This window comes from Glycine max, chromosome 19 (assembly GCF_000004515.6).
Source record: "Glycine max cultivar Williams 82 chromosome 19, Glycine_max_v4.0, whole genome shotgun sequence".
Taxonomy (NCBI): domain Eukaryota; kingdom Viridiplantae; phylum Streptophyta; class Magnoliopsida; order Fabales; family Fabaceae; genus Glycine; species Glycine max.
Window position 1 is genome coordinate 34,535,293 of NC_038255.2, and position 72,089 is coordinate 34,607,381.

The following is a 72,089-nucleotide window of genomic DNA, read 5'->3' on the forward strand; positions in this document are numbered from 1 at the left end:
AATTAATTAATAAAGCACCATTAATTATTCTAGGTTTTCTTGCTTGAAATGGGTGTTAATAATTTTTTTTTCTTTTTCTTTCAAGAAAAATAATTCTAGGTATTCCTTTTTAAAAGTCTCTGTTAACAATTATATTGCTAATTTGAAATAAATCTATACCAGACCGGCACGCATCTAACTTATTACAAACTCAAAACGTACCAAAACAAATTTGAATTACAAACAAAAGACTGGAAAAATAAGAGAGTCAAACATGCATGTTAATAAAATATAATTAAGGAAAAATGTATTCATACTCTAATTTTAATTTAGGTTTTAATTACATCTTCTAATTTTTTATTCAATTTCGTTCTTTTATTTTCAATTTTTATGAATTCGAGAGACTACATAAAAGAAAATTTAGATAAAAAAAAAAACTTCACAAAATTAAATAAATAAATTAATGAGCCAGTGGTGAGGAGCCTGAGCCGGCTCACTGGGAACTGAAGTGGCTAACTGGCTTTTGGCTGCACGAGGTCAAAGAAATCGCACCACACACACACCAGACACAACTAGTTCAATTTTAATGATGAAAAACGCTATCCGTTTACCGGTTGCTGGACGACAAGTCGTTTCAACAAAAACTATTGTAATCATTTCACTTATCATTACCCCTCGTCAAAAATGCAAGTTTCCGGCACATCACCATAACGATAAAATTTCCAGCACTTTTGCAAGTTATTATTCTTATTTTCATTTCTGTTTTTAAATTAAAAAATTATAAATTAACCAACAAGTAGTAGTGAATAGTATTAAACTTAATCCTCTTAGTTAAAGTTCCAGATTAAAAATTTATGAATGAAAAATATGATTAATTTTTTTTTTACTAATATAACTAATTAAATTTTTCAACGAAGATTGATTAAAGTTTATAAATATATCAATAACATGATAAAAGAATTATAAATAAACTGAATATTTTTATGAGAAAAAAAATATGCATCTTTCCAAAATATTAAAAAATTCCTCCATAATAACGACAGTCCTTGATTCCCATTTTCCACGAAAAACGGTCAAAACGAAAGGTGAATTGACATCACTTCACTCCAAGCCCAAAGAAAATGAAACACAACACAGCAAAACAAAGACAACGAAAGCGACAACAACTTCGTCCAGACACGACGCCGTTTCTCGCCGCTACTGTTCTCTCCTCAACAAAAAGATTACCCTTTTCATGCGTCCATATCCAACAACACAGTAAAAAAATCCAAACCTTGTGCCGTTTTCTCCAAAACCAAACAATCCGAAAGAACAAATAAATAAAGAGAAAACAGTAAAATAAAATTAACTTTTTTTTTTTTTTTTGCATTTCGCCTTCTATCTTTACAAAAACAAGCAAACCATAACAAACCCAAATAAGTATCACCCAGAAAAACCAAAAAGAATAATAATAATAAAAAGAGCATGAAACTCGAAAGAAAGAAATTAAAGAAAGAAGATTGATTAACAAGTCAGTAAGAAGCTGCTGCTGCTGCTGCTGCAAGTAGTAGTAGTAGTAGTGTATCCAAAATGGAATGAAAGAAGAAGAGACTCACAAAAGGACCACTTCATCCCTTTCCTCTGATAATAATAATAATAATAAACACTGTTTAATAAAACCTTTTTTTTTCCTCTCTCATATATATTTTTTTTGTTTATTTATACTTAGATAGCGTTAGTTGGGTGGGTCTACTTTTCAGAGCCAGAGAGCACCGGCTTCTTTGAGGAGAGGAACAAGGGTGCCGTTGATGTGGCATGCCATGACCCGGTCCATGGTTCCGACAAGCTTGCCACCGATGAAGACGACAGGGACCACCGAGGGGGTTCCAAGGAGCCGCATGAGGGCGCGTTCGAGGTCCTTGCCTCTTGGATCCTCGTCCAGCTCGTGCACGGTTGGGTTCACACCCATGCCGCAGAAGAGCCTCTTGATGGCGTGGCACATGCAGCACGTGCTCACGCTGAATATCACCACCGCGCTCTCCGACGCCAGCCTCTCTATGCGCTCCAGCGGGTCCCCCACTACCGCCGCCGCCGCGTTCCGAGGGGCCGCCACGTAGCTCCCCCACCACGCCGCCGCCGCTGCTTGGTAATGCATTCTCAGAAGAATTTTATGTGATGAAAGAATGACACGCAAAATGTATGAAAATGAGAGTGAGAATGTAGTGGGTTTGGCTTGGTTTGTTTGTGTGGGGAATGAGGGGGTGGAGGGGTGGTATTTATAGAGGTAATAAATAACTGAACAAAATACTGGACACTGCCTCCGTGGATCATGTTGATATTGCTGGTTTAGGATTTGTTAAAGGTTGCTAACTGGTGTTATTTTGATATGTTATAAGAAATTAAAAATATATATTTATTATATAAATCATGAGAAAGTATAAAAAATAATTATAAATAACATTATTTTACACATTTAAATTTTAAAAAAAATCCTCTTAATTTTTTAACAATAATTTTGCACATTTGCCGTTGTTAAATAATAATGAAAGTGTTTTACTAGAATATAATAATATGGAAAAGTTGGTCACACTCTCATCACTGGTCGTCACCTATGCGATGTAAGAGAGAGAGAGTGTGTTCGTGAAAGGGAGTGGATTTTGTGTGATTAAAATTAAGTAACTACTTATGATTAATGGAAAATTCCACTTTTCGTCTTTAGAGTGTCATAATCAATAATGAGGTTTATTTGCTTGAGGTTGAGACGGGCAGTTCTTCCTGGGGCCATGATTATGTTAGGGGAAAAGGGATTTGTCCATAATGCTGTTTGCGTGAGAGTTTGGGAGACAATATCAATTCTTTTCTAGGCTAGCCTACATGTATTAAGGGTAAGGAGAAAATAAGAAAGGAGTATAATATATATATATATTAATTATCTCATTTTTATAAATTGAAACTAAAATTTATTGGATGCAAGTTCAATTTTTTTCTAGGACCATTAAAATCTTATTTGGTATGCAAGTCTTTTTTTTTTCTTATCAATTGGTGGTGTTCATATGTAAGCTAATTAAGTAGTTACAATTCAGCAACACATTATTTAACATTCTTTTGAACATAATTTTTTATTAAAATTTATTGTAAATAATAAAATTTGATACTTCTCACTACAAATTTAATAATTTTTTTTGTCATTTTATAATTTTAAAAACAATTAATTAATAACAAAATATCTGTTGATAAGTGTTTTATGATAAATGTGTTAATAAGTTTTAGAAAGCATACTGATAATAATTCTTGTAATCCTAACATGTCATTATCTATGAATACTATAATATAAATAATAATGTTATTAAAAATAATTTTATTCGAATCAGATATAATTATTATAAATGATAAAATTATTTTATATATCTTAACATGTCATTATCTATGAATACTATAATTATAAGACTATTTATTTATTTTGAATTTAAGGTAGAAGATGGAAGGTGGTATTATATATCTTATTTAAGGGTGTTATAAGGATGGAAATTAGTTAAAGAGATATTAATTGATGGGAGGGAGAAAGGGAAAGGGGGACAGAGAGGACAGGCTTTTACAGGAGGGAGTTGTTGGGTAATAGACGGCTGAATCCGTCCTTGTTGTCGGCCCTAGGCGATCAAAAGGCCATCACGAACCTCTGTATTTCTGTTTCTTCCAATTCACACCTCTGCTTTTCCTCACTTCCATTGCCTTCATTTGCTATTAGACTCAGCGTCATTATTAGCTTTACATTTTTTAAATTACCCATAAACTTTGTATGGTACCTAAATGTACAAAGCCTAATGCACGCACTATTAGTTTTCATGATGGGTATCAATACCAAATATTTCTTACCATTAAGACCTTAAATTTAACAAATAATAATAATAATAATGCACCCATATGGTAAGCAAGTTTCTTACTTCTTTATCTGGAATTAAACAGTAAACAAAAATATACCTATGCATATATTTATATATATACATCACTTTTTGCTTAACTATGATTTTATTATATCATTACAATTACTTTTATTTTATTTAAATATACTTATATTTTGATTCCATTGCGTTTTTCTGAGTACTACGTAATGTGATTTTTTATAGATGCGTAAGAAACATTTTTCAAAAAAAAAGAAGAAAGAAACAGTGATAATAATTAATACATGCGAGTAATATAAATTACTTTTTGTATGATCTAACATAATTAAGTTAAAGTACGTAGCATGGTGTATTTTAAAGGACAACGTATAAATTTCTCGCGATTTATATAACATCATAATATGCTTTCCTGATAACATAATGTTTTCTTAATTTCTTATGCTTATATAGATGAAAGGAAGTTAAAGCAATGTAAAAAATGAGAGAGATGCTGGGTGTAACTTCATTAAGCTTTAGTGTCCTATAGTTTATTACATGACTTAATATTTTTCTTCTGTCAGAAAAAACTTTAATCTGTATATATTATTGATATTTATAAAAATAAAGGTCAAAATGCATTAAAAAATTAACAACGCATTTAATGATTTTTTAAAATATTTTAAAATTCACTATATGTGTTTTCTCTGGAAAATGTCTTCTGAATTTCTTATCAGCACAATCTACTTTAATTTGATTTCATAATTACGATATAATTAAAGTTTTGACAAATGGATAACCCAAAAGTTGAGAAGAAGATCAGATGCAATGGAAGAGAGGATCCCACTTATTACATGCTGCCTAATCTAAGTGTCATATCAACCAGGGTCCTAAAATAATTAATCTGCATTTTTAATTTATTTGGGCGGCTTCTACGTTAAATTCAATCAATTTTAGCCGAGAATAACTCATGGGATAAATGAACTTTTGTCAACTTTAGATATTCTTTCCTCGATCACAATCTTACTTAGGTAGTATTTGGTTTAAAGGAATAAATTAGGATTGAAATTTGAAAGTGAATCTAGTTGAAATGAGGTGAAAGTGGAGGATGAAGACGTTTAATAGGAATGAAAGGTTAGATGAAAGATTTAAAAAATATAGAATTTATGAATTTTAATTTTCATTTATACTTTTGTTTTTGGATAGTTGCTTAGTATAATTAATTATGTTTGTACCATAATTAATTATATAATCACTCATTTAGACTTTTGTTTTCGGATGATTTCAGATAAAGTTGTATTATTGATTATGTAATTTAGATAATTGACTATAGATGTTTGAATTAGTTATAAAAAAATGTGTTTAACAGGAAGAAACATGGGTTCTTAATACTTGGATAAAATGGATATTTTCTCGATTTTTTTATTTTACTTTTTCCTTTTATTATTTATCAATTATTTTAATTTAAATCTTTTATATTACATTTTTCTTTATCTCAATCAAACACCCTTACTTTTATCTCTCTTCTCACTCTCTTTCATCTATTCTCATTCTTCATACTTTTATTCATTTTTATCCTTTTTACCAAACATAGCCTTAGGTATCAGATTCTCAAAAGACATATACATAGCTAAATTTGCAAGCTTGTTATGCCCATTCCTAAGGCCAGATACGTTTTTATATATTTTTTTCATATATAAATATATTATATAAATTTAATAATCATCTAACAATCATTTATATCACTCATCATAAATCATATTTGATATAATTTTAAAAATAATTATCATAAAAATTAATAAATTTATCATAAATGATATAATTAAATAATAATATAAAATTATTTTACACTATCAATACATAATCTATTTTTTTCATATTATATTATGCCCCCATAATATCTTTATACTCTTTTCCAGCGGGCACACTTATTCTGGTTTTCACTAGACATGAGGATCAGTGGACGTGCGGAATAAGTGTCATTCTCTTATTCTTAGGAAACAGTAATATATAGTACGATGATCCAAACTATAATATCTATAAACCACATGGGATTTATTGGATTGGATTGTGTTATGTGAGTTTCGTGAGAATATTTGGTTCCATTTTTAAAATGCAGAAGAGGAAAATTTATATGCCCTATTATATTCTGTGTGGACTAAGGTAAGATTTTCTTTTTCCAAATCAATCAAGTTTTGTTTAAAAATTAATCTACAATTAAGATTGTCTCTGCTTTTTGTACAAAAATAATTGTCCCTTTCTTTCTGGTTGAGGTCCTACTACTCCTGCCACTTAATTTGAATTTAGAAAACGGAAAGAAAGATAAAAGAGCATGAGTTAAGCATGAGCATTTTAATTCACCCTCACAGATGATGAATTCAGTATCATCTATTTGTTTTTCTTAAAAGTAAAGAGACACTAAGATTACAAAAACCACTATTTATAATCATACAGTATTACAGTGTTGGATCTAGCTAATTTGTTGTAAATTCTTAGCAGCAGGGAAGAGTATTTAACTAAATGGGGCACATGCTTTGTTTGTTCCTTTGGCTTACATCATGCATGCATCATATGTGCCCAGAAATGTACACAGCAGGGTCCAATTTAAGATAGTGCCCTTTTCATCAATTTGGTTCAACACCTTCAATGAGAGTATAGTTTAAAATTTTCCAACAAGGATGCAAGCTTCTCTTTACTTTATTGTCTTTTCCACTTTTTAAAAAAAATTGGAAAAAAATATTACAAACTACAAAGTAGTTGTTAATTAATTGCAGACATTTTTTAACAGCCAATCAATTACATTAATGTAACTAGTCCTGCAGCAATAAGGGGATGTCACATGATGTTCCCTTTCACTGAAAAGAGAATGTTGTTCTTTTTAGTATTAATTTAGGGTCTTTCAATTACAATGGCTTTTTTTTTTGCATATGGGAAGGGAAGAGGAGGAACAAAGACACAATGGGCATGTTTTTTTGGGGTGAGACTGAGAGGGATTATGAAAAGGATGCGAGTGAGTGAGTGAGAGAATTATGGGTGAAGAAAAAGATAATGATATTATTCGATTGTTGTTGTTGGTCATTTTTTCTTTTCTCCACATAGATTAGTATTATGAGTGTGTGACGTGTGTGCTTCTATATGCAAAGGTGAAAGTAGATTAATATGAATTGCAATGAATCTTTCATTTGGGTCAGCCTTTAAACAAGGGGAGTGTAGGTTGTAGAGTGGTCATGCTCAACAAAGCCTGGTGTCTGAAAAAAAAATATATAGAGAGGATATGGCTAGTACAAGTCTCTCTCCTTTCTAGTGTCTGAAAAGTTTGAAAGGATTGAAATGCCATAACATATATGCATGTACTTCTATATAGGTTATAAGATTAATATAGGATTACTTTTTTACTTTATTTTATTTTACCTTTTTGTTTGTTTCTTTAGCCCTAAGTTATTGGCAAAACTTGACAATACTTAATAGAATTCACCTTTATGGTCAAAAGTAAATTAATGGTTTTAAAAGAAATAATTAATCAAGGGCCTAAGGATTCATTCCAAGTTGATATGACCCATACTCAAAAGGGGAAGTGAGGTTTAAGTACTTAGGAGAGTTGATTCTTGGAATTTTTTACCCAGAGAGAAAGGGGATGAAAAGCAGGGTTCATCAATATAATAGTGTCTTACTTTTACTCTCAAGATTTTACCATTTCAGGTCAAACAAAGCAAAAGAGTGAGAAAAAAAAAACCCTTAAAGGTAAGGAGTGCATAAGCTGGAAAACTTTACACGAACCGTCTCATCAACATGAAAACAGAGTAGGGCAATTATTTTTATGTTTCTCTTGATCTCTCTCTTTCTCTCTGCATTTCTTCCTTTCTTCTTTGCACCAAGGCGCAGGTCTTTTGTTCTTTTATGACCATAAAAAGGTTAAACAAATAGAAAAGAATGAGTTCCAATTCATGCTACAGCATTTCAAAACTTTAGGTCCATCATTGGCCTAACAAATATAATGAAACTTCTCTTACGGTGATATGACATCATACAAATATAAATACTGAAAATTATTCTGTCTAGGTTTCGTATCGTTGCGTTAAATTCACTTCAAATGCTTTAATTATAATCACGTACGACTAATTCATATGTGGTGGTAGTATTTAGTCTTTACACTTTTACAATTAAAGGATAGAAAATACATTTCATAAGAAATTCCTCATCTTGGTATTGGTATTTTTCATGTACAGAAAATGGGTTAGGCCACAAATGTGACAACGACATAGTGCTAAGATTTTGACTTATGATTAGATATTTGGGTTTAAATAAATGAGAAACTATAAATTTTTTTCTTACTCATGACATGTATCATTTAGTGAAAATAATTGAGCTTAATAAGATCCTTGTAGGTCATAAAATTTTTCTTTCAAATATTTAATCCAACTATATGTCTATAACTTGAACTTGAAATTTTGTTTAAACTATAATAATTTCATGTCAATTAACCTATACACTTGGTGATATGAGAAAGTAAAATATGCTTTGGTAGCATAAAATATTAGTGTAAAATTTGATTAACTATTTTTAATATAATTTATTTTTTAATTATATTTTTTATTTATAGAACTCAAATTGAAGATCTTGATTAAAGATTTCGAATCAAATTTCATCCGGACTATTAAATGTTAGTAATTTCTAACATAATTAATCTGTGATGGATTTGATTATGTAAAAATTCAGTATACTATATGTATAAATTTTAAACTCTTTAAAAAAAGTGATTGAAACATGTGATGAAGTAAAAAAAAAAAAACGAGGTTTTATGTTGGGAAGTGGAAGATTTAGTTATGTGATGAAGAGGAGAGAATTAATGTGAATGATAATGGTTGTTGGGGAAGGTAATGGCACACAGGAACATGTGGCCGCAGAAAGCCGGTGTTACTGTTCTGGTCTGCTCACGACAACCCAATTGCGTGTCGGCTATTTCTTCCCAAAAACTCATTTTTGTGTGCTTTCTCATTTCTCAATTGCCTAACCACAAAAATATATAAAATATAAAATAAAAATTATAGCGGCTATTAATATGAAGATTAGCATCCGCGTTCGGCTAATCATGATGATATATACTATTCCTCATGATAGCATATGTAGCATCAGCCATCAGTTGCTGAATATGTTCCTAGTTTTAATAGCTTATCATTCAATCACTACAAAGGATTCATTTAATAGCATGATGATATACTATTCCTCACTGCAAAGGATTCTTTGTAGTGAATATTAACAAAGTCCTCAATATAGGCTTGATCATAGATATTTTAGGGAGATGCAAGGCATATATTTGATTTAGATAGAATCACATTACACAAAATTAAAAGTGGTTAAACGAGGAGAAATAAGATTGATATGGTGGTTGGAAAAGAGGCTTAAGAGTGAAAAAAATGGAAGGAAAAAATCACGTGTTTAATTCTCTCTTAATATTTGTTGATAAACAAATTAGTTAAATGATAATATATGTGTAAAAGTGCGCTTGATTTCTATTTTTGAAAATTGTTTTTTAGTTTTAGAAAAAACAAATATCTCATACCACTGGCCTGTCTCTTTACATGCAACACGTTTCATATGAACTGCATCTTTTAAGTTAGGACCACAAAGTAGGAAAAAAGGTGGAAAAAAGTATCTCTCAACTATTTTTTGTTAATACTTGTTTTAAAAATAATTTTTAGAATTTAATAGATTTTAGATGAAAAATAATTGCAGTAAAAAAAGATGAAAAATAATTGTTGAATAGCATAAAATTACTTAAGAAAAAAAAAACAGTTTTAAAAGACCAAAAAATATAAAAGTAGTAACAAATATTCTTGCTTTGTGCCTTCCAATTCAATTTGTTCTGTAAAGACGTGTGAGCATTCTAGGCGGGGGAATATATTGTAAATGTTCTTTTACTGTGAAAATGTTTTTTGTTGTGATTATTCATTATCGATATAATAGTCAATTCTCCTTTTCTCTTTATTTTAAAATAAAATACTTCTATAATCTTATCATACCTGTCATCAATTTCGCTATCCCATATCGTTTAAGCAAATAATAAGTGAAAAAACGTTTTTTTTTTTTTAAATAAACGAGTGTAAGAAAGGAAATTTAAAACTAATATACAATTTGAGAATATTAAGTTAGGTTTATTTTTTTAAAAAATAAAATAGAAAATACTTACTTTTAAGAATAACAAAGCAAAGGTGAATATGCCGATGTCTGTAAAAACTTGTAAAACTTTGACTCGCATCCACACAACAAAAGTCTGCTTGTTTGCAAGCCAGCAAGTTTTTTTTCTTTTCTTTTTTATACTTTTTAAACGTAAGAAAAATTCACTGCTTAAAAGCATCTCTTAGTTAATTTTTTTCGTTACGTCTTTGTTAATAAAAAAATAATGTACAAGTAAAATTGAATTGATAAACATTAATTCAGATGCAAACTATTAATTATTATTTAAAAATTCAATGTCACTGTATATATTGCTGATTAATAACAAAGTATAACTTATTACACATCTATAATTCAAATATTAAATGCTACAATCCTTTGAAAATAGTACAAATTAAAATTGTTTCGTCTACCAAATGCAAAATGAAATTAAACATTTGCATGCATTCTGGCACATACAAGACAAAGAAGCACAAGTGAAATAATTTGAACACCATATCAAAGTCTATTATAATCGTTTATTTTAAACAAAGGATTCAGTTTTCTTTCTTTTTTGTTATTTTTTCTTGTTTTTATTTTTATTTGACCTTGACTCTCTCTTCTTTGTCATCCCCTCATCCTCATCCTCATCCTTTCCTGCTCCGGCAAGCTCTCCTCCCTCTTTCCTATTAACCACTGACTCTCTACTGCATACGTATGTAACTACCCATACAACAAAATCAAACCCCACCCATGTACTCAACTTCTGCTACATGTAAACCCACCTTTATCAAATTCTCCCCTTCATCTTAAAATTAAAAGAGTAATTAAAACTTAAAAACCAAACCATTCAATCCAAATCGTTAAAGCCATAGAAACAACAACGTGCAGAGAATGGGAAGTACAATAAAAAAAGAGAACGGAAAAAGCAAACAACACAGAAAAATCCCATACAAATAGAACTATGAAAATATTGTTCAATTTTTTCGCAAATATGAGAATCAATACTATATCAACAACAGGAAGGTAAAATACAAGTCTTCAAGAAACAAATATGAATAAAAAAATGAAACTTGAACCACCATGAAATCTGTGGTGAAAATCCCATGCGAAATCCACTTTTTTTTTATCAGCAATTAAAATATATATCATAAAATGCAAAAGAAATGCTAACACAATGCAACAAAATCATCTGAATCCTACCTTGAGGATCAACATCATGACCCAAATCCTCACCCCATGGTTCCAAACATCCACCAAATATTGTAAAACCTGACCACAATGAACACTCAGATATTAATCTACTTATTAAACCAACCAAATCTTATGCTACACAGAAAGACCTGCATAGGTGACGGGGAAATAGGCCAACACAATAATAAACTCTATCAAAGAGTAATAAGCGCGGAAATAAATTCTCTCAAATTTACAAGAACTTGTGAGGAGCATCAATAAAATATAAAATACAAAATAGATGAAAACAGAGACACAATTTGTTTAACGTGAAAAATCCCTTAATGCAAGGGTAAAAATCACGGGTCGTCTAGACTAAAGAAATAAGTCCACTATAATCAATGAAGATACAATAGAATCTCCAACAAATAGTCAAATCAAAACAAACCCCCAATTGGTACAATATAGACAAAAAGATAAAACCCCAAAATATAAAGCAGATAATGGAAAACACTTATCTCTCTCTAGAAATATCTTTTTCCCGATCCAACCAGACAATTTGAAGTATCATGCGAAGGGACCCCAAAAAACCCAACAAATCTCCCTCTCACAACTATGTGGAGGTGACCACCAAACTGGCGATCTCAGAGCAAGCTTCAAACTTCCCTCTTAGTAATGCTTTAGTCATCATATCAGCACCACTAAAGGATTTCACCTTCAAAGGACCACAAACATCTGAATGCACCAATTCAAGCAACTTAGATTTTCTGGAGGGAGGATGCTTCTTGAAGGATACTTTGGTCTGCTTACCAACTATTTAACGAGAACATTTCTCCAAATTTGCATTCTTCAATCCTAGAAGTATATCCTTCTTGGCTAAACAATTCATCCCCTTCTCACTGATATGACTAAGCCTTTGGTGCCACAAAGATGCCTTTATATCCATAACATTCACACTATCTCTAGCAACCAAAGCTTTTGCCCAATATAGCTTTGAAATTTTCTCCCCCTTGGCCACAACCAAGTTACCCTTGGTGAGTTTTCACTTTCCAGAACCATGGTGGTTATCATAACCAGCATCATCAAGTACCTGCACAGAGATCAAATTAAAGCGAACATCTAGAGCATGTTTCACTCCTCTAAGTAGCAACTGTATTCCCATGTTGGTTTGCAAACAAACATCACCAACACCAATCACCTTGGACACGTCATCATTACCCATCTTCAAGACTCCAAAATCACCTGGAGTGTAAGATGTGAAGAACTCCTTCCTGACTGTAACATGCAATGTAGTACCACTATCAATTATCCACATATTCTTATCAGATACAAGATTAAGCGAATCAGGGTCATGGAGAATAACAAGATCATCACTGGTAGCAGTAGTCACACAGTCATCATCATGATCCTTCTCTTTTTGTTTACCCTTCTTGTCTTTACTCTCCTTCTTCCATAGAAAACAATTCCTCTGGATATGTCCTATTTTGTGACAATAATGACACTCAACATTCTTATACCGAGACCTAGAGTTGCTTTTGCTCTCGTCTCTATCACCCTTCATCATCTTCTTCTGGCTTCTCCCCTTATTTTTAGTAACAAACACCTCTGACTAAGAAGAAATACCTTGTGTCTTTCTTCTCATCTCTTCATTAAGATCACTAGTCCTTGTCATTTGCAAAGGAACAATACCATTGGGGGTAGCACTAATCATGGAGACCCAGAATGTCTCCCACGAATCAGGTAGAGTTATTAATAGGAACAATCCCAACACAATAACAATTTATTTAACGTGGAAAACCCCTTAATGCAAAGGTAAAAACCACGGGTCGTCTAGACCAAAGAAATAACTCTACTATAATCAATGAAAATACAAGAGAACCTCCAATAAGTGCACTAAAACGTACTACAAATAGTCAAATCAAAACAAACCCCCTAATTGGTACAATACAGTCAAGAAGCTAAAACCTCAAAATATAAAGCAGATAATGAGAAACACTTATCTCTCTTTATAGATATCTTTTTCCCGATCCAACCAGAAAATTTGAAATATCACGTGTGTAAAACCTGCTGTCCAAAAATCAGCCTGATCCAACGGTGAACGAATCAACAGTTGCAATATGAAAAATACTTTCTAGTGGGTATGCGAAAATTACAATGATTTTCCCTCTCCTTCTTTCTCTCTCTCAATGATTTGTAACTATTTTGCCCTCTCAAATGAATCTCTCTCACTGTATCTCTCTCTAATATGACCTCTTTCCACTTAAATAAGTGAGATATACGAGCCTTATCATTTGGGCTTTTACTCCACATAGGAAGGGAACCCAAAAAACCCAACAATAGGATAAGATATGATCCACCAACATTGCCCAGTATATACCATCATCTTACATACATAGACACCATATATTATAAATCACAGTCCCATAAAGTTCAGTGTCGCAGCTGAATTTATCATCTACGTCTGGCAAAATATCGAAGTTGTTATGATTTGCCTTTTGTAACACCCCAATGAATCACACAAAAAACAGAGGGATCCGAGAGGCTGTGTAGGTAGGGGGATTGTACGGTTGAGGATGACTTAAAGGAATTAATTGGTATTAGGGATTTTGACGAGTACGAGTCACCCACGAACCCGAATTAACCCAAACCGATCCGAACAGTTTAAGTTAGTTAGGTCATTTATGTATTAGGGTCAAAATCGAACCAAACCAATCAAAACTGTTTAGATAAGGGTTGAGTCACGAGTTTAAATTTATAGATCCAATCAAAATTGAACTGAACTCATCAAAACCAATAAAAAATTTAGAGTTGTTTGATTTGGCTTTAAATATTGCTAATATTGGAAACTAAGTGTTGGAATTGAAAGTGTTGGAACTACTAGTGTTGAAACTTCTTAAGATATTACTTTCATGTACATTGTTGTTTGTTTCACCGTTTTTTCATTTTTTTTTGTCTTGTTTATAATATTAATGGATCATATTTTGTTCATTTGTTTCAGCAAATCTGGTTGTAGTAAATTTGGTTACAACAAAATTTATTGCAATAAATTAATTTGTAGGAAATAGTTGTGATTCAGACTATTATAGTAAATTTCATTGAAGAATATTTTATTTTAATTTGTATTAGTCAATTTTAGAATATTATGTTGATGGTATTAAATGAATCAATTTTACTACTTTCAAACATTTGATAATATTGTGTTAATTGTATTGGATATTTGGATGAATTATGATATAAAATAGTAGTTCTAAGAAAAAAAAGATCAAATTTAAATGGGTAACCCGTTGGTTTGAATCGAACCAAACCATTTATGAATGGATTGGGTTGGGTTTCAAAAGAAATTTGTGTAAATCAAACCGATCAAATTTGATTGGGTTAGGTTCTAAATTTGGTTAAAATTGGCCTGAACCGACCCACGAACAATCCTAATTGGTACTACCTATACCAATAAGATGAATCTACTTTTTGGTAGCCCATCACTTAAGAACTTCATAGTTAAGCGTGTTTGGCTTGGAGTAGTTATGTGATAGGTGACCTTCAGGGAAGTTTTCCAGAAAGCGTGTGAGTGATGATAAAACACACTGAAAAGTCTTGTGTTAGTTTGTGGGGACAATCATTGATCTTGAAAGCAACCAAAGTAGATTGTCAAGGTCTCAGAAAGGGCTACCTATGGAACGTTCTAACCGATGGAGGGTTCTAACTAATAAGGATGCTGAGTGAAATGTCACAGTGTGAAGTACCGTAGAGTGTGAGTCGTCGAGAAGTCGATAATCAGGGATGTTACACCTTCAGCCAAGACCATAACACAAACAAAAATTGTTCTACACCTTATCCCTGTTATATGTTGTTTCTTCAAAGATGATGTTGTTTCTCTTGTTCCAAATTGTCCACTGAATTACACACCATCTCACTTGCCACCAACACATCATATATCTCAATACTCTTTGATCATGTTGCCAGAAATGGTCCTATGGATCCTAGGGTAGCACGATGCTGATTCCACAGAAAGAATACCATCGCATCCACAATTGGTGGGCTTCCCTACACGAGAAGAACAAATGTGCTACACTTTCGAGTTCCTCAGAACATAATAGGCAAATTAAATATTCATCATCCTGAATAATATTTCTTTTTTGGAGGTTTTATTTTGATGGAAGTCTATTATGCAAGACTCACCAGGTAAAGAATCCCATTTTTTTGGGATTTTAGTTCTCTAGAATTTTTTTAAAATATCAATATGTTGGCTCCCAATCCTCATCTTGTGCAATGCCACATAGGCGGATTTATCTGAGAACTTAGAACATTGGTCCTCAAGCCAAATCCAAGAATTTTCTCCTTGACCACTAATGGTTGTGTTGTTCACCAAATCATGAAGTTCCTCCATTAACCTTCTTTCCCACTCAAACCACTCCCCCCCTCTATTTAAATTCCCAACACCACCTTCCTTGATGCCACCTTCCCATATTTTTTATGGGCTCACCCTTTTGATCGCAATTTAAGAACTATCTAACAAATTTAACTTTGAGGCACTTATCCCTTAACCGTGTATTCTCCCAAAATCTTGTATGTCTTCTCTCCCCAATATTCCACTTCACCAAACTATCAAACCAATTAGGTTGGTCCCTTCCATACACGAGCTTAACATCCCTCCACCAATTGGACTCACATGCCTTAACCTCCCATTCGCATAAGCCTATCCATCCTTTGTATTTGGACTCCAGCACCCAGACCCATAACAACTCTCTTTGATGAAACAAGCTCCATCTCCACTTTGCAACAAGAGACTCATTAAACAAAATAATATATTTTATTCCCAAAGCACCATGATCTTTAGGTTTACAAATATTTTCCCAACTCACCCAAGATATTTTCTCCTTCCTATCCCCTTCCAAAGGAATTTTCTTTGAATGCTATGCAATTTCCTAGCCCCCCAATGGAATTTTGAAAAAAATGGGAAGAAGATAAGGAATGAAGTAAGTACCAGATTTACCAAGCAAAGTCTTCCAACAAAAGAAAGGTGTTTATGCTTTCAAATTGCATGCTTCTTGGAGAACTTACCAATTGGAATTCCCAAATAGACAAAGGAGATTTGTAAAATTCTACAATTCAAGTACCTTGCATATCTTTCAATTATTGCCCTCTCTATACCAATGCCCCCAAACCTACTTTTATGAAAGATAACTTTCAATCTGGATACAAGTTCAAAACATCTCTAAATTCTTTTTAACATGACAACATTTTTTAGAGTCATTTTCCCCACAAAGATTGTATCATCTACATATTGCAACGAATTCACCTCAACTTTCTCACTCCCCACCTTATATCTTGTGAACATGTTTTTTGAAGAAGCTTCCCTCACCAACCCACTTAGACCCTCCTCCACAATGGTGAAAAGCAAAGGTGACAAGGGGTCACCTTGTCTTAACCCCTTTTTTCAACTTGAATTTCTTAGTTGGGCTTCCATTTACAAGGATAGAAATCAATCTAGAAATAAGACACCCTTCAATCCATTTGATCCATTTTTCATCAAATCCCAATCTACTCAGCAAGTAATAAAGAAATTTTCAACATACAAAATCGTATGCCTTCTCAAAATCCACTCTAAACAACAAACATTCCTTCCTCTTCCTCTTAGCCTTATCAACCATTTCATTAGCTATGATGGCCCTATGCAAAAGATATCAACCTACAAGGAATGCATTTAATCTCTCATCAATGACTGCACTAAGCACTTTTTGTAATCTCTTTGCTAATAACTTTGCTCCCACTGTGGAATCACTGTAACGTGGTTGAAGTTGTTCATCTTCTGACCATCGCAACATAGTTGGATCATTATGAAATCTGTGGCACAAACATGGTCTATTCCATTATTCCGATACATGGTGGTTCATCTTCCAACTCCGCAAGCACCTACAACTTGAGCACCTCCTCAACCACTTTCGTGCCCCGTCTACATTTGTCACTATGTGTTTTACTTTTAAGTCATCATCGTCACAAAATGATACTTTGACATGGTGCTCAAATTGTTTCACTCATATACCCTAACCTTGATCCACAAACAAAAGACAAGTTGAAATAATAACTTGAAAAACTACTTTTTTTATCTTTTTGTTAATTTCAGGAAATTTTAGTTAATACTTTAATCCTATTAATAACTATAAAGATATTACTTTATTTTTTAAAAACATAAATAAAAAAAAATATTTTTATTATTGTAATAAAATATAAAAGAAATAGAAGTGTAAGTATTTTTTTTTAAAATTATTTTGCAAATCGAAAGGAGTGCAGTGAGAACTGGGAGACACGCGTGGGAGTGATAAATGTGAAGTGAATGTGGAAAGTACAGAATCTCGCGGCGCATAAACAGAAGATTGGATGCACTTCGTTTCGTGTTCTGATTTGAGGGCTTTATTTGAAGTGACTTGAAGCTCAGTGCAAGGCCACACCTTCACTTCACTTCCCACGAATGATTGAATATATTATCACATTAACAACTAATCTTACCTCGCTTTCCTATATTTTGTTATTCTTGTTTTATTGTGTAATAATAGATGTAAGATATTTATTAATTTTACTTATAATTACTTTTCGTTTTACTGATTTCTACAAGATTTAAATTCAAGTAATATTAAAAAAAAATTAAGTTTAATTATACTCGAAATACTATAATGTTAGTATCAAATTGTGCTAGGTTTTTGGTACATATAAAGTTTTTGGTGCATAAATTTTGTTAGTTAAATTCATTTAAATAATATTTATTTATATAATTCTTTTTCAGAATATTTCTTAATAATTTTCTTGTAAAAGAATCATACAATATTTTTTTTTATCATTTTTGTCTATTTCTCTTTCCTTTTGTATGGAATATTATATAAAATTTATATAAATAACATTTCTCGATTAAAATTTCATCCCTCGACTTTGACTAACACTATATTATATACGTATTTTTTTATCAAGGAAATGACATATTATGTTTGATCAACTTGATTTATGATTATATTTTCTATAAAGATTGTATTTTTTTCCCTTCAATATTTTTTTAGAAATTATTAAAGGTTTAAATATTTTCAGTTTCTTTAATATTAACAAGTTTTGATTTAGTACTTATAATTTTTATTTTTTGGTTTTCATCTCTGAAAAAGTTAAAATTATTTGCAGTCCTTGTTATTATGTAACACTTATTTTTTTGTTTGTGTTTAACAGTCTATCCTAGATAACACCACTAGTGTCTATATATATGATACAAATGTCAACATGTGATATGCTCCAAAAAAAAACTTCTAGATCCCTAAACTAATTTTAAATTTTGGAGGGCGATGTTGATAAGAGAAAAATATTTTATAGAAACTAGTTATTGGGATTAAAAAAAACAATTTTAAATTTTGGAGTGATGTAAACAAAGAAAAAATTTATGAAAACCAAAATTAAAGCACATTCATTTTATAGGAACTAAAACATATTTAACTTGTTAATAAATATACCCCACATTATTTTTTAAGTGTGTAGGTCAAAACAAGAGAGAAAAAATAAAAGATAAAAAAGAAAATGATATAAATATTGTGGTAGGAGCAGGACAAGGAGAGAGAGGGATAAAAAGAAAAATAGGGATGAAAGTGAGATACAAATAATCAAGGGTAAATAACTTTTGGTCCCTCCACTATTTTAAAAAACGATATATGGTAGCAACATGGCATCGTGACACCATATGGAGGTGTTATGTGATAACACATCAAAGTGTCACACATAGCACACTTATAAGACTAACCACATGACATCTAATTAATTGATATTATTTTAAACTTCTAATTAAACAATTAAATAAAAATGAACTTTTCTTTTAAAAAAAAGTGAATAGAAAAACACAATAATGGAGTATTATACTTTGTGTATGGATATAAGTATAACATAGTGAGTGGAGCTAACTGGTTGACAATGAAGATGATCCATCTCGTAGGTTATCCATGGAAATAGTTGATGCAGACTGAGGCATCGAGGACCCACCCTTTAAGAAGAAGAAGAAAGAGAGCAACATCACAATGTTCCTAAACGTAGACTAATTAGGATGTTGCCTTGTCTATATGTCTCCTTAGCCACTTTGATTTGATCATTCAATTTTTATATACTTTTTTAATTGTTTTGGATTTGTGATATACTATATACCCGGCAGACAGGGTTTTGCACACTTGACACAATCACAGCACGCCCTCAACAAAACCTCACTTAATTAGCACATTTGCTATGTTTCATTCTCTCTCTCTCTCTCACACACACACGTACATAACAACATACCCACAAAGAAAGAGACAGAAACCCAAAGAAAAAGACACGCCCATACGTAGAAAAATAATGGTGTCGTCATGGCGATGATTTGTGAGAAGCAAAATCTGACGCAAAGCCAACCTTTTGTTTTCAAGACTAGGGAAAAAGTAGGACCAAATCAAACCCTAGTTCGCAAACACTATCCTCTGGTTGAGCCGTTAAAGCAAGAGACATGACGGCTTTTCTCAGCTTTTGTTCCTCAACTTTCCTTACCAGCTGACGTTAGCATAACATTGACTGCTTTTTCTCATTCCCCATTTCATTTTTTTTATATATCCTTCTTTTTCATTTATTTACTTCTTCCAAAAACACACATAATCAAAATTTGAAAATCATAATTAATATTTAATATCTTGTAAATTAATCTTTTTTCACCAAAATACGAGTGGAAGGGACTAATATATCTCATGGCAAATATCAATATTCAAATATCCATTAAAAAAATCTACATTTAACATCTGACAATCCCTCATGTCAAAGTCTTTTGAAAAGGATACATATAAAAAACAGGAAAAATTATAAAAACAATTCCCAACAATTAAAAAGATAATTAATAATGTGGCAAAAAATTTATAAAAAATACTCATAATAATATATTATTTTATACTCACTTCTTTTTTTTTTTATCACTTTTCATATTTATTATTTGTTCAAAGTGTATACCATATAGTATTGAGAGTATGAAATATATATATATATATATATATATATATATATATATATATATATATATTATGCGTGTTTGCACTTTGTGTTTGTCGTTTTCACTTTGAACAGCAACAGCATGCAACACCAGCACCCAAGAAACTGAGCAGAGAACAAGTTCCATTCCTATAATAATCCTGAGAGAGTGAGAGAGAGGGCTTCAACACCCAATGCCCATGTCCATGCCCCTCTTATTTTTAGGAACCTAATACCCACTTTTTCTGAATTAAATAAATGATGTGTGTGTCTTTTCCACATCTCTTTTGTTAATGAGTACGTTAATTTTATTGCACCATAAAGCAATTTCAAGGGTAGTGTGTGCAATGTAATATCGGTGTTGGGATCTGGCGGTGCTTTTGTCTCACCTTGTGTTTCCACACTGTCACTCAGTTTCACTGTTTCAGGGTATGTCTGTCTGTCCCATGCGCTGTTTGGGAACCCAAATTATCATATCCTCCTCATTCCAGATTGGTGCACTTCCCTTTCACTGAAACAAAATGGTGCTCATTTTCTGAGACAAACAAACTTTCTCTTTCATCGTTTTAGAACTTCAAAAGCATTACCATCCATTTTGCACACCATGTCTTATAGTATATTTTAGTTCAAGCCTGCGGCAGGGGCGCATGCATGCATGGCACATGCTATGCTCAAATACATGAGTATATAATGTAATTATGTATAGCACACATGCACGCAAAGGAGCAAGGTACATAACTACATATATATAATTCTTTTGAGTTTTTATTTATTTGTAAACCAATGGAAACCAAAAGGGGCTTTTTTTGTCAGGTAAAGGATTCTACTTGACCACTTGAAGAAAGCAAGGGAGAGAGAAAAGGGAGGGCTAGGATATAGGGATCACTATATATAGATAGATACATTACATATACATCTTTAGGCTGGGACTTGACTAGAGAGAAAAAGGTATTGGTCACTTTCTTATTTCGTATATCCCCAACAAATTTTTGTTACAATTCTCAACAGCTTTTTTTTTTTTTTTATTTGTATTTTTTTGTTTTGATAAATAGTCAAATGAAAGTGTGAGGTGCATTTGTCCTGTAAAGATAAAAAAAATTAAACGTAGTTTCTAAATATGTAAAAAAAATTAAATGTACAATATGTAAAAAATATAATAAATTAATTTAACAGATCATTTAATGAGAAAATAATTCCTAAATTTTATAATTTAGTATCAATTTAATCATAAAAAAATATAACTTATTATCAAATTGATTATTGAATATTATAATTTAATAATAAAATAGTCTCACAAATTAACAACATGATTAATTTATCATACTTTTTATCTATTTAACAACTAAATTTATATTTTTTATTTTTTAAAAATTAATTTATCACCGGGATCATATTTTAAAAACCATGACTATTTCTTTTTCTCATATGGGTTTGGTCCTAATTAGTAACCCTTGAAACCAAGTTATAATCCCCAAACTCATGGGAACTCTAACATTTGACCCTTGTTTGACTAGGAAAAAAAAGTGTAGATAGAGAGGGAACGGATAACCCTGATCACGGTCAAATTAAGACTCAAAGGGCTATCATGTTTCTTTATGCTGTCCATGTTATGTTATGATCAGAGAGTGTGGAGTGGACAATGCTCTCTCTAGTCCCTGCACTCTGCCATATCCACTAACTCTTCTACTTCACCTTGCTTTAGGCTTTTACTTTCTTCACTGTTCAAAGTGTTCAAACTAAGTGTGACATATATGGGAATAATAATACACATTGCCATTCTCACGTCATTGACACGTGATGGTTCCATCACCATGCATCCTTCGTATATATAGTAAGGTTTATACTTTTATCAATCAAGTAAAGCTTGTTTCACGATAATGAAACCACAAAATCCTTCTAATATATTTTTTCTCCCTATATATGTAGTAATAGAGATAGACATTGGGAATCTAAGTACAGACCTAGTGCATATATGCGTCTCTAGTGACACTTACAAATTAAATGCTAACATTATGTTTAGTTAAAGAAAATATTTTTAATTTGAATTTTATTCAAATTTTTAAAAAATATTATACTACTTTCATCTTATTTTTATTTTTAAAAATTGCGTAATAAATACTAAAAATAATAAAACATCATTTTATCATTTGAATTTATATGAAGTTTTAAAAATATTAAATAAATAAGAAATAAAGTGATATTTTTATATTATTAAAAAAAATAATTTTTCAAGTCAAATATATCTTTTTAATCTTTGATATGGCATAACCTCTTTCCTGGACCATGAATACCTATATTCATTTGGCATGCAAATGGAAAGAAACTTTTTTATACTTATGTATTAGTGTCTCTTAAATATGCTCAAACTTCTTCTAGCCAAACCAATATTTTTAATATAAGGATGAATAAACACAACGAAAACACGATTTTGTTGTATAAATTTAAAGCAAAATTGTGTTTCTGTTGTATCATTTAATTTTCACCACTAATGTGTGTAATGGAGACACAATTCTATTATATACTTGTATCATGAAATCGTGTTTTCATAAAAAAAATGATTTTGGAATAAAATGAAAGTTTAAATAACACTTCTGGTAGTGTCAATAGTACTTCCCTAATTTTTGTCCCTTGACTCTATATTTGCATCACCAAAGCATGTTAGCGTGCAAATAGTTGCTCTTGTGTGTTTTAACATAGAAAATGGTCCAAACATGGATTACAAATGAAATCCCAAACACGCACAGAGAAGGTGCGGAGAAGAGTTTAAAATGTTGGTGATATTAGAAAGAATGGGAGTGAGAATAATAATGCCCATATAAGTTGTTACATTCTTTAACTCGTCAAGTAACAATAACCGTCTTTTGTTCCTGCGATGACACACTACAGCATATAGCACAAATAATCCATTTTAAGTTCTGAACTTCACAACAGTGTCTGTTTTGTCACAAAACAACACTCAAAACGTTGGATCCATAATGTTTTCTAATTTTTCATATTAGAAAAATATGCCTTTTACGGTTTAAATTTTCATCCGTATAATTTTATGCTATTAAGATTTTGATTATTTTATTCAAAGACCATTAATAAGTTAAACTATCGTTTGTCCGTTTGAATAAAAATTACAAGAACTAAAAGATGCATAAAATAATTGAAAATGTCAAATCAAAATTAAAACATAAAAAATCTAAATAATTGAGACTAAAATAACCTCAAGTTTTTTATAACTAGGTTTTAACTGACTTTTAATAACCTCTGGCTTTTTTATAATAGCTCATAATATGATTGAAAACTTATTTAAAGAAACAATCTTGTGTAAGAGGGAAAAACAAACTCACGAAAACTCAATTGCAAATCGCAGGCGTTGCTTTGCTTGACAAATTCCGTTCCTTTACCATCATATAGCTGAAATCCGTCTGTCCTCAGCTTAATCTAAAGTTCATATCATAATTTACACGAAAATTTATAAACTTAAATATAACAAATCTTGTCATGTATATCATAAAAAGTTCGGAATTAACCGGGCCCTCAACGCATAGTTTTGGCTCCAACACAACATCTAAATCCATAAAATACGACATGGTCTGTACATATAACACCACATCAGCAGAGAAGGATGCAGATTTTTAGAAGTGCAAGCTGGCTTTTGACTGATGTCGAATTACTAAAGACATTCCTACAACCCTCTAAAACCACACATCTAATAAGCCACAAGGCAATAATAATATGCTAAGTTTTACAGTAAGATAAATAAAGAAATAAATAAACCCTACTCAACAATAGTACAAACCCGTTATCTTCGGTGTAACACAATGAAATTATTCTAGCTCCAGGAGATTAGTACCAGCCAACAACTAAAGTTACAAAGCACTTACTGTGCACACCAGACTGTAGAAGAATCAGATTACCATACCAAGGTTATGGGTGGAGGTATGAAGGCTTTTTCTAAGCAACCTTACGCCGAAAAGATCTAGGACTGGGAATTTTATTGTCGAGATATTGGGGCCATAGGCATTGATGAGGGCTGGTTATAGTAATTTCCATCTGAACCCTGAAAACCCTGATATGTACCCATTGGAGGCGGGGTAAAAGTAGAAACACTATTCAGGGAAGGCCCAACACCTGGATAGGCTGCAATTGATGGCTGTTGTGTCACGCCATAGCTGTATGCCATACTACTAATGGATCCGGCAGTCTGCATGAACTGCGGCACAGGGTACTGTGACATTGGTGGTGGTGGTGGTGGCGGCAATGGGGGAGGTGATGAAGAAGGTGGAGGTGGTGGTTCGTTGGGAGTAGATTGTTGGTTGGTTGTCGGTGGATTGTGTTGAATAGACTCAGAAAGTGGAAAGGGAGGAAGTGGTTGTTGAGGATTCTGAGATGGTACAAAAGATGGCTGGTCATTCTCAAGCTTGGTCCTCTTCTCAGAGTGATAATCTGCTGAAGATTCTTTCATTGGATTTCCTATCACACCTTCTGATGCTAGGGATGACAACACATAAGATAGCATCTGCGCAGAGGATGTTGAAGCAGTCAGTTTTGCTGCCACTGCAGCAGCTGCAGACTTGCGTGGATCTTCCTCAATGTGTCCAGATTTTTGAGAAAATGACACTTGTGGTGTGTACATTAATGGAGCCGATTGCTCCCTTTCACTAGAAATATTAAAACTTGCAGGAGTCATGGAGGTTTGAATTTCCTTTGAGCTCTGCTCAGCTAATGATGGAATGTTGTTGACATTCAGTAATTGCTGGCAGGTGTTGGTCGCCCGTTCTGACTGAACATGTGCAGCCTGAATTGTTAACACAAGCATCAAATATAAGAGAAACCATGCTTACACCAAAGTAACAATTTCAATACATAATACATGAAATAAAGTAATTTACTTCTACCATCCCCAGTTGACGTTCTGAAGTGTTAATTCTAACAGATGGGTGGGGTAATTATATATTAGGCATAAAATTATTCATGATTCTTCACCTAACAACTTAGGCTTTTGGGATAGTTAGTTCATAACATGGTATCAAAATAAGTCTATACGACCAAGTAATAAACAGTTTGATACTTCCTGCCACCCTACACCTCTTTCTAATGAAAATGTGAGTTTCAGCAAAAGGTAGAGTGACAAACAACTCCATAGATGGGCAAAAAGATTTCTGAATAGCTTAAAATCCTCTGCCTGATTCAATATACAAGGTTTATATATTGGAAAATTACTAATGTAAGGAACCAACGTAAACTAATTATACATGGAATATATTTCTTAATTCTATTCGGAATATATAATCAAACCTGCCCCCCACCCCGTCTCTCAATATAATATGTTCCAAGTTTGTTACACATGAACTGGCTTAGAGGAGCCCAAATAGACCACAAGGATATCTGCAAATTGATTGCTAGAGTTAACAAAATAGTGATTTCCTTGGACTTGGAGATAACTTTCTCCCTATTAAATGGCAATCAGTTTATATATGCTGTCCTTGGATAAAATATTGGATTTGATGTATGTGTAAAGCTGCTTGATTATCACAATATAGTTCCACTTGATCAACATTCACATACTTTAAATCACAGAATAACTATTTCATCTGAGTTTACAAGTGACCATTGTCATAGCTCAATATATAGCTTCTCCACAGGACTGAGCAACCACATTTTGCTTCTTAAATTTCAAAGATTACCAACAACAAAAATTCATTTTCCTTAGGCAGATTGCCTATCAATAGACAAGCAAGTCTATTACACTGGTATATGAAATAGAAAGAGAAGGTGGGAATCTTTTATTGAATGATAAACAAAACCTTAGTTCTGTACTCAATGTGAGTTCAACCTGAAGGTGATCAATACAAGTTCAATGCCAGAAAAATTAGAGTGATTCCAAGGTACCAAAATGTTTCCCTACGTCATGGTCTTCTTCTAAGCCCTACCTCAGTCTCGCCCCTTTACAGCTTCCTCGGATGCTGATTGGGGTTCAGACCCAGATGACAGAAAATCTACAACTGCCTCATGTATTTACCTTGTTCTAAATCTAATTTCCTGGTGGTCAAAGAAGCAAACACTTGTTGCAAGATCCAACACCGAAGCTGAATACAGGAGTTTAGCTAACAAAGTTGCTGAAGTTCTTTGAATTCAGTGTTTCCTTACTGAATTACAAGTGCCTTTTTTAAGACCAATTCTCCTATGCGGAGTTGGCCAGTTAGGTTTCTAAATAGTTTCTCTCTGTATCTGTAACAATGACTCGATAAAATTTTCTGTTCTACGAATTCACCTTTTCTCTCACACAAACTTTACACTTGATTATAGTGATACATTTTCTCTAGTAGCTAAGATGGCTTCTATTTGGATATTTCTTTCCATAACAACTACAGGGTCAAAGATATCTGAATAAGGAATCAAAGACGATGGACTATCCCCAGTATGACGGATACAAATTGTAACTTACCTGTCAAGCAATAGTGGCAGCAGAGAACTAAATTTGTTTGGAGACACATAGGTTTATTAGGAAATCCATTAATGGTATCATTTCTCTTCTTAGGATACAAGATTTCAAATCTCCTCTTCTTGACTAAAATTACCATGTGAAATTGCTAGGTTTCTCAGGAAATCCATTAAGGAAATAACGAGTTTACTAAGTGTGGCTTGATTGTTGCAATAAATGCATTGGAGACAACTACATCCACAAAGGCCCCCACCTCCTCAGCTTCCTTGACTTTCAAACACCACAATATCTTGAGGCAATCACTTAGCTGATGTGTCAATCATGTAGGAGCAGGAATCTAGAGCATTTGGTGGTGGAACCCTCAGAATACGAGGAATGAGATTTTCCATAGGCAGAACCTCTCAACTAGTCAAAATTTGGTTAAGGTTAGAATGTATAGCACGAAAAACTAATACCGCATACAAGTTCTCAAGGTTGTTTAACAAGCCTTGATGATCAGCTTGCAAAAACATTTTCAACTCCTTTACTGCAGCCTCCCTAAGCAACTGAATCATTTATGTCATGATCTAATTGTCTAAGGGACACCAGTATCTGGGCTGAGTCATATAAGCATTTAATACCATTACCAAATAAGTTGTTAGGATTGCTCCAAAAGATGAAGCACATCTCTAAGGTTTTAAAATTGACCAAAATAGTGGAGCATATATTGTCATAAGAAAGCACACAGCTGGTAATCAAACTTCTACCACCATTGACTTCAAATTCAAGGGAATGTCAAATGTTGAATTTCCATTCTCCAATCCAAAGCAATCAAAGTGACCCTAGGATTCACTGATAGACAAAGCCAAATAATTTTAACTACTCAACTTCTATGCGGTGATTGAAGATGTTCCTAAGAAGGCATATTTGATCAAAACATTTGGCGATGAAAATTTTCACACCAAATGAGAGGGGGTCCTCATGTTTATATTGTTTGAGCTTGAAGTCATGGGGATTCTAGGAAGGGACTAGCAATGGCAGCACAGGAAATGTGACAAAAAATGTTGGGTAACAATCAGCCACTACCATAACAGACCAAAACTTGACTTAACTAACAACTTAAGCTTTTATTACAGTTAATTCACGAGATTATTAGAAGACCAATATAACAGATTTAAAACGCCGAGTAAAATAAAAAGATTGCTTTTAATGGTAAAAAGAAATCATACTATCATAGAATAGAAGAATAGTTCTAGATACTCTCAATTGCAACTTACAAGACAACCTTCTCCACATCACACCCCTCTATAAAAAAGAGAAAAAAGAGAACATTTTATAGTTTATACAGTCTTCTACTTATCTGTTATCTATAAAGTGATTTGAAATCATTACAAATGTTTCAATCCATAAGTACATAAAAAGCATTCAATGCAACATAATATACAAAATGTTATATAATATTGACTTTAAATGAATTACAATAGTTTTAAATCACCCATTGATGGCTGAGAGCCATTTTCCAATAGTTTAATAAAATAGAAGGGTAGATTAAAAAAAATCAGAAAAAGGAATCTTTTAAAAGGTAAAAAAAAAACAGCAACAATAAAAAGCAAGGACACAGTTCTTTTCATTTCAAGATTTTATTTCCCCAGCAGATAAAGACACTAATATCCTCATAGGGAAGTTACTCATAACCACTGTCTTTCAGATAGATGATAGTGCAATTTTTTAGCACGTGATTGGCAAGTCTTTGCCATCTTATATATTCATGTATAAAGAAAGACAGAAACTATAACTAATTGAATTTGGATAAGTTCCAAACCTGAATCTGGCTACGGACTTGACCCAGCTTGAATTCCTGCGAACAAAAGCATGTTAGAAGTATATAATATAGGCTTTATCAATTTTGTGAAGGTTAAGTCTCAAAAAAGAACCTGATCCTCGAGAGCTTCTCTCAAGAGTGACACAAGACTAGTTCTAGATGACTCTATGGCTGTTAATTGCTCGATGCAGTCCTTCAGTATGGCATTATGCCCCTGGAGCTCATCCACTAGTGCAGATCCACCGAATTGCCCTACACATTGATGATTGAATTGCAAAGTATATACAAGAAGATGCAATCAACAAGCATTTCAGCTTAGATAAACACATTAACAAAAAAATACTATATTTTTTCCTTAACATGACAACATATACACAAAGTGCATGAAATGAATTGATGATTTAAAAGCAAGTTCAAAACATATTGCTTTGAGCTAATGCAATCAATCATCGACAACAAAATGATCAAGGACAAAGGCTTGTCAAAATAACTTATGGTTTTTGATAGACCCCAATGGTGTCAAATTGATTAATGTAGCCGGACCTACTAAGTAGGATAAGGCTTGCTTGTTTTTTTTTTTGGAAGGCAGAAAATATATATTATTGATAGATAAACCAGTACCAGTGGTACCAGAGATAGAAGTTACAAGGCACCAAAGTGCTGCCCTCCATAAGAACAACCCAAACTAATACAACAAAAACATACAAGCCCAACCAATCTAGGCAACGAAATTCGTTATATTGGAAGACCAATGGTTGAAACTAGTATTAAAGTCTTTCACTTTAGCCTTTAACCATGGCCAAGCTAAAAAGATAGCATGATCCATGACTTTATAGGGATCAAAAGGTTTTCCTTGGAAAATCAATTGATTCCTATACTGCCATATTATATTATTGTAACTTGACTAACTTCTGTAGGAAATTATTTTTTACCTTATTTTAAGGTAATTTAAGTTAATTATGGCAAATAATTAGACTTCAATTGACATAACATGGATAAGAAATATTCCATAAGATAATATTTGCAATGTAATAGCTATCTTTTGCTATGTCTTGTCCAACTTTTCTCTCCCAACATCTATTAACTACCGAGTGCTACAGATTTTATAATAGGGTTTTCATTCTACATTACAAAACCAAGAATTCTGGAAGGTGGGTAGTGGGGCCAAAATTAAGTTTTGGAAGGATAAGTGGAGGGAGGATGAATTAACTCTCCAAGACAAATATCCTGCCCTGTATCAAGTCAGTTATCAGCAAGATTCTACTATCAGCTTAATGGGCCACTTCGTTGACAATAGATGGGAATGGAAGATGCATTGGAGGAGAAATTTCTTTGATCACGAAATTAATATGGTAGCAGCTTTCATGGATGACATTGATGATGTTCAGATCCACCTCTCTAGCTTGGATTCTCTTATTTGGAGGGCTGATCCTAGTGGGGCTTATTCCACAAAGTCAGCCTACAATCTCTTGAAGGGTGAGGGCAGTTTTGATAATGAAGACAGCGCTTCCAAGATTATTTGGAATCTGAAAATTCCCCCAAGGACAATTGCTTTCTCTTGGAGAATTTTCAAAAACAGATTGCCTACTAAGGCTAATCTGAGAAGGAGACAGGTGGAGTTGCCTTCCTATAGATGCCCTTTATGTGATCTTGAAGAGGAAAACGTCGGCCACATCATGTTCTCTTGCACAAGAACTAGGAGTCTTTGGTGGGAGGCTTTGAGCTGGGTCAATAGAGTGGGCCCTTTCCCTATTGAGCCTAAGAATCATTTCATGCAATTCTCTCATTGGAATAGGAAAAGCTATATAGACAAGAGATGGGAGGTGTTATGGATAGCTCTAGCCATGACTATTTGGAAGCACAGAAATCTCTCGGTTTTCAAAAACCAGATTTTCAACCCTCAAAAAGTCATGGATGAAGCCTTATTCCTTACTTGGTCATGGTTAAAATGTATGGACAAAGATTTCCATATTCACTTCAACCAATGGTCTATTACATTGAAGGAGGAGCTGTCTTAGGGGGTTTTTGACCTTTTTGGTTTTAGCTTTTGTATTTTACTCCCCTATAGTTGGGTTTGGCAGTTATATGCCTTTGTAAATATTTGATCTTTTCAGTACACCTAGTACTGAACTATATATAATACTATATGATTTTTGCTGTGCAAAAAAAAAAAAAACCAAGAATTCTAAAATATTTTAGGGTCCATTTGGTTGTGCTTTTTGTAGAAAAGTGTTTTTTAAATTTTGAAAATAACAAAATATGCCTAAAGTCGTTCAGATCACTGGATAATTTTTTCAAAAAATAAAAAGTAAACCCTTCCTGCCAAAAAGTAATTTCATTATTCTTTCATAAACTAGAAAGAGGAACTTCTACAACTCGAGAAAAGCTATATCATAAAAGCACTGTTTTCAAAATTTATCCAAATGCACCCTTAGGAAGCTTCTTATTATTTATATTCATGAAAAATCTTGAGTACTGTCATTGTAAGAAGAGATGATACAAGTCATGACAGCTACCTAGACTAATTAGGCTTTAGAAAACCTTTTGTTCCAAAGTTTTTTCTTCATTATGTTATGAATTAGCACTGATAAGAATTTTGCACCTAAGCTGAGTTGACTAATAAAGTCAAAGCAAAAACAGCAATTAACCTTTTGACATTCAGACAATACAGATACAATAGTTAAAGAAAAGTTTTAAAAAAATATCAGCAATGAGTTATTCATGCTCAAGACTCTCAGAGTTCAGGGTAGAGAGAAATTGAATCCGAGAGAATCTGAGTGTTAGTCTATTGATCTGAGATAGTTACAATCTATTTGTAGTGTGTGTGTAATAGTTGTATTCACTTACAGTTGTAACTGACTAAATCTTCCTAACAACTATCACACTGTCAAGCAGCTGTACTACAGCTGATACTGGACAGATACAATACACATACACTAACAAAGAGAGGTCACTCACGCATGAATCACAAATTAACAATTAAATTAAATAGGCAAACAATTATAAGTAACTGATAATTTGACATACCTGAAACTATTTCCTTTTCTGCTTTATCAAGACAGTTAATGGCATTCCTGCACTTGCTCAATACGGCATCTTCATCTGTTTGCCCTCCATAAACAACATGAAAACCTGAAGCTATTTTCTCCAATGCATTCCCCACAGATGGCCTCTGCGATAGTTAAGAATAAAGCATAAGAAACACAATCAGCATGCAGAGCAGGTAGGTGCACTAAATCATCTAAATCAAGACAGAAACTATTACCAGTTTCATGTTTGTAGGTTTCACATCTCGGCTATTATTTTCCACATGACTCCCAACAAACTCTTCCTTAAGAATTTGACCGCGAGAACCAAAAACTTTCCTCTCTTCCCATATACCAATCTGCATAAAGGAGAAAGTCATGATACATGGAAAGAAATTTCACCTATGCCTACATTTCACATAATTTATTTTATCATGAACATTTAAACTACAAGAAAACATGATAAAAAATTACATATTTTCTTATTGATGAGTTATAGGAGATGGAGAGGAGTGGAACATCATTATGATGGATGCACCGATAAATGGAGGTATACCTATCATTTTTGGTAAATGGTCCTAAGGGAACTTTCTTTCTGAGGTCAATTAATGCTTCTCAAGTAACCAGTTGATAGACAAGGTTGTTGAACAAGTTGGTTAGGAAAATGTTGTCCGAATTGTCACTAACAACGCAGAAAATTACACAACAATCGGAGGAATGTAGATGAAGAGGAATCTTTATTGGACACCTTGTGCAGCTCATTGCATTATAAAAATTTTAAGTTGATAGACAAGGTTGTTGAACAAGTTGGTTAGGAAAATGTTATCCGAATTGTCACTAACAACACAGAAAATTACACAACAATCGGAGGAATGTAGATGAAGAGGAATCTTTATTGGATACCTTGTGCAGCTCATTGCATTAACCTAATGTTGGAGGATTTTGAGAAGATACAACTCCATCAAAAGACCATTCCAATGGGTAAAAGGATCACAATTCATATCTATTCTAGGACTAGGCCCATTTCTTTGTTGCATCACTTTACCAGATGATTTGATTTGATTACACCTGTCATTACACGCTTTGCCACATATTACTTGTGTTTGAGATGCTTGAATAAAAATAAGGGGGCATTGGATGGATTTTCACATCCAAGGGATGGGAGGATAGTCAATTTTCAAAGACAAAAGAAGGAAAATTTGTTGAAAATTAAATCATTGATAAGGATATCTACAAGAATCTTTCAAATTGCTTAAGGGGAACTTTTCCCTTACTACTTGATGGATTCTGAAAAAAAAAGTCAATCAGAGGATACATCTATGAAGAAACAGGTCTAGCTAAAGAGAAGATAAAAGAAGCCTTTAATGGTGTAAGAAAAAGTCGATCATGGGATATATCTATGAGAGTTGTTCAAAAGCTCGATCCTGTCTTCTTGAAGATACTAGCAGGACTCTCAACTTCTATCCTTTTCATTTTTTCATCCTCATCAATAAAATCACCAAAGCTACTTTGTTCTTCATCTCTTGAAGTCATCTATTGCAACTCATAAACAATGTCCCACATTTGCTTCCTAACTTCATTCACGATAGTTTAACACTCTTAAATATCTTTCTTACTCCCTCTTGGATGGTACTTGAATTGATAAACTCCTCTAGGATAAACACGTTCATAATACTTGCACTCCATTTTTCTGGTATTTGCATCAACACTACCACCATGAAGCCATCCTACATCCTGCCTTAGTCAATCGGAGTTTTTGGTATATTTTTCTCTCTTCTACTACTCAACAATTGGATGGATACCTCCACTTGAAACACTAGCCCCTGCCCCACTACCACCAGTCCCTGCCCTATTATCCCCTTGCTCAGCATTGGCATATGCCGTTTTTAACTCTTAAAAAACAAAGACAACACCTCCAAGCCACCAAAAAAGGAGAGCAATGCAAGTGCATGACAGAGCACCCCCAATTACAGCAGAGAGAGGTCAAGACTTGAGAGATTAAGAAATAAGAGTACAAGATAGACAGAGCACTCATAGTAACTGCAAATTTGAATGCACAGCCACAAACAAAATTTGTATCTAATGTGTAATATAAAAATAGCAATCATCCCTCTATCCTTTATTCCATTTTTGGTGGCAGCTACTCTGCACCGTTTTTCGCTATTGACTACTTTCAAGCTTGAGGATGGTGGCACAATACATTCCCATAAAGACCACGAGAGTTTTAGACTTTTAGTTTACACCCCAAAATGTAAACATTGCTCTAATGAAGGGGGCAACTCCTCTCTTTATGTGTTGAAGGCCTCTAGTGCAGTGATATGTGTCACGCTATGTGTCTGCCATGTCAGACGTCATTTTTCCCTCTCCGCGTCTCTAACATGTCAGACATTGGGGTGCCTTTCTGTTGTGTAGGGTGGCGCAGCTAGTCCAACTACTATGCAACCATTCACCCAAGTAAACAAAAGGAAAATCCTTCATTTGACAACTTGCGATTGAAGTGAAAAGCGAGACTCTACAGTTATACTATTTTAAAAACTTATAACATAGGCATATCTATAAAAAGCAAGATCTAGAGAATTCCAAAAAGAATACATCCGACAAAACTATTAAGATTTGAATTCAGAATTCAACTACAGTTGAATCAGGTATTGCCTCAGTTCAAAAACATTTAATTGTTCACTGTTATCAAAATCAAAATATAAATGCAATTTTCAAAAATAAAAGACTAAAACTCCAAACATTTAACTAAGGAAAACCATATTGTACATTTGTTCGAAAAGTTTGCAGACGGAAAACTTGATGTGTGAACTTTGGAACATTATAAAAGCAATTTTGGCCCATCTAACCACCTTGCTATTCTATGTAAAGCCAACTTGACAAATCAATTTGTAATAAACTTAGAAAATACTGCCAAAAAACTTTGCACTTTTCTTTATTGTCTGGACCTACTACCATTTAACCAAGCCTGTAAATAACAAAATTTACAACTCAGTATCTGAGTTGGTGGTTAGTCTAAAGCTATATTGCCTTAAGAGCTTTGAATCAATTTGCATGCCTTGTTTTAAGGTAAAAGGCATGAGAAGAGAACTAGCATGTATCACAATTTCTAACTAAGAACAATGAATTACTCAAGTACCAGCCGAAGTGCTGCATTCCTCGCAAAATCATCTCCATTTTGAATCACATCTCGAAGAGCTTCTGGAAGAACCTTCCAGAATTCACCAACAAATTCAGAACCCTTTCGCCTGCTGTTCTGTAAAATATCATTTGCAAGATACAGAAATGCCAATCTCTTCTCACGTGAAGAACTATGAAATTGTCTATCCCATGTTTCAACAACTTGTTTGGCTTTGTTCATATGAAAAATACACCAGTGTGACAGGGCTTAACCACGTTAAGGATGATATCTAAGCAGCAGCAAATACTTGAATGCAAAAAATTCAAAAAAGAACACAAAGAAATCACGTAATGTGCGTGTGTGTGTGTGTGTGTGGGAGACAAAAAGACTCCAGCCACATGTGGAGATGAATTTTGTACAAGATTATCATCAGCCATCATAAGGTAAAGAAAGAAATAACAGTTATATTGCATTGTTTACTGGTGAATATGGAATTTCATTAACAGTTCCTCATTAGAAATAGGAAGGGAGGGGTTTATCATTGCAATAAACCAAGGAGAGAGGAGGGTGCTTAGAAACCAGTTGAAGGAGTATTACACCCCTGCCAACATTTCAGGGCTAATGTTCCAACTTCCAAATAAAGTAAAACACATTCTGGGCAATAGGTGATGTTAAACACTAAATCCATGGCTGGACGAACTCAATAAAGTGGAAACAGATAAAAACAACTGCTTGAACAATACAATATTAAACATACATTATAGCACAAAAAATGATCTTGAAGGATACTCTCTATGCTTGTTTGTGAAACATTCAGCTTGGCTAGTTTTTCCACCAAAATCTGTGGATTAAATGTGCTTCCCATCTTTCTGATTAGAGTCAGGAAAAGTAATCAACTAGAATTCCAACTTTGATAAAAACCTTCAAATAAGGAAACCAAGGCAACACCAAAATTAGGATAGAATCAACACCAGCAAAAAAATTAGCATACAAAACATAAAGATACAGATTTATTTATTGATAAACAAGTACACACATCAGCTATTCAAAAAACACATTTATTAAGCAAATTAGATGAAGTAATCCTTCAAAACAAAGTATCCCAGCTAGATGTACTTGAAATAGTCCCAAACTCCTAACAAATGTATCGTTTCCAAAATGATAACCATATTCATATACATGAAATGCCTATGGTGCATGGAGTCAAGCAAATTGGTAATTGTGGTATGGACTCTACAAGCAATATGTATAGGGTCTACACACATCCAGAGCCAAGCATTCCAAATGCTTGTTCTGAGTTGGACCTTCAATTTAGATCATTTTATATAGGATAAAATAAAATATGGGAAAATCTTTTCATGGTCGAACCAGTATCATACTCTAGTTTTCTGATACATCAAAGCAGAACAGACCAACATGTACCATTATTTTGCAATTTGCATATCCCTGTCTGAACATATGTCAATAAAAGTGCAAGTACAGATTACACAATTATTACTTAAAAGTAGTTAAGTACTTGCAATAGTAATTAATTTATTTATGTGGCTCCTCACTTCATAGACAAATGCACTGTCTCCAAGAACACAAACGAGAAGTGATATGGGCTTAGGCAAACCAAACTGAATTTTAGGATTATGCAAAATTGCAAATGAATAAACTAATAGATTTGGCCAATAGATGTAATGTTTTAAAAGATGAATAGACATAAACACTTGGGGCATTAATAAATTAATATTGCAAGTATAGAACTCAAGGTTTTAAATTGTAGTTGTCATCAAAGTTGTGGTTGCATTTCAATTACCTAAATTGCGATTGATGCAGCCACAATTGCAGTTGTGATGCAGCAGCAGAGATCCCCAAAACCATTATACTGCGTTTGCAGACCGCAATTTAAAACCTTGACAAAACTGAATGGAAATTAGAAAATTTTTCAAGGCTCCTATCTGCTTGGTTTAATGGTATCATTTGTCTTTAGGAAACATAGCAGGCAAACCAAAACTATCATAGAAAATTTCTCAATCCCTAATTCACAGATTCCCACATTTCCTAACTGACCAGAGAATAGAGATAACCAAGTCACTTGTCTCCAACAACAATAATAAAAAGAACAAATGCATACCAGCCAGGTTAGTAGAGCCTGATGGTGTTGAACTGTTGGTACTGGTAGAGCTGTGCAACTCAAATGAATAAATTCTTTATCGCCTAGATGCAAAAGTGGGAACTGCAAAGACATATCATGGAAAACAATAGTTTAACCAATTTATTCAACTACAACTACTAGGATTAAAAAAGATCAAGACAGTTTTTTTTTCTAATTTCTAATGCTTACTTTCGAAACTACAAATTATAAACCTTCATTAATTTTGAAAATTGGAACCACTAAATCAATACAACTATTATCAGCCTTGCAAAATTAAACTTAAGGATGAGTCAAGCTAGCCAGTTGCAACTTGCAAGCTATCAACCACCAGCAGCTCAACTAAGTTAGCAGCAGCATTTACAAAGTTACTAAAATCCCAAATCCCAATAACCTCTAAAAATAGCACAGAGATTTTTATTTCCTGTTCTTTGCCATGCTACGCACCAAAAATGCTAACGCTCGTCCAACCCACGGAAACCAAAGTCACAACTAACTAGTAACTAACTACCACCACAAGTTCAAACAGAAACAAATCAAAAGCAGAAGAGAAGATTCTGGAACAACAAAGCAAGATTTGAAATTTGAAAGCAAAGAGGCAATTGAATAGAGGGAGAATTGGAGATCTAGGATTGTGAAGGAAGGTTTGGTGGAAGTTAGCTAGCGAGTCCCTTGCCTGATTCACTTGCCGAAAAGGAAAGTATGGAGTATATAAACACATTTTTCCCAAAAATAAAATAATAATAATAATTATAAATAGACGGAGATTGAGTAAATGTTGTGAAAATCGGCCCGGTCAAGGAAGTGGGTCGGTGGTCGAACCGCTGGGTCACTAACTGACCCAATTTGGCCTGGTATATATTAAAATATTGTGTGTGTATATATATATATATAACTCCAAATTAAAAGTACCTAACATCCAAAATAACACTAGATGAAGAGAAGTCCATCCATACTCCAGGAGAATTTCATTTCAGATTATGCAATTATGACATAGATATACAAATTTCAGATTAATTTCATTTCAGATACATTCATTGACAGAGACAGAGATACAAATTTACTTCAACATTCAAAAAAGTATAAACAAAACTACATAAGCTATTGCATCCAAGTATTCAGCACTTCTAGGCTTCTAGCAAAAAACATCAAACACAACATTGATACAAACACACATATTCCTCGAAGGCCCGAACAACAGTGATTCTTCAAACTTCAATCTCAGCTTGCATAAATGCACATATGAAAGAAGAAACATTAAATTAAGTTATTACCAAATTAAAGTCTGAAAGACTGAAACGGAAACAGAATATTGGAGAATGGAGATTTGGAGATCTTCAGCTGCGACGCGCTGCGCTCCTCCGGCCTCCGCGACAAACAAAAACCCACGCTGCTGCGATGCTCCCCGAACCTTCACTTCGGCGAGAATGACGGTGGACTGCTCCGGCGACAGATACCGAAGAGAGAGGGGCGAGATTTGCGACACGCTGCGCTCCTCCGGCCTCCGTGACAACACAACCTCCACGACAACCAAACACCCACACTGCTGCGACGCTCCTCGGACCTTCACTCCGGCAAGATTCACAGTAGAATGCGCCAGCAACAAACACCGAAAAGAAACGGGCGAGGTTTTAGGGTGAAACGTTGAAGAGAACCCTTGCTCAGTTGTTCGTTTGGTGGCTCGTGAGTCCTCAGGCTAAGTGCTGCTCCAACAAAACGCACCATTTTTAGTCAAAACAATGAATTATAAAAGTTAATAATAATTTCAAATTATGTGATAATCTTTAATTAATGATAAGTGTTTAATTACCCAAATTAGTATTTTCTTAACAAATACTTTTAAATATATAAAATAATTTATTTAGTAAGAGAATTTATATTTAATTCCGATTGTGTATAAAATTCTCTTGGATAAGTGACCGTCCACGCCGTAAACGAGATTACTATAATGAGTTAGAAGATATATATGGTTTCTAACCTAAGATATAATATATATATATATATATATATATATATATATATATATATATATATATATATATATATATATATATATATTATAATTTAATTTAATTTTATAATAAATATAAATAATATATTATGATATAAGATTATTTTTAAATATTTGATAATTTTTTTAGAAACAAACTAGGGTGTTGTCTTGTGTGATGCACCAGTGAATATTTTGTCAATGGACATAATCAATTTTTTAATTTGTATCTAACAATATATAAACAATTATATATGTAGTTTAATTTTAAAAAAAATGATATGTGATAATGGTTAAGAAAATTTTAAGTATTTTAAGGAAACATGAATCCATATTAAAAACTATCAAATAGGACTACTTTAGTATTATAATTTCTAGAAACAAATGTCATAGTAATATATATAAACTATAGAAGGAGATATAAGATAATTTGATGGTTAAGAAAGAAGAAAAGATGAAGAAGATTGCGGATTCCATGTCTTTACTTACAAAAACAAGAATTCTAACAATTTATCCTATGTTTGCAAACTACAATTTAAAACCTTGACAAAATTAAATGGAAATTAAGAATTTTTTTTGTTTGCAATAAACCACAAAAATCAAAAGAAATAGTTGGTTGTCAAAGTAAAATTAACATAGAAATCTAACCAAATAAGCCTTTAAAGAAATATAAGAGAAAGTCTAGGTAATCAAAGCTATGAGACTACACAAACAAATGAAAAACCTAGGTAACCAAAGCTATGAACAAAGGATGGAAAACCAACATACAAAGACACGTGTGCTATAGGCCCACACATTTTTGCCAATCTTAATGACATATGGATGCACACATGGAAGACATACAAATAGAGAATAGAACACTAGCACACGTAGGCACAAATGTGACAGACACAAACATGCTTGCCAATCTTAATGAGATCAAATCACAAGCATGAATGCACACGTAGAAGACATACACTTGGCAATATCAGTGACATTAGAGCACATAAAGGAAAAAATAGATGTAAAGCAAACAAGTTAAAGAAATGCAAGTAAACGCATCTAGTACTAAGATGCATAAAATTGACTAGCTTCGCATGTAACTCTAATTTTGCACTCTAATACATGAGAATCTTCCACTTTAAAACATTTAGTTTCATGACAAGCTACTTAAAGTTTACTCATGATAACAATTATGTAAAAAAAAATAGAGCCACACATGTAAGTGTTGTCAATGCTCTGGCCAAATCAATACACTTGCTCAAATGAACATGGTGACATCAATACACACACACACACACACATATATATATATATAGAGAGAGAGAGAGAGAGACAAATGCAAGAGTGTTTAGGGTTTATAGCCACACACAACATGAAAATGGCCACATCAACACACACCTGAAAGCGTTTAGGGTTTAAGGCCACACACACTCATACACAAGTAAGAGTGTTATTGTTATGACCACAAGGCAAGGACTCGAATTGAATATGAAACAAAATATATCATAAGTCCCACATGAACATGAAAAAAAAATTATTAAGGATTTTCATAAGCTTTCACGGGATTGTTCATTCCAAATTCCAACCAAACCATTCATACTTCTTCCATTATACATATCAACAATTATCTTTCCACAGACAAAAAGAAGGTATTCAAACATGAAATAGTCCTCCTCCGTCCAATGATTAATCAAACAAGAAATAGAATTTACACATACATGTATGTAAAAACCAATTAAAAAAACCACATCATAATCCTAATTGATAGAAACCCCAATCAATTACCACATATTAGAAAAGACAAAGAGAACAAAGGAAACCACATAAACAAAAAAGTGCAAACATTTAAAATAAAAACCAAAACTGAAAAATTGAGTTGAGATTCCAAGAAGCAACACATACATAAATATATAGCAGTAGGAAGGAAGAATTCGAGTGAAGCAAAGAAGGAGGGTTCACAAAGGAAATTGTTTTTTCTTGTATTGAGTTGCAGTGAGATGTTGTAGCGAGCGAGGTTTCAGTTTGATTTTGGGTTTGGGATTTCCTTTTATATGACAACAAGAGAAGAGACACAAACACAATGAAATGAAAAACGAAACAAAACAAAACAACAAGCTCTGTGTGGGGGGGGTGGGTTCATCTGGGGGGTGGATACAACAACAATTAATTGTATTTGATTTTTATTGAGGTAGTGGTTGGCATTTTGTGGTCACGATGAATCGGTTTATTCACCAAATCAAGGTAATTTTCTTGAGATTATACATTTTCTTGTTAATCATAATAAAGAGATGTATAAGGTTCTAAACAATGCTTATGGAAATCTCAAATTAATGACACCTAATATTCAAAAAGATATTGTGATAGTTGTACCTTGTGAGACCACAAAAAATATTGTTGATGTTAGAGATGATTTCTTTGTCATTTTAGTTGATAAATCTTAAGATATATCAATTAAGGAGCAAATGTTTATTGTTTTGCGTTACGTAAATAAAAATGAAAGTGCCATTAAGAGATTTCTTGGTCTTGTACTTTTGTTTATGTTTCAGATACAAGTTTTGTATCTTTAACATGAGCATTGGAATCATTGTTAGCAAAATATAGTTTAAGTTTATCAAGAATGTGTGGACAAGGATATGATGTGACTAGTAATATAAGGTGAATTTAATGGCCTCAAAAGTTTGATATTGAAAGAAAACAATTATGCATTTTATATGTTCATTTCTTTGCTCATGACTTCAATTGATACTTGTGATAGTTAAAAAAACAAGTTGAATTATTTTTTTAATTTGGTTAACAATCTATATAATGTTGTTGGAGCTTCATATAAACAATGAGAGATTCTTAGAGAAAGCAAAATTCTTAAAGTTACTGAAGCATTAAAGACTGGAGAAACTTAAGTGGTTCTGACTTGAATCAAGAAATTACATTGAAACAAGATGAGACTTATGATATAGTACATTACTTAACTTGATCTCTTTCTTTACTTCAATGATTGATGTCCTTGAATTTGTTGATGAATACGACATAAGCTCATAGCAACGTGTGAAACCATGTCATTTATTGAAATCTATGCATTCAGTTGAATTTATTTTTAACTTGCACTTGATGAGAAATATATTGGGAATCACTAATGAGTTGTCTTAAGCACTACAAAGAGTGTGATTGGAAAATTACAAAAAGCAAGAGATGATGGTTGACATATTTTATTAAATGAAGTTTCATTGTTTTGTGAGAAACAAGGTGTTAATATTTTTAATATGGATGGTGTATTCATTACACAAGAAAGATAAAAGTGTAAAGTTCAAAATGTTTCAAATCTTCATCACTTTCAAGTTGAACTATTTTATCAAGTGATTAATAGGCAACTTCAAGAGTTAAACAATAAATTAACTGAGGTAAACATTAAGTTGTTTCTTTGTGTAGCTAGTTTGAATACAAAAGATTCATTTTTTTGTATCTGATAAGCAAAAGTTGATTTGTTTGACTAAATTTTATCCATCAGAATTTTCTTTTGTGAAACTTAAAGGGCTTGAAAATCAACTTGAAACTTTTATAAAAGATGTTTGATTTCGTGATCAATTTAAAAAATTAAATGGAATTATTGATCTTTCTCAAATGTTGGTGAAAACTAAAAAAATACTGGTATACTTGTGAAATCAACTTTGATTTTTCCTGTGGCACTTGCAACAATTGAAAGATGTTTCTCTACAATAATTTTTGTGAAAAATAGAAAGTGTAATCACGTGAGAGATAAGCGGTTGAATGATTGTTTTGTTACATATTAGATAATATATTTTCTATAATATTCACAATGAAAAAAATCATAAGACATTTTCAAACTATGAAAATTCTTAAAGAACAATTGTAATTTGTAGAAGTTTAAGTATGTTAAATTTCTTTTGTCATAACATTATGTAATTAATAAAAATTTGATATTTTATTTTTATAAAAATATTATAAAATATTTATTGCCCCCACTAAAAACTTGTTTCGGATATGTTACTTTTTGTTAGTCACTTACATGTTATTTGCATCACATGTAAACAACTTTGATATCACTCATATATTGTTAACCTCAATGATATTTAACATTGTTGACTTAACTATTTAATGTAGTTATTTGAATTGACATGTGATGGGTCCATGAATCAACGCTTTGTCAATTGAATGGTTGTCCTTTTTTATGATATCAATGTGTTTCACTTTAGCTTATTTTCTTATTTTCTTTTTTTAAATAAACATTATTATATGTCTTCCATTAATTTGATTTACTCATTTAATATCATAAACTTTCAATTAGTCTTCATGTTGGTGTTGATCTTTCTTTCATGATAAATCACTAATTGTCCAAACCCTATCTGTCACTATATTATTAACCACATTGATAACTTTAAATCAAATTTCTCCACCTAAGTCCATTTCATTTTAAATTTGTAATCAACTTTATGACTTTAAATTTTATGTTGCACACATGTCACAATGAAATATATTTCATTCAATCATACTTTCAAAAAAAATACATTATAGCATTACAATCATACAACCATGAATAAATACACTACAAAAATCATCACAGATTATGCTTGAAAAAGTATAAATTTAATATCATTTTTTTTATAGAATAAATGAGCATAACTCTACAAAATAAGATAAGCCAAAATTATATTTAATTTACAACAAACTGAAAACAAAAAATAAAAAAACATCTTTTACTTATAAAAAAATCATAATAATCAAATCTTTCATTGAACATCACATACATAATTCAACTCATTATACACAATATTAAACATTATCATATTAAATACAAAAAACAACACATAATTCAACAACATGTCTTTCAACCACTGTATAACTTATATTGTTTTTCATTCAAATGCACTAGTGATGTCCTTTTTTAAGCCTAATATCTACATTTAAAATATCAAATTATCTTAATCCTAATTTTATAAATCATCAATTAATTCTACAATAAAATCAATCATCTACATAAAGCAATGTTATAATGACAGAACACAACAAAAATATAAAAATCAAGAATCATATTTCTCCAATCATCAAAGAATCCAACCAACTATCACATAGGTTTCAACAAAACCAAACATCATTCAATTTTTGGGTTATCCTTATTCATGTGAGGATTTCCAAAGATGAACCTTATCATCTAAATATAAAACTTTAAAGACAATATGACCCAAATAAATAAATAAACCAAAATAATTTATTTTCAATTGTATTAAGGTATATGCAATAAACAACATTGTCACCAGGAAAATAGAATGTGACATACACACAATTCACACTAAAATTTAGATATCACAATTAGGATTAGCTCCAACTGATTAGTTTATTAATATTGAACATTAATTTGTGAGGGGCATGTTGGCACTTGCACTTTAACAACACCTTCAAGCATTTGTGTCATATTTCTCATAGTTGATTTAAGATCAGGATCCTCTTACACACATCATAGGGCAATCATTACCAATTTTTCCAAGGACTTCATGTCATTCAATGTCTCTTTGTCATCCTCAACCAAGACATGAAGAGTACCTTGAGTGTAGCAGTCATAAGTCCACTCAATTAGGATCACTTTCTCTTCATCTTCTGTCTTGAATTCTATACTTTTATGCATGGAACTATCTCAAGCAACAACACCCCATAATTATAGACATCTACTTTAGTCATGATCGGCATGTTTTTGAACCATTCAAGTGAAACATACCATTTTGTTCCCCTAATGACAATGATGGTTCTACTTTAGTTCATGTTCAAAAAGCTTGGTCAATCCGAAGTCAGAAACCCTTGCATCTATTCTATACATTTAGTATCTCAAAGTTTATTTTTTTTACAATTGTCACTCTCATACTCAATGGTTTCTTTTCTACATTTATTTATATTTTATTTTATTTTTTGTTTTCTCATTTACTAATTTAGAACAAAGAGACTCAAAAGTCAAATATACTTTTCACCATTCACTTCATTTTATATCCAAAAGCTTTGAGTGAATCTTACATGCATGTTTATTATGAACTATTAGAAGAAATATATACTTTGCAAACAAAATTACCTTTTTCACTTTGTAGGCTGCTAGAGAGAGTGAGTAGTTATGCTTTCTTTGATTTGGATGTTGAGAGGAGGAATGCCTAAAACTTATATTGGAAATTCAATTCAATCTCAATCTTCACAACACTCCAACTCTCTCCCTCACATTCTTTCCCTTTTGTATTTTGTTCCACAATCTTCTTTTTCTTCCCTTTTGTATTTGAAAATTATTGGTTTTTGAATTTCAATAATTTCATACTCAATAAAGATATTAATCTCCTTGGCAATGAAGACACTAGAAAATTTATTTCCTACTAACCCTTAAACCATATATCTAATTACCCGTGACTATGTTAACTGAAATTCCTAATCTATATAATCACATGAACCATTTGCAATGTGATTATCTTCTTTTTTTAACTATACTATTTATGTCATTGATCTAAACAAGAATCTCTAATTTAAAACCTATCATTAAACCATACACCTCATATCCTAATCCTTAAACCATATATCTAACTACTCGTGACTTTGTCAATTGAAATCCCTAATCTATATAATCAAATGGATCCTTTGTAATGTGATTATTTTATTTTATTTTTAAATGAAATATACTATGTCATTAATTGAAACAGGAATCTCAAATTTGAACACTATCATTAGAGCCTATACCACATACCCTAACCTTAACCCTTAAACCATATATCTAACTACCTGTGACTTTGTCAATTGAAATCCCTAATCTATATAATCATATGAACCCTTTGTAATGTGATTTTTTAAAATAAATTATATTATGTCATTGGTTTAAACAATAATCTCTAATTTAAACCCTATCATTAGACCTTAGACCATATATCCTAACCCTTACCATATTTTTATGTACACAAGACATTTTCAATTGAAAAAGCTAATCTCTACTGACATGAAGCTTATGCACCTTATTTTATCATTTTTAAAGTACACTATACTAATCTCTAGTTATTTTTTCCTTTAACATATACAATAAATTTTAATGTAAATCCTATAACTAATCACATGAAACTTTGTCAATTGAAAAACTATCTAAACACAGATCACATGGACTTTATCCACCATAACTAATGATAATTAATTATACTTAAATGACTTAGACCTAATGACTAATTAATCCACTATATTACCCGTTTTACTTGAACAAAAATTAGTAATATGAAACTCAACACTAAATATTTACATTAAATGTACTATTTTATGGTTAAATTAAATCTGATTGTTGTTGTGCAGTTCCACAACAAAGACAATATATCTTCAGACTGTAGTATTTATTACAAGATTTCAAGATATGACAGTAAAACCAATAGATCATATTGTGTGATGGGAATGAAGTTTACAACAACCAAGACACATAAAGAGTGTAGTGAATTATCAAGTTTAGGGGCAATGACTTTTGAATCCTTTGACAATGTTTTTTTCTATTATGAAAATGACCAAGACACGTGTAAGAAGGTCACATGGACCATTTGTAAACTCAAATCAATGTTCACATAGTAACTTTAGGCATTAAAATTGGCATGTAGGCATGCCTTTATGCAACATCTTATAACCTTATGTAGGTGTAGCATGTGGTCTTTGAAGGTTAGTGCCATGAAAAAAGTTTTCAAACTTGAAAAGTAAACCCTTCTCAACACAACACAATCAAAAGCAAATGCAAATGTTGACATCAATACTTAAAAGGTGTTGGCCACCTCATTATTTTATGTTTGCTTTGTTTCTTTCCCCAACATATGGATGAATTTATTACATTGGTAATAAGTTATGTCAACTAAATTATTTTGTGGTATATACCTTTTTTAATAAATAAAATTTATAAATTGTACATGGATAAATTTATAACAATGATTGAAAGGGTTGTTGGTATCAATTAATATACCCACTATAAAGTGTATGCATAACAACATAAGTTTCATCAAAAATTCTTTGTTATTCTCTCTTTACTACCTGTTTAATCTCCCTTTAAAAAAATACCATGAATTCTGTCAAAGTTTTTCTAGTTATTTATTACAATGGTAAAATAGTACCATTGAAGGACAACATTTGTGAGTGATGAATCAAAATTCATTCAAATCAAGAAGGTTAGGTCAACTCCACTTCATTCGTTAAAAAAATGTGTTTTTGTAAAAGTTCAACATCAGCCTTGGCCATATAATAACCAAACCTAGTTATTAGTGTCCATCATCAAAGGTTGGAGATTATTTTCATCATTCTTGTTGCAGAGTTGAGAATGACGACGATGATATAAACATGTTTTATGTGCTAAGAAAATATCATGAGTTAACTTGTGTTGAGTTAATGACCAATGTTCAATACACAATCATAATCTTTTATTGAGTCACCACTAAATCAACAATCACAAGTAGGGTCCTCCAACTATGTGCCCACACAAGAGGACATAGAATTTTCAAATTCATAACTTATGTTGCAAATGTTGCAATTGCAAGAATATCATAATTCTAGTCGTCTTTACTATCATTCATTACATGGTAGTATGAATTTTGAAGAATTAGATAAACTTAATTTGTCTCCTAGTAATTTTATTTAAATGTATTTGCATTCAACTATTTTAAGTAGTATTTTGTTTGAATTTTAAATGGTATTCATAATTAAATACTTTGTTTGATACATACCCACTTATATTTTAAATGGTGAGAAAATTATCTTATAGTATGATTATAAGCTAAGTTCGTTATTTATAAGGTAGATCAATAATAATTTTTAAAGTTTAAGTTTGTAATAAATTGTCTCATTATACATGACTTTAATTAAATTTAAAATGTTAATATGACTATCTAATTTGATGCACATCTTTAATGCTTTTGCATTAAGTAATCTAACAATTGAATTAAAATTGATAAGTTAGTTTATTACTCTGTCCATAATAGTGAGTGTCATACCCTAATTTCGTTTGGAGACTATCATTCGCTAACATTTTGATTCTCGCTAGTTGAATTGAGTTGTTCGACACCAGTTGCGGCGCAAGACGAAAGATTATTCGATGTTTCAGTAAGGAATGTGGAAAATACCCAAATGGGAGGGCAAAAGGATCATTTTTAAAGCTTTTTCTGACCCCTGGCTCGCCCAGGCTAGCCTCTGGTTCGCCTAGGCCCCCAAATAGCTTAGGGGTGTAGTAACCAGCTCACCTGGGCGAGCTGTAGATCAACCAAGTCCCCTCATTTCCTACAAATAGGTGGGGGGGGGGGGGGCTGAAGAAAGGATTCAACTTTCAAACATTGAAAGGATTTAGTGAAATTTGAAGAAAAGAAGAAGAAAAAAGAGAAAAATGAGGCTGGGGCGCTACCGAATCGCAACAGTAATCGATTTCCACATCGTTCTTCATTCGGTGTTCTTCGTTCGTCATTTGGTTAGCAGTTATTTTAAGTATTTGAATATAATCTATGCACCCTTAGGGGTCCTCTTTGTTGATTTGTACATCTTCATCTCATTCTTCTACCATCTGTAATTTCTTTTCTTTTTGTAAAGTGAGTTTTGACCGGTCATTTACGTCACCAATCATCTTTTAATGAGTTTGAAGTTTGATAAGTGAAACCATGATAAAAATCAACACGTAATTGAGTTTTTATCCACAAAAGTCGCTTGAATTTGTTCAAGGTCCAATGCCTTAACAGTCTCTTTTGTTTTTGTCGGTTAAAATGAACCTTTCAAAAGTTTAAAATCAACTCAACGCACAACTTTCTTGCTTTTAAAGAACTACGTAGGTATGAGTTCCTCATCACACTTGAGGATACGTAGGAGCAAGGGTAACACTCTTATCGACCCCAAAAAGTAAAAAAAACATAAAAAAAGGAAAATAAACAAAGATTGAAGTCATGATTTTGCACATTCGATCAAAGGTTGTCGTCCCTTGTGACAGATGCGTGGGGTGCTAATACCTTCCCCGCACCTAAACAACTCCCGAACCCTTATTCTTAAAATTTGGAGACCCTTTTTTGGTTTTTCTAACGTTTTCCTCGAATGAACGTTGGTGGCGACTCCCGCGTGTTTTCCTCCTTTAGAAGATGCACCCTTGAGTCTCGCCTCACCCTCCCACTGAAGGGTAGGTTGCGACAGTTGGCGACTCCACTGGGGACTTCTATTAGAGAGTTAAGTCATTTAATCTGCGTGCAATATTTATCGTGACTTTTTTTTTTCTTTTTTGTTCCCCTTTCTTTCTTTTGTTTTCTTATGTTCATATAACTCTTTTTCTGTGCTTTGATATTTGGTGTGGCTATTTACCTATGACATTCATAATTAGAGATATTTGTTTATGCTATGCACACATGACACCTACACCTTTGCACACACGATGAGTTATTGGGCCTTATACTCGGGTTCATGGAGACATAGGAAGTGGAGGTTGATCTGTGGTCATGCTGGGTCTCCAACTCGCTTGATGACAGTGAAGCCTCATTTAGAGTTGTTCTTTTTTATGATACATTATCGCTGGTAGTCCCTACCACCACAATGTTTGATATCAAAGAGGATGATATCTCTAGAAACCTCTGAAAGTTATGTGCGACCACCTTTGGGAGTTGTCACTAAGTAGCAAACCTTTAGCTCCTTCCATTAGGTTCCTATTTTAGGGACACAGAATAAACACATTGTGTTGTTTCCTTGATCTGTCCATGCATATTTGTATGACGTCGTGATTGTGTGCGTCATTCCTATGTTTGCCATGTTGTTATGTCATGTCAGCGTTATTTTATTGTTGTGTCATACTCGTTCGTCTAGTATGTTTCTCTTTGTGCTACCAACCCCATGCTCTCATGCATGCATACTCATACCGCGTCATCACTCATGCATCATGTGTGTCTCATTATCATTGTCACGGGGAGCCAAAAGGTCCACATCACCTTCTTAATTGCATGCATTGGGCACCATGGTAATGTCTGCGAACGAACCATGACACCCAATGCATTATGGGTAAGAAGGGTGTTCGTAGATAAATGCATTTTTGTCATGCATAGCATAAACGTTTCCTGCTGCATTCATCATACCTCCTCTAGGATAGGGTATTGAAGTATTGATTAGCAGAATTTTTATTCTAGCAAACATGGGGCCAAACCAAGCGCCCTCTTTCAAAAAAAGGTTCTATCATGTCAAAGTCAAGAGCCTAGAACTAGCCAGCTTGCAAAAGCTAGGGTAGCGGATGGATCAAGTTCAACGCCAAGCCTTCCGCAAGGCATATGGGAAAATCTGGGATTTGGCCATGATAGAAGTATTTGTTGAAGCCATCGCATACCTCGTTCAATATTATGACCAGTGACTAAGATGCTTCACATTTGGGGACTTTCAGTTGGTACCAACCATAAAAGAGTTTGAAGGGAACCTGGGATGCCTGTTAGGAGGAAGAAAGCTGTATCTTTTTTTCGGGTTCTACCCCTCCATGGCAAGAGTAGCAAAAGTGGTCAGGATCTTGGCACAAGAGTTAGATCGAGTGAAACAAAACAGGAATGGGGTGGTAGGGATACCAAGGCAGCACTTGGAGGAAAGAGCAGGAGCTTTGGTAGATAAGGGAGAATGGACTTCATTCATTGATGTTTTAGCACTGTTGGTGTTTGGGATCGTACTCTTCCCAAATGTAGACGGGCTAGTGGATTTAGCAGTGATCGACGTTTTTCTTGCTTATCACCACAGCAAGGAAAGCTCGGTCATTGCTGTTTTGGCCGATGCCTATGACACACTCGACCTGAGATGCGAAAAGAGCAATGCGGGAATTGTCTGTTGTACACCCACTCTTTATGTATGGTTGGTATCCCACATTTTTTGTGATGAAGGTAGACCTGTCTGTTCCTTACAAGGTCATCGCATGTGTGCCAAGAAAGAAAAAGCAAATTGGGAGGAACTCTTGGCAGATATGGTAGAAGCGTCTGTTAGTTGGTTCCCCCGATGGAAAGAAGGAGGGGCTGGAGTTTTGTGCTTGTAACATCCTGGAAATTTCGACCCGGAATTTTTGGAAACAATGTATTTTGAATGATTATATATATAAGTATTATTCAGTGTATATGCCTATATGTTCTTGGTAGAAGTAGGAATAGTAGGGGCAAGATATGCGGGTTAGACTAATTAAGGAAGAGAAATCCATAACTGGGAGGTTATGGGTTAATTCCTAATTAATTAGTTTAAAAATCATCGTTTTGCGTGCGACTTAGAATTTAACGAAACCAACCTCTGAACCACGCTCGGGGTTTTATTCTGAGCGTTTTGATATATATATTGGTTACTTTCGAAAACTGGCCCCGACGGACGCAGAGAAACGCGAGAAACTGAAACCAGAGAAACGACACGCAAACCGAGGCAGGATTTTAGCGTTTCAAAGGTCAGATTTTTCTCACTTTTGTGGCTGAGTATGGGTCACATTCAAAAAGGGAAAGTGGGCACTTTTGGCTCCACTCAAATAGGGACATGTGGCAGAGCTTGAATAAAATAATAGAAAAAGAGAAAACCCTTTTATTTAAAACCAAAAAGCTTTTCTCTCTATTCACTCAGCCCCCACACTTTTCAGACAGCTCTCTCTCTCCCTCACGTTGCCATTTTCTTCTTCTTCATTCTCCATTGAAGCTCCAAGCAAAGCTTCAACCTTTGACCATCATTTCTGCCCCAAATCGCGAAAGGAGGGCATTCTCGGGGTCGTGAAGTGCGTGGCTACGAGTGGGACTTCGAAAATTCAGGTTTGGGTGGACTTCTTTCTCTCTTAAATTTCGTGGGTATGGGGTTTTGGGAGATATGATGGGTGGTCTTGCTAGTTTTCTGCTTCATGATAGTTATTTGTGAAGACATTTGTTGAAAGCTTGTTGAAATTGCCATGTTTGGATGACTTAAACATACCCATTCAGTTTTAGGGTTTTTATGATGATGCTTGTGATGTTCATGTGCTGAAATTGCTTATGGAAAACTGATAGAGGTGAAGGGTAGAGTTAACCTAGGGTTAGAAAGTGAGAATGTGATGTTATGAGTGGAAAAAGAGTGAGGCTTTGAGAGTTGGAAGGTTAAGTCTGAATTCTGTGGTAAATGGAGGTTAAAGTGAGTTAATCCTAGCTTGAAATGCCATTTAGAACATGTGAGAAAGCTTGGACTGTGCTAGAGAGAAAAACAAATGACCAAAGTGAACAAAGAGCCATTTCTAGGGCAAATTTGGGTGTTGAAGAGTCAAAATTTGATTCGGTGAGATTTTAGGTGTAAATCCAGTTTGAACAAGTCTAAATAGATGTTATGGACTGGTGTGAGGTGAGATTTTGCTTCAAATTTACCTCATTCTAAATTTCACTTTTCAAACCTAGAAAACCCATTGAATTGAGGGGTGTTGGACACCTAGATTCTGTGTTGCTGTGCTGTAAAGCTTGATTTTGGGTTAGACATGGTTGATACATGATTTGGGACTTGTAGGAATTGATTTGGGCAAGATTGGATGAGAGAAAGTGTGATTTTCGAAATCTGCACTTATGCAGAATTTTGCTGTCAAAATAGGTGCAGCAGGATTTTGGCTTTGTGTAGAAAAATGCTTGTGTGTGGTTGGCTGTGGAAATTCTAGTGCAGAATGAGTTCTGGATGTTTGCTAGTAGATCCCAACGGTCACAATGTAGGCTTATGTACTATAGACTTCCAGTAAAATTTTGGAGTCGATCCAACGGTTAACGAATTGGATCGAAGGAATTGTTACTGGGGTCTTTAAGTGAGAAAAGCTGTGATTTTGGTTGGTGTGTTGAGCAGAGTTTTCTGCCTTTGCCCTGTTTTGCTTGGCTGTGATAGCTTGTGCTGTTTGAATGTTGTTTTGCTTGGATGTTGTGGAAGCTTGGGAGGATTGATGGGGACCCGGTGTTGAGAGAAACGAGGATATGGGCTACGTGGGAGTACGTGAGCTCAGATGGAGGTGGGCAACAGGGGATGGTGGGTTTATGCGCGCATTGTGGATGTGGAAAACTTGTTGTGCACCATCGCCCGACCGCCACCTAGTACCACATGTGATGGGTACCCCATAATCCTACAAGCTTGAGATGAGGAAGTGTTGAAGGGTGAAACTTCCTGCTTTTATTGTTGACCACAGAGTGGTACCTGGAGATATGTCGCGGGGGTCAGGAGACCTTGGGGACGTCAGGTGGGGTGCTATTGCCCAAAACCAAGCTTGACCAATCCCGACCCAACCCGGGCATAGTCGGTCAGTGAGAACCTGTGATGTACCTAAGCAGGCGAGCTCCTGGCAGTCAACAGATAAAAGGAACAAAGACCACAAAGCAAGGAGACTTGTGGTGGCTGGCCAGCTGTGAATTTTGTGTGATATGTGGATAATGGCCTCTGGTAATCGATTACCAAGGGTGGGTAATCGATTACAAGGCTTAAAAATGAAGACAAGAGGCTAAGATGGTCTCTGGTAATCGATTACCAAGGGGTGTAATCGATTACCAGGCTTGAAAACGAGGTCAGGAAGCCATGAGGGCTTCTGGTAATCGATTACCAAGGGGGTGTAATCGATTACCAGGCTTAGAAAAGGGACTGGAACATTGTGGAGGCCTCTGGTAATCGATTACCAGCCTGTGTAATCGATTACACAGAGGGATGGGTCACTGGTAATCGATTACCAGGTATGTGTAATCGATTACACAGTGCATTTTTTGCATATTTCATGTCCTAAGGCTGTGTAATTCAAGTTTAGCCTCTGGTAATCGATTACCAAGGCTGTGTAATCGATTACCAGAGATGAAAAGCCTTAAGATACCCCTTTTAATTGCATGTAGTGGTTATGAGACGCATTGTGTTGCGGCATAGTTAGATTCTTGTGAAAGAGTCTACCCCTTTCTTTTCCTTCTTGTAGATCGTGATGGCGGCACAGCTAATCCATGATCGAGTGGAGATGGAGTGCCTAGAGGGAGCTTGGGAGACCCTCGAAGGCAACACGAGGTGCCGATTTCGAGGCACGATTCGATTCACGGCTACTTCTTTGGTGCATCCAGATGAACCGGCGCGTACTCTTCAGCGCACTATAGAGTGGATACTACCAACGCCTACACCATATCGTCTAACGGAGCCAGTCCAAGTGATCGAGGTGACGTCATCCGAGGAAGACCCTGAGGAGGATCCCGAGGAGCTACCTCCTGAGCCTGCTGCGGATGCTCTTGACTTTCTAGAGGGTGATGAGGACCCACTTCCTGAGGTGGATTCTCCCGAGGAAGTCATGTCGGCATCTGAGGCAGACTCTACGGAGGATGGTGGCCCGGGGGAGATGGCGATCAGCGGAGGCTCTTCATCCTAGTGGACAGCTCTTTGGATTCATTTTGTATACTTTTGAGGGTGGGTGTATCTAGGACTGACTGTTAGGTTTACTCTTTTGTTTTTGTATGGGTAGACCTGATGTATAGGAATTTGATGATTGTATACATGTGGCTGAAACCACCACTATGAACACCTTTGCTCTGGATAACACTATGTATTTTGTAAAACTCCCATATTTTGGACAGCTTTAAATGATGAATGCATTTATGATCGATCTTGTTATTTGAAAAGAAAGCATTAGCAACTTTATTTGTAAAATAGTTTATCGACCGTATTTTATTCTTTTATTTTCACGTGACGACCTAAAGTAATGGCTGGTACATTCTTCCTTTTGAAAAAGCAAAATAGTTTAGAGATTATGAGCGGCAAGAAAGAAATGACTCCGAATAGAGTTGTGAACTGGCCATTCAGGACTCTATAGTGAGGATTTTCCTTCTAAACCTAGTTATGGTGAAAAGAGAAAGAAATGAAAAAGAAAAAGAAAAAAAAATTTACCATGGTTTTTGTTATTTAAATTATTACTATTAAACCAGTCATTAATTTAGGGACGCCACAGTGCTCATGTAAAGGATTCTCAAACGTCCCCTTGATGGGAACAAGGGGTTGTATTAATTATAATCCCGTACTGGCCATAAGACAACTAGGCTACCCTATGAGAGGGGCGCTGTTGGAAGAGATCATCGCGCCTTTAGTCGCACGGGGTTTCAGTGAAGGCAATGCAAAAATGCTTCTGAAAATCTGAAAAAGCGTGGAATGCGATGGAAAGAAAAGATAAGGAGCTTAGGGGAAGCAACAACAGTATCATCGGCGACTATCATAAATGGTTGAAGGCTCGGACGCAAGGGATAACTTGGCTCCTGAAGTTAAGTAGTTCAAGTGAGGAAGAAGTTGAAGTCCCTGAGGAGAGTGAAAAAGTGCAAGCCTTGAAAGCAAAGCTTGAAAGAACGAGAGTGGTTAAGGAAAAGCTAAACCAGGGTCAGGAAAAAGTATGACGAGCTAAGGGATGTCAACATGACCACGGTCGAAGCATTAGAGCGGGAAACAAAGAGAGCCCGAAAAGAAGAATGGGGCCAAAACAAGTTCTGAGGGGCTCTATGGGGTAGCAACAACGAACTCAAGCTTCGAAGGGTCGAAAGGGATGAGTGAAGGGTGGAAAGCATGGTTTTAGAGGATGAATTGAAGGCTTGTCAAAGGTTGAAAAGAAGTTTGACCAAACAGTTGAGTAAAACAAAAGAAAATATGTTGACAATCATTGACCAGTATAAAGAGAAGGTAAACCTAGCTGCTAGTCATGGGCTGAGACTAGAGGACGAGCATGCGAAGGTATCGGCTTTGGAAATGGAAGGGGAAGCAAGAGAGAGAGTGATAGAATCATTGCATGGGGAGGCGATGAAATGGATGAATAGATTCGCTCTCACTCTGAATGGGAGTCAAGAGCTTCCAAGGTTGTTAGCCAGAGCCAAGGCAATGGCGAATGTATACCCGGCTCCCGATGAAGTTCATTGGCTTTTTGATTATTGTCAACATATGATCAAGTTGATGTCCCACATAATTAGGAACCGCTAAGGCGTTTGTATTTATGCTTTGGCTTTGGCAAGATAAACCATGTTGTTTCTTAATAAAAATGAGATTTGATTCGACCCTATGTCTTTGCTAAAATTTCTACGTGGGTTCAATACTTCGACAACTTATCATGCATTCATGTTTATTTCATTGTCGCATTACTCATTGCATTTCTTTTCTTTTTAGCAGTCGTAGGCAAAAAATAAACACAATAACAAAAAAGAATGAACACACTTTACAACACCCTTACCAAACACATGCCAAAACCAGAATCATGAGTGAAATAGAGGAAGTGCAAGAGCAGATGAAGGCCGACATGGAGGCCTTGAAGGACCAAATGACCTCCATGATGGAGGCCATGATGAGTATGAGAAGGATGATGGAGGACAATGCGGCCGCAGTTGCCACCACCAGCGCCGCCGTTGAGGCGAATCCAACCCATCCACCCGGCATAAACCAAACAAGTCTTCCAGCCCCAGACGTGGTAGGTCAGGGAGGATAAGTGTTGGGCAGTACGGGCGGTCCCCATATGGTGTTGTCACAACCTACACTTTCGCGGGCGAGCGAGGTGAGACTCACGGGTGCGTCTTCCAAAGGAGGAAAATGCGCGGAGTCGCCACCAACGTTTATTTATGGAAAACGTTGAAAAAATCGAAGGAAACCGGTCATGAAAAATATTCCAGATTTAGGAGTTGTATTTATGTTTGAGGAATGTATTAGCACCTCTCACATTTGTCCCAAACGACAACAACCTTAATTTTAGAATTGTGTGAAATTGTGTACCTAAACTTTTATTTCTTTTTTATTTTTGAGGTCAACAAAAGCGGGACTCTTGCTCCTACGTACCCTCCATCGAAGAGGAGATCAGACCTACGTAGTTCTTTCTAAAGGGCAAATCAAGCGATTCTTTTTACTTGGAAGGAGGTCCTTTTAAGGCATTGGACCTTAAAATGACCCATTTTTACTTGGTGAGAAAAACTGAGGTATCGAACCTTAAAATCCTTTTTAGTGATTTTTTGCGGACGAGCTTTACTTTGCGAGTTGATTTTAGCCTTAGTTTCACTTTAGTTATTAGTCAATTCAATTAAGAAAGAGAAATCCCAAAGAGAAACGTCCGATTGATTTTTTTGGTTTATTTTACTAAAATATATTTTTTGATTATTATATTATTATTTTACCTCTTTTTGGTTTCCAACGTGGTTATGACATGACCGAACGGTCGGATTTCATTTTAACAGAAATTAACGGATATTACAAATCAAATGATCGGTGGAAATTTATTTTATTTTTTGATTAGGTGAGAAAATGACTTAAGTAAATGGCTAAAGCACATCAAAAGGGGGTACGGAAAGTAAATGAAACGAGAATAAAAGTACGTGAAACAAATGGGGACCACCAATGGTACATAGAATGAATTGAAAAGTTCGATTTTGGGAACTTACCGGTTGAAGAACGAGGAACGACGAAGAACGAACGACGAACGATGAAGAATGGTTGAAAATCTTCGCGAAATCACCCATGGAAACATTACGGAAGCGTCTCGGCTTGGATTTTCTTCACGGAAACAATTTTCCTCACTAATTTTAAGTGATTACGAAGTACTAGAAGGGCTGAACCCCTTTCTCCTCCACTCCTCCCCCTATTTATAGGAAAATAGGGGAGGAGCTTGCCACCCAGCTCGCCCAGGCGAGCCAGAGGAACATCCTGAAAGGCTCAAGTGGGCCTGGTTGCTATTTGCATCCCTTTTTTACTAAATACACCCCCTTTGCTTTTTTGGTGATTCTTTTTCTGTAACGTTACGAAACTTTACGAATTTTGTAATGATACTTGTTTTCTTTCTGTAAGGTTACGGAACCTTACGGGTCATGTAATTACTCCTTTTTTAGCTTTCGGAATGTTACGAAAACTTACGGATTGCGTAACAATACTTCCTTTTGATTTCCGGCATGTTACGGAATTTCACGGATTGCGTAACAATGCTTCCTTTTGATTTCTGGCATGTCTCGGAACTTCACGTATTGTGCAACAAAGGGTGCCAAGTACCTCGAAGCGGTCCAACAAAGGTTGTATGCCATCAAACAATGGTCCCCGGACGAAATTAGGGTATGACAGTTGCCTCTCTTTACTTACCTTTTATCGGAGATAAGAGGAAAGTAAAGATAAAACACTGATTTCGTTCGTCTTCGCCCTTTCTGTGATTAGTCTATGATGACTCCCGTCTCTCCTTCTTCTTTCTATGCACAACACAAAACAAACACAAACAACAAAAAACACCAATAACATAATATACACATATACACATGTTTGGCGAAGGAACTGATCGGGAAAATAACAAAAAACCATATTTCCCAGTCACTGGAGGCTCCGCGCTTGAAAACAGAAGACGCATGAACAGCGCTAGGCAATCAATTCATGGGGCTCCGAATAAGATTTGAGGGTGGAGGATAGACGAACAGCGCTAGGCAATCAATTCGTGGGGCTCCAGACTCGATGGTGGAGGACGCATGAATAGCGCTAGGCAATCAATTCATGGGGCTCCGAATAAGATTTAAGGGTGGAGGATAGACGAACAGCGCTAGGCAATCAATTCGTGGGGCTCCAGACTCGATGGTGGAGGATGCATGAATGACAATTAATTCATGGGGCTCCGAATAAGATTTGAGGGTGAAGGATAGACGAACAGCGCTAGGCAATCAATTCGTGGGGCTCCAGACTCGATGGTGGAGGATGCATGAATGACAATCAATTCATGGGGCTCTAGATAAGATTTGAGGGTGGAGGATAGACGAACAATGCTAGACAATCAATTCGTGGGGCTCCAGACTCGATGGTGAATGATGCATGAATGACAATCAATTCATGGGGCTCCGGATAAGATTTGTTGGCAGGACCGAATGGTCCACCGATTTTTTCACCAAAAAAGGCAAACATGCTTTAGCAAGGAAAAATAAATCATTCGCGAGAGCACCATATCTTAGAGAGACAATATACCCATGCCAAAAGTAATTTTCCTTGTAACCAAAAATGAAGGGCAGGATGTCAACATTTAGCTTTTAAATGAACATTTAGGGGAAACGTTGGGTCAAACTGAAACTGGGAATAAAATCACTCATAGTGTATAAAAACTCACACAGGCAAGTGTTTTACCCTAATCCCAAACCATAGCTGCACCATGACTTTATTTTGCACATGATTTCCTATCGAACCAAAAGATCACATGCACGATCACGGATCAATAGGATTTTCTCGAGGGTAGTGTTTTTGGAGAGGAAGCTGCGTGTTTCGGTCTTTTCCTCTTTGTTTATGTGGGGCGGGATATCGCCAGTCGAGAGCGACTTTGAATGGCAATCCCAAAGGAAGAACTACTTCAAAAATGGGTTTTCCTTTGCCGACAATCATTTACCCTGCCGAAAATTTATTTGGTCAGAAGATCTACTGTTCTCTTTCCTGGTTTCCTGTATTGATCAGGAATTATTTTGTTTTTCCTTCGATCTTTTTTCTTTTTACTTTCTTCCGATCTTCGATCGGGAATCCTTCTTTTCCTTTTCTTTTCTTTCTTTTCATTCCTTCCTTTCCGATCTTTGATTGGGAATTCGGGTTTTAGCATTTGTTATTCACTCTCCCTTGAGGAGATTCTGTTGTCCTTTTCTTCGGGGGAAAGGATGAGGATTCTTTTCATGGGCCAAGGTTCAAAGTAGCTTAAGGTTGTGTCTCAACAGGGCCTTTTCATCGTGCGAGCCCAATTTTGATATCTGGGGCAAAACAAACTCGTGTGTCAAGGTGTCGGTCTCGGGTTGAATTTCCATATTATTTCCACGAGGCACGTGTAACAATGATGATTTGGAAACAACTTGCAAAATTAGTCATGGCTACAGCTAGGTGGGTACTCAAGCATCCAGTTTATGGCATTGCGATACTAAGGCTTGGGATTTACACAAGTAGACCCAATATTTCCAAATTATGTTCTTTCATCGGTTCAACAAATCCATCCATTCTTATCTCGGTTATTCTGGAAAATAAACTCTTAGCGTCAGTCTCTTGTTTCCAAAAGATATTTTTGCTCTCTACGAATGATTTATGCTTCCTATGGCCATAACATGCCGACCTTCGAGGTCTTTCTTTCTTTTTCTTTTTGTTTCATTTTTTATGTTTGTAAAAACTATACATCCATCGCCATCTATGAGAAAAGCTTTTCTTTGTACACCTACATTCCTATACACGACAAACTTTTTCTGTATACACACGCATTAAAAACTTTTTCTCTTTATATCAACACGGTCTATATAAAAACTCTGTTCCTGTTCAAAGATTTCTTTTTCGTTTTTCAACATACACTCGTGGTTTATACAAAAATTTCTTTATATACACTCATTGCTCACACACAAGAATTTCTTTTCACACATTATTTACACACACACAAAATCTTTCCATACACTTTTTTACATATAAAAAACTCTTTTCTTTTCTTTATATATGGATATGACATTTGTTCACAACGCCTCTTTCTTTTTTTCTATTCTTGGCGTTATCATGATTTTTTTGTTCGTTTTATTTTAGGACGCCGTTCCTAAAAGAAAACTCTACACGGTTCTGGAATTTCAACAAACATTATCGACAATAATGAAGTAAACACTAACGCAACAGTCTAAACAACATGTATGCACAAAACAAGAGACAATCGAAAAAACAAAACAAACGTTAGTCCCTCAAGTCATAGAAACAAGATAACATACAAATGATAAATGATGGAACATACGAATTTGGGGATCCCACGGTCAAGTGGCTCCACATGCCACCGGACTCTTGGGTCACGGTAACAAAAGGTGGGGTGGTCGATAAAAGCAGGGCTTTTGCTCCTACGTATCCTCAATTTGTGATGAGGAACTCAGACCTACGTAGTTCTTGATAACTGTGAGACTAAAAATAGTCTCAGTGTTTTCTTCACTAAAATGCGAACATGCTTTAGTAAAGAGACAAAACCTCCAACTGATCAGAGCAACATATGATTTTTTGATGAAAAACAATGTGCCTACGGAAGGAAAGTATGCTGATGAAATTTTCTCATAAACATAAATGAGATTTTGGATGTTAGCATTTCGTTTCTAAACGACCATTTAGAGGAACACTGGGTCCAACAAAAATAGGAGAAAATCACTCAAAGTGTATCAATCTCACACAGGTAAGTGTTTTATCCTAATTCCAAACCATAGATATATCATGACTTGATTTTGCAAATCATTTCCTATCAAATCAAAGATTACATGCGTGATCATGGATCAATAGGACTTTTTATTGGGAATGGTTTTTTGGTGGGGAATTTGGCTTTGAGTGTTTTTGCCTTTTCCTTTTCTATTTTTGTTTAGTGTGAGGTAAACAAGTCACCGACGCACACGATTTTGGTTGGCAATCAAAGGGAGAAGACCACTTTAGGTCGTGGTTTCCTTTCTTTTTTGTTTACTTGGTGACAATTATGTATTGTTCAGATATTGTCTGGTCCAAAGACCTTTCTATATGTTTCTTCTATTTTCTTCCGATCCTTGATCGGGAATTTTCTTTCTTTTTTTTTGCTTTCTCCCCCTCTTTGATTGGAACTTTCCTCTTCTTTTTTTTTTTTGTTTTCTTCTGAGGGCAAGGATTGACATTCTCACCCTGGGTCAAGGTTTATGATAAGTTGAGATTTTGGCTCAAGGCTTGTAGAATGGCTGGTCATGATACATGTCAGGGTTTGGCCAATGGTTCGGGGATAAAGGGGATGTCCCACATTATTTCCATGATACACACGCAACAATGATGATTAGGAAATTTTATGCAAAACTAGTCATGCATGCACCCATGTGGACACTCAAGCATCAAGTTTTTATGGTCATGTGACACTAGGGCTCAGGATTCATTTTCCCTATTTTAAGTCAACCCAGTGTTTCCAAAATATGTTCTTTTATCAATTCATGCATTCATCCGAGTCCATTTTGGGTGTTCGGGAAAATTTTCACAGCATTCACCCTTCAGGTGTATTACAAACATTTTCTTTCAAAAACTGGTTGTGATCAGTGAAATTTTTTCAAAGAAAAGCTGGAAGTTATCTCTTCTCAAAAGCATGTTGGCTTTTCAGCTAGATAATATTTTACTTTTCTGTTTTCTGTTTTTTTTATGAGGTATTTTGCTACCTAAACATATGTATATTTTTGTGTGGCATTTTTGCTATATAGATGCATATCCCAGGTATCTTGCTACCTAAACATACATACATACATACATACATATATATATATATATATATTGTAAGGTATTTTTGCTATATACATGCATATCTAAGGTATCTTGCTACCTAAACATACATATATATTTTGTGAGGTATTACTACCTTCCGAGCTTGTGCTCGTTTTATTTAAATTCCTAGGATCATGAGCAACTAGGTGTGTCTTACTATGACTTGAGAAACAAAGGGTGATCAAATAACAAGCAGAAATTTAAAGGGTACTAGGTTGCCTCCTAGTAGCCCTTCTTTAACGTTGTGAGCTAGACGCCTTATGACTTGTCGGTCACGGACCTAGTACTTTGCTCACCTTTGGCTTCGGACTTGGTCGCCTATTGGTCGGCCATGTGTCGTAGGCAATGCTCTAACCTTATTGTGGATGAGCTGAGGTGAACTCTAGAGGTGGTGGCGGTGCATCTGCTGCCCGCTGCTGGCCATCCCCAGGCTGTTGTGGTGTTTCGCCCTGCGCCTGTCTAGGGGCGCAGTACTTCTTGATGAAAGCTCGATTAGTAGGGGGCCTGATGACCTTGCTGGGGGTGACAGACACTCCGCAGAACTGACAGAGGCCCGTAATTAGAGCTGGCAACTCCAAGACCCTGTTGGACTTCTTCGGGTCCACTAGGTGTCTTACGGGCACGATCCCTGCAAACAATAGATGACATCAGAAATCAGTTGAGCGATGTGCATACTTACCTACGTCATGATGGCATGACCTTGCTGGGGGCGACGGGCACTCCGTAGAGCTGACAGAGGCCCGTAATCAGAGCTGGAAACCCTAGGACCCTGTTGGACTTCTTCGGGTCCACTAGGTGTCTTGTGGGCGCGATCCCTACAAATAATAGATGACATCAGAAACCAATTGAGCCACACGCATACTTACCTATGTCACGATGGCATGACCTTGCTGGGGGGCGGGCACCCTGTAGGACTGACAGGGGCCCGTAACCAGAGCTGGAAACCCCAGGGCCCTGTTGGACTTCTTCAGGTCCACTGGGTGTCATGTGGGTGCGATCCCTGCAAACAATAGATGACATCAAAAATCAATTAAGTCACGTGCATACTTACCTATGTCACGATGGCATGACCTTGCTGGGGGGACGGGCACCCTATAGGACTGACAGAGGCCCGTAACCAGAGCTGGAAACCCCAGGGCGCTGTTGGACTTCTTCGGGTCCACTGGGTGTCTTGTGGGCGCGATCCCTGCAAACAATAGATGACATCAGAAATCAGTTGAGTGATGTGCATAATTACCTATGTCATGATGGCATAACCTTGTTGGGGGCGATTGACACTCCGTAGAACTGACAGAGGCCCGTAATCAGAGCTGGAAACCCTAGGACCCTGTTGGACTTCTTCGGGTCCACTGGGTGTCTTGTGGGCGCGATCCCTACAAATAATAGATGACATCAGAAACCAATTGAGCCACGTGTATACTTACCTATGTCACGATGACATGACCTTGCTGGGGGGACGGGCACCCTGTAGGACTAATAGAGGCCCGTAACCAGAGCTGGAAACCCTAGGGCCCTGTTGGACTTCTTCGGGTCCACTGGGTGTCTTGTGGGCGCGATCCCTGCAAACAATAGATGACATCAGAAATCAATTGAGCCACGTGCATACTTACCTATGTCACGATGGCATGACCTTGCTGGGGGGACAGGCACCCTGTAGGACTGACAGAGGTCCGTAACCAGAGCTAGAAACCCTAGGGCCATGTTGGACTTCTTCGGGTCCACTGGGTGTCTTGTGGGCGTGATCCCTGCAAACAATAGATGACATCAGAAATCAGTTGAGCGATGTGCATACTTACCTATGTCGGAACAACACAGACCAACTGATATTTCCGTAGGGGGAGATCGGCATTGCGGTCGTCGGGTGGAATGTTGCTAAGTAGCAACGTCATCCATATCTGTGTAAGAGTGGTCATGTTGGTGCGCATGACCCGCACTCGTCTCTTTGCAGCGGCACGGGTGAAATCTTGCCCCGGTATGCATAGTAGCTTCGTGATAGCCTCCCTCTCTGGTTGTGCTCGCACAGTTGGTCGCCTTCCAATATCAGGGGGTGGCCCAGGAACTGATAAAAGGAAATTACTGGCCCCTTAACTGGGAGCTCAAGTCTCGGTTAAGCATTTAAGGGCGGAGGACCTTGAGTTCTCTGAAGGTGTGGATATGGAGCCCTCAGAAAGTGAGGATGCATAGCCCTCTAAAGGCGAGGGTGTGCAACCCTCTGAAGTTGAGGACGTCTAGTCCTCTGAAGGCGAGGGCGTGTACCCAAGGGTCCACCCTTATGAGAAAGCAAGAGATTGACTCATTGAGAGGGCCGATCATCCCAAATTCAAAAGATTGGACATTAGATGTAGGAAATCTATGCAGTTAACATGATTTTTAGGGATGCAGATGCATGCAACCTTTGTTGTGAAATTTGGTAAATGCGGACCTCATATGAAACAATGCCATGCAATGGAAAGTTGTACAATGTTCATGACATTCTTTCCCTATTTTGTGATTTTGATTTTGATTTAAATTTTTTTTTGGAAAACACAGATTGACTGTCCTTTTGAAAAAGGAGATAATTCATGCGACCTTATCCTATCTTTGCAAATCTCTCCGGGAACTCCCTCAGAGTGTTTGTTCCGTTTGATTTAGTCACTTGACCATTTTAGAGTGACGACAATGGAGCCATTTGACGTTTAATCAATCCATCGAAATTCCAGGGTTTGTCCTTTTTTTTTTGTTTAAAAACATTGACGGGTGAGAACTTTTGATTTGCCCCTATGTTCACTCGATGCCCCTCATTGCCCCAGTGTAAGGCTTTGAGGTACCAATTGTTATCTTTCGTCATGACCTTGTAGCTGGGAACCTATTGGGTGAGAACTTCTAATCTGCCCCTAAGTTCGCTTGAGGTTTTTGCATGGTGCCTTTCATTGCCCCTGTGTAGGGCTCTAAGGTAACCATCGTTGTCTTGTTTTCACAACCTCGTAGTGAGGAAGAACGAAAGAAGAAATTGATTCTTGCAAAAAGAATTTTCCAAGGACGAGAAATAGTTGAAAGATTTTTTCAGTTGATGGATTAAGTCAAATGACTCCTATGTAGAAGCAAGATGCTTTGATGTTTTGATGATGCCAAAAGATCAAGTGCTTCTAAGACAAGAATCCAAGAATCCAAGAAAATCAAGATATATGATCAAGTTGATCTGTAGAATCTTAGGAAGAAGTTTCCAAATTGAAAAAGCAAAAGGTTTGTCCAAAGAATTCTATCTAAATCATTTTAAATTGAGATTTACTCTCTAGTAATCGATTACCAGCAGCTAAAAATGTTTATAACAGTCACTAGAAATTTGAATTCAAAATTTATAATGTATAATCGATTACACACGGATGGTAATTGATTACCAGCAGTTTATTGAACGTTTTAATTCAAATTTTAAAGCTTGTAATCGATTACACAAGTCTTGTAACCGATTACCAGAGGGGATTTTCATAAAATAATTTCCAAGAGTCACATCTATTCAAATGGTTTATGAATGGCCATCAAAGGTGACTTGGAAACACGAATTTAAAGAGAGTTTTCATTGCCCAAAAAGTTTTATCCTCTCAAAAGATTAAGAGTTTTTCTGAACTGAAATGTCTTTATATTCTCAAAAAGATTCCTTGGTCAACCACTTGCATATTCAATAAGGAATTTTGATTGATCTTCATTGTACAATCTATCTCTTTTAAGAAAGATTTCTTCTTATCTTCTTCTTATTTCTGAAAAGGGATTAAGAGACCGTGGGTCTCTTGTTGTAGAGGATTCCTAAACACAAGGGAAGGGTTGTTCCTGTGTGGTTCAGACTTTGTAAAAGGAGTTTTACAAAGAGAGTGGAAAATCTCAAGCGGGTTGCTTGAGGACTGGACGTAGGCACGGGAAGTGGTCGAACCACTATAAATCAAGTTTGCATTCCTCTCTTCCCTTAAACTTCTTTTATTTATTCTTATTTATCTTTTTCTTTAAAGAAGTTTATTTTGAATTGTCTTTTGAGTAATTCATGTTAAGGGTGCATTGTTAATCCAAAAAGAGAGTGAAAGTTTAATTGGGGAATAGTCTTTGTATCTTAATTCAACCCTCCCTTCTTAAGATAACTGAGGTCATTTGTCCAACATGCTATTCTTGATAACTCACTTCTCTGTAAAAAGACAAACTTTCCGGAATGAAAAAAATGAGGTCACATGAACGTCTTGAAAACACAGTCAATCAAATGCTTTTTTTTTTCTTTTTCTTTTTGAACTTTTTATTTTATTTTTGAAACTTATTTGTTTTGAACTTGACTTGTTGTTTTACGGCACCCCCACCAACGTGCAAGATGAGTAATTTCTGATTAAACGGTCTTGGAAGTCAGCACTCAGGAGCGCATGTCGCTCGAGCAAACAAACCAATGGCTTGCACCCACATTCCAGTGGAAGCAAAGATGTAATTACGAGAGGATGAAGGACAAAGATGTCAAATTTATCCATTTTATTTAGCATTGTAACTATGGTTTACCATAATGGCATAAACTTGAAGATCCTGATGAGCCATTAGAGACATCTAACAACAGCCTTCAAAATTGCCCCATGTGTGGTGTCGCTTGTCAGTGTTAGGATTCAACAAGCGATTCTCCTCAAATTTCAGCCAGCCCACATCAATTAGATTTTGCACCTTATGCTTCAGGGTCATACAGTGCTCAATGGAATGCCCCAGGGCTCCTCCATGATATGCACATGTTGCGTTCAAGTCGTATCCTCGAAAAATGGAGGTTGAGGAAACCTAGCAGGGGTTACGGCTACCATTGAATTATCGAGTAGATATGAGAGCAAGTTTAGCATATGACACCGGAATTTGGGGTGAATCCTACAGGCTTTTTGCTGCAAAATTCCTTTTTGGTTGGTGTTTTGGTTCGTGCTAAAGGTGGTGTTTAGCATTGGTTGTGTGGTAGACAATATTTGTGGTTGATTTAGGGATGGCCTTTATGGATAATTGGGTGGTGGGGAAAGAGAAGGTTTGTTATTGGATGAGTAATGACATTGTTGGGTTGGTGGGAAACTTGGTTGTATAGGAATGGCAGTCACAGCATGGGTTTCTCCCTCATTCTCACCCTCTTTACTTGCCCCAGTTTTCTCATTCGTCCAAGCAGGATGATTAAATTTGCCTCTTTTCGAACCCACATCGATCCTTTCGCTGGCGAACACCAAATCCGTAAAACTTGAAGGTGTATAACCCACCATTTTCCATAGTAGAACACTGTTAATGTGTCTACTATCATTGTTATCATCTCCCTTTTTGTCATTGGGGTGCCACTTGAGCTGCCAGGTCTCACCACCTTTGGGCGTATTCTTTGAAAGATCTGTGCCCCCTTTTTGCACATGTTCTGTAGTTGCATCCTATCCGAAGCCATTATACTGACACCGCCTAACGAAGGCAACCATTAGGTCCTTCCAAGAATGGACTCGGGAAGGTTCCAAGCTAGTGTACTAAGTAACAGCTACCCCAGTAAGACTTTCTTGGAAGGAATGTATCAGCAATTTCTCATCTTTTGCGTATGCCCCCATCTTCTGACAATACGTCTTTAGATGGTTCTTGGGGCAAGTAGTCCCCTTGTACTTGTCAAAGTCCAGCACCTTGAACTTGGGAGGGGTGATGATATCGGGTACTAGGAACAACTCTTCTTGGTTAGCAAAGGCATAATCTTTACCTCCTTCAATGGCCCTGAGCCTTTCCTCTAGATGATCCAACTTTCCCATTTCCGCCATAGCATGAGGGTTTTTAATCGCTGTGGAATGTGAGGGGTGTGGCTGTGGGTGATACTGAGGGCCCTCCAAAGTGTTTTGCAGGGGTATATCACCAACTGCTTTCCCTTCAGTGGCATATTCGAGGCAAGGCTCAAAGTCGGCTAGATTGTGGTGGGGCATTTTATGTGCCTCCCCCATGGGTCAAGAGACATGTGCATGATCAGATTGAGGTTGTTGGCTCTCAATGAGTATAGGAGTGGAGTTATTGACATTCTCATTGGGAGTGTACGCCACATTGGCTGGTGTAAGTTGGGAGGCAAGCCATATGGCGGGAAGGCGTGCTCGTTTTGAATTTGCACATCATGGGGCCATTCGTACTTCCCAAATCTTTGCCTACCATAGCTAAGGTTGGATGATTCATTTGGTTGAGGCTAGATGGGGGCATCGGGTTCACCTTAGCAACAGTGCTGGTAGCCGCAATGGTAACCGCATTGGCTTCCATTATCTTCTTCATGCTCATCATGACCTCCATCATTGTGGCCATTTTCCGTTACATGGCCTCCATGTCGGCCTTCATCTGCTCTTGCACCTCCTCTACTTCACCCATTACTCTAGCTTACTTCATCCATTACTCTAGCTCTAGCACGAGTTTGGTAAGGGCGCCTAAAGCGTGTTCTTTTCTTTTTGATTACAATGATTAAGTTCTTTTTCTCTTTTTTTTTTCAAGGAAAGAATGCAATGAGCAATGCAACCAATGAACAACATGGATGTATGCGAATAATGCACAGTTGAAGTATTGCAAATTTTTACGCAGGATATGGGGTTGAATCAATTTAGATTTTCAACATGGTCCATGACATCTTCGTTAAGGTGAAACTAGAAGTAACAGGGACATCGACAATCCTAAATGTGTTTGGCAGTAGACGAAGTAGCGATGTAACTCGATCCATCTTTTGCCCTAATTTTTTTTGCAAGATGGTTACTTCCACGCTTCAACTTGACTTGATGAACCTTTTCGTAAAAGCACAAGCTAGGTTCAACTCCATAATCCAAAGAATGACAATTTGATCGCCAATACTTCAACAATATTTCATAGAGATGAAAGACTTGGGAATACGTATACTACGCATGGAAAATGTAATTATGAAATTGAGATGCCCGAAGAAACATCTTTTCTTAGTTAACCATGCATTAGGTACCATGTTCAATCATTTTGTTTTTAAGTGAAACGGGTTTATGATCCCAACATGGTTGGCTCATGGTACCGAATATATGCACCTAAGAATGCAGCGTGAATTTTTGCGCTTCCCCCTTTTTTTTTTGTTTTGTAGAGGAAAATGCAAGGATCATGCATGAGCGAACATGAAAACAAAAGGTATGCAGTTCGTAGAACAAAAAGTATGTTGAACGCATATGCATGATGATGCAATGACTCATGCAAAATGTGATGCTGGAATATGATAATGGACAAATGCAGGAACAATTATGTTCATTATGATGCCATGAAGAGATGCTTATGCGATGCATGATATGAATGCATTTACGGACACGAGGGCCCGGAAAATTATCTCTTCTTACTTGAGCATTTGGGGGTGCAGTGCCCCATGTGTGCAGTTTAAGAAGGTGATATGGATCTTCCGGCTTCCCATGACAGAAGACGAGACCAACATACAACGCGTGCGTAACGACATGATGTAGACGCATAAAAGCATAACACGGGGATGCACAGAGTACGACAATATCCACAAATAATTACAAGTAAAGGCGTACATGACATCTAGGACTACATGCATGGCAGTGTTTAAAATGGCACGCAACGTGTTTGCTCTGTGCCCCTATTTTAGGGACCTATAGGATAATATCTAGGGGTCTCTAATAACTACTCCCAATGATCCATATCTCACATGGCTGTTTTCTAGAGGTATCATCACTCAAGATAATAATATTGTGGCGGTATGGAATACCAACGACAACACATTATAAAGAGAGAAAGCTCTAGACGAGGTTTCACTATTATCAAGCAAGTCGGAGACCTAGCATGACCATAGATTCACCTCCACTCCTTAGATTTCCATAGACCCGGGTATAGGGCCCCTTTTTACTCAAACCCGTGGGTGCTTAGAATGTAGTGTACAAATGTGGAAAAAAACAACATTTATTATATTTACACAGTTCAAAAAAATGCACACACAAAGTTTCACAATTCCACACTTTCCTAAAATAGGCCTAACTCACAAAAACATTCCCAAGTGGAGTCGCCAACTGTCGCAACCTACCCTTTCGCGGGCGAGCGAGGCGAGGCTCACGGGTGCGTCTTCCAAAGGAGGAAAATGCGCGGAGTCGCCACCAACGTTTATTTGTGGAAAACGTCGGAAAAACCGAAGGAAACCGGTCATGAAGAATATTCCAGATTCGGGAGTTGTATTTACGTTTGAGGAAGGTATTAGCACCTCTCACGTTTGTCCCAAACGACAACAGCCTTAATTTTAGAATTGTGTGAAATTGTGTACCTAAACTTTTATTTCTTTTTTATTTTTGAGGTCGACAAAAGCGGGGCTCTTGCTCCTACGTACCCTCCATCGAAGAGGAAATCAGACCTACATAGTTCTTTCTAAAGGGAAAATCAAGCGATTCTTTTTACTTAGAAGGAGGTCCTTTTAAGGCGTTGGACCTTAAAATGACCCATTTTTACTTGGTGAGAAAAACTGAGGTATCGAACCTTAAAATCCTTTTTAGTGATTTTTTGCGGACGAGCTTGACTTTGCGAGTTGATTTTAGCCTTAGTTTCACTTTACTTATTAGTCAATTCAATTAAGAAAGAGAAATCCCAAAGAGAAACGTCCAATTGATTTTTTTGGTTTATTTTACTAAAATATATTTTTTGATTATTATATTATTATTTTACCTCTTTTTGGTTTCCAATGTGGTTATGACATGACCGAATGGTCGGATTTCATTTTAACAGAAATTAACGGATATTACAAATCAAATGATCGGTGGAAATTTATTTTATTTTTTGATTAGGCGAGAAAATGACTTAAGTAAATGGTTAAAGCACGTCAAAAGGGGGTACGGAAAGTAAATGAAACGAGAATAAAAGTATGCGAAACAAATGGGGACCACCAAGGGTACATAGAATGAATTGAAAAGTTCGATTTCGGGAACTTACCGGTTGAAGACCGAGTAACGACGAAGAACGAACGACGAACGATGAAGAACGGTTGAAAATCTTCGCGAAATCACCCACGGAAACGTTATGGAAGCGCCTCGGCTTGGATTTTCTTCACAGAAACAATTTTCCTCACTAATTTTAAGTGATTACGAAGTACCAGAAGGGTTGAACCCCTTTCTCCTCCACTCCTCCCCCTATTTATAGGAAAATAGGGGAGGAGTTTGCCACCCAGCTCGCCCAGGCGAGCCAGGTTGCTTCCTCCAGAAGCAACCGCCTTCTGGAGGAACATCCTGGAAGGCCCAAGTGGGCCTGGTTGCTATTTGCACCCTTTTTTTTTTACTAAATACACCACCTTTTGCTTTTTTGGTGATTCTTTTTCCGTAACGTTACGAAACTTTACGAATTTCGTAAGATACTTGTTTTCTTTCCGTAAGGTTACGAAACCTTACGGGTCATGTAATTACTCCTTTTTTAGCTTTCGGAATGTTACGGAAACTTACGGATTGCGTAACAATGCTTCCTTTTGATTTCCGGCATGTCTCGGAACTTCACGTATTGTGCAACAAAGAGTGCCAAGTACCTCGAAGCGGTCAAACAAAGGTTGCATGCCATCAAACAATGGTCCCCGAATGAAATTAGGGTATGACAGGTGCAAAGTAAGAATTTGTTCCCACCATAGGCTTGCCACTTAACCATACACCACCCGATGCAGTGCATGTGCCAAACGAGAATGCCAACCACTCCGATCCCATTCTCCTTGAGGGCCAACAACCCCAGTTAGGGGGTGCACCCTTTGCTCAACCTAGGGGAGAAGCCCATGAATAGCCCTTGGATCACACTTTGGGCAAGTTTGAGCCATACCCTACATATGCCGCTGAGGGACCAGCGTTTGGTGGCATGCCTTAGCCCAATGACGTGGGAGCCCCTCAACACCACCCGTTGCAACCTTTGCATTTCTCAATAGGGAGACTACCTCTGGCCATGGAAGAAAGAAAGAAGTTTGATCTCATTGAGGAAAGGCTGAGGGCCATAGAGGGGATCAGTGATTATCCCTTTACCGACATGGCGGAGCTATGCTTAGTGCCCGATGTCGTCATCCCTCCCAAATTCAAGGTGTTGGACTTCGACAAGTACAACGGGACCACCTGCCCCAAGAACCACTTAAAGATGTATTATCGAAAGATGGGGGCATACTCAAGAGATGAGAAACTCTTGATTCACGTCTTCCAAGAGAGCTTGGTCGGGGCGACAATCACTTGGTATACTAAATTGGAAGCTTCCCAGATCCGTTCTTGGAAGGACTTGATGGCTGCTTTCATCAGGCAGTATCAATACAACACCGACATGGCTCCCGATAG

The 72,089-nt window shown here is 35.6% G+C and overlaps 2 protein-coding genes across 13 annotated transcripts; both read right to left on the bottom strand.

The window, feature by feature from the left end:
- Positions 1-1,054: 1,054 nt before the first annotated feature.
- LOC100818026 (glutaredoxin-C1) lies at positions 1,055-2,307 on the bottom strand. Its single transcript, XM_003553230.5, has one exon. It carries the CDS (start codon positions 2,111-2,113, stop codon positions 1,715-1,717), a length of 399 nt encoding a protein of 132 aa, XP_003553278.1. The 5' UTR covers positions 2,114-2,307; the 3' UTR covers positions 1,055-1,714.
- Positions 2,308-23,698: 21,391 nt separating this feature from the next.
- On the bottom strand, positions 23,699-38,401 carry LOC100806108 (regulation of nuclear pre-mRNA domain-containing protein 1A). Of its 12 annotated transcripts, none has more exons than XM_006604097.4 (10): positions 37,952-38,401; positions 36,660-36,761; positions 36,342-36,447; positions 35,330-35,461; positions 34,559-34,806; positions 31,662-31,781; positions 31,424-31,568; positions 28,509-28,648; positions 28,397-28,432; positions 23,699-24,948 (listed from the first exon to the last, which is right to left on the bottom strand). In XM_006604097.4, exons 4-10 carry the CDS (start codon positions 35,403-35,405, stop codon positions 24,145-24,147), a joined length of 1,569 nt encoding a protein of 522 aa, XP_006604160.1. In that variant the 5' UTR covers positions 35,406-35,461; positions 36,342-36,447; positions 36,660-36,761; positions 37,952-38,401; the 3' UTR covers positions 23,699-24,144. The 12 variants fall into 12 exon arrangements, with proteins under 12 accessions (XP_006604160.1, XP_040868386.1, XP_040868387.1 ...); XM_041012452.1 differs by having other exon boundaries at positions 36,342-36,410; positions 37,952-38,392; XM_041012453.1 differs by having other exon boundaries at positions 36,342-36,437; positions 37,952-38,392.
- Positions 38,402-72,089: the final 33,688 nt, after the last annotated feature.

Excerpts from the sequence above, each read along its gene's own strand:
- LOC100806108 (XM_006604097.4), bottom strand. The coding sequence starts at position 35,405 with ATGGGAAGCACATTTAATCCACAGATTTTGGTGGAAAAACTAGCCAAG. Across the intron at positions 34,807-35,329 it reads TTCACAAACAAGCATAGAGA|CCCTGTCACACTGGTGTATT; the intron begins GTATCCTTCAAG and ends AACGTGGTTAAG. Across the intron at positions 28,433-28,508 it reads GAGAAGCTCTCGAGGATCAG|GAATTCAAGCTGGGTCAAGT; the intron begins GTTCTTTTTTGA and ends TTTTGTTCGCAG.
- LOC100818026 (XM_003553230.5), bottom strand. The coding sequence starts at position 2,113 with ATGCATTACCAAGCAGCGGCGGCGGCGTGGTGGGGGAGCTACGTGGCG.